This window comes from Rhinatrema bivittatum, chromosome 19 (genome assembly GCF_901001135.1).
Source record: "Rhinatrema bivittatum chromosome 19, aRhiBiv1.1, whole genome shotgun sequence".
Classification (NCBI taxonomy): Eukaryota; Metazoa; Chordata; class Amphibia; order Gymnophiona; family Rhinatrematidae; genus Rhinatrema; species Rhinatrema bivittatum.
The window spans coordinates 19,054,559-19,126,647 of record NC_042633.1 but is presented as its reverse complement, the minus strand read 5'-3'; the positions used below and the strand labels follow the sequence as shown (position 1 = coordinate 19,126,647).

At 48.7% G+C, this 72,089-nt stretch overlaps 1 protein-coding gene across 1 annotated transcript; it reads left to right on the top strand.

Annotated features, from left to right (window-relative positions):
* Nucleotides 1-45,630: 45,630 nt before the first annotated feature.
* On the top strand, nt 45,631-50,034 carry ATF5 (activating transcription factor 5). Its single transcript, XM_029585347.1, has 3 exons — nt 45,631-45,936; nt 47,584-47,859; nt 48,553-50,034. Exons 2-3 carry the CDS (start codon nt 47,682-47,684, stop codon nt 49,317-49,319), a joined length of 945 nt encoding a protein of 314 aa, XP_029441207.1. The 5' UTR covers nt 45,631-45,936; nt 47,584-47,681; the 3' UTR covers nt 49,320-50,034.
* The last annotated feature ends 22,055 nt before the right edge of the window (nt 50,035-72,089 follow it).

Below are 72,089 nucleotides of genomic sequence, written 5' to 3'. Positions count from 1 at the left end.
CCCATGCCGTCTGCTGCTCTGTGGGGGTTACCCCCCATGCAGACAAATTACACCAAAAGTTACCACAGGTTATTCCAGTTCAGTGGCATAGCCAGAACTATTGTACAGTTCTGGTCGCCGCATCTCAAAAAGTGTTTGGGTACTTGCCAGGTTCTTATGGCCTGGTTTGGCCTCTGTTGGAAACAGGATGCTGGGCTTGATGGACCCTTGGTCTGACCCAGTATGGCATGTTCTTATGTTTTGGTAGGGCCTAAGGTTAACATGAGTGGGCATTGTTAGACAGGTGTGAACTGTGCTAGCTTTACTTGTATCTGTAATCCCCTGCCACCACCAACGCCACCAGCAGTCTCTCTCTCTCTCTCTTTTTCAATATCCTTCCTTCCATGAAGAGAGCAAGAGTGACACATACAGTGGTGGGGAGAAGACTCCTGGGGTCAAGGTGAGGCATGGGGAGGAGACTCCGAGTCCATGCCCCACCACCTCCCATGTTGCTTCTCTCTCTCAACCCCCCTTGTCCCCAGTATTTTCAGCCCTCAGCTCCTGTCCCCTAACGTCTCTCTCTGATCTCCCACCCTGCCCCCAGTAGGCTCCAAGTCTCTCGCTCAAATCATCACAGTCCCACCTTGTCCCAGCAGTCACTCTGTCACACAGTCTCCCTTCCTGCCTCTCTTAACCCAGCACGCTGCCAAGTTCTGCCAGAGGCATGGCTAGGTAGTTAGAGCTCAGACCCATAGGCACCTACCAAGATTGTATTTTATTTAGGTATTTATTTAGGTAGGCATTTTATATACCGTCGTTCCAGAAGGAGATCACAGCAGTTTCCAAAAGCAACATTCACATTATAGGTCAACACAACATCAAGACATGTTAGCTAGACTGCTGAAATAGTAATTCGTGCTAAACCAGTTGCTTTTATACAACCTTCACGAGGTAGTCAGTGAGTTGTCTTAATACTCTTTAAGTCTCTTAATAATTGTCGCTCGTTCATCAAACGATATGGGGCAGATTTTCAAAAGGTTACGCGGGCCGGGCCTATTTTCAAAAGGCCCGGCGACGCGTGTAAGTCCCGGGGCTTGCAAAAAGGGGCGGGGAGGTCTGGGGCGGGGGCGGGGTCAGAAGCTCCCGGCACAGCGGCCATTTGCCGGGGACACGCGCAACTTACTTCAGCCCCAAAGCTCGCGCACGTTTTAAAATCTACCCCTATCTGTGCAATTTTCTACAAGTTATGTTAGATCCTAGGCATTTTTGAAGAGCCAGGCTTTTTCAGCTCGCCTCTGACGCTCTTTCTTTCTGTAATCAGACCTAACAATGCTTACCTAGCTTGATTGCAGCTAGGTGAGAGTGCATCAAGATAGGTAGAGAGTACATTGTACAACTCAATGCCTCTTCTACCTTTCATCACAGAAAATCTTCAGATGTCTACTGTGCTGTTGATACCTCTGACTGTGTATGTAAAACATACAGTCCTCTGCTTCCTATATGCCTGTAATTTAACATGCATATCTCCTCATAGAATCCGCTGCCTCCCCACCACATCCTTACCATTGCCTATAGCACCGCCCACCATTATTCCTCAAGACAGCTTGCCTCCAATGCTACAAAGTGTCAATGTAAAACAAGAAGTTACTAATTCATATAGAATTCTCTGCTACGCTGTACATTACCGCCGATTATTTACTCCACAAGTTACATTGCTACACCATTATAAAAAAAATTCTGCAATGTAAATAGGTTATCTAGAGAGCTAGGGAAATAACTATTACCCCACTAGTTATATTGTTACATATGTTACAAAGTTTCAATGTCAAATAAGAAGCGTTCCTTCTTATAGAACCTCTGTTACTCTGTAAACCGGTGTGAGATGTCTGATTGAACCCCAATATAGAAAAACAAATAAATAAATAAATAAAACTCTCTCCCCCCCCCCCCCCCCTAAAACCTACCTCACCCCGAGTTAATGGTGCTCCCTCTTACACTGGTATAAATAGTAAATCAGCATGCAACTCGAAAAATAGCACGGGTGTGATAAATGTATTGTGCATTACGGAAATTTAAGAACTTAAGAACTTAAGACTTGCCATACTGGGTCAGACCAAGGGTCCATTAAGCCCAGCATCCTGTGTCCAACAGTGGCCAATCCAAATCAAAAGTACCTTGCAAGTAACCAAAATATTAAATAAATCTCAAGCTACTATTGCTTAATAATGAATTGCAGTTTATGGATTTTTCATTTAGGAACTTATCCAAACCTTTTTTAAACCCAGCTACACTAACCACTGTAATCACATCCTCTGGCAGTGAATTCCAGAGCTTAACTATGCGCTGAGTGAAAATGAATTTCCTTAGATTTGTTTTAAATGAGCTACTTGCTAACTTCATGAAGTACCCCCTATTATCTGAGAGTAAATAACTGATTTACATTAACTTACCTATGCGATGCAGGAGCAGGGAAATTAGCCTAACCACGCCCCCTTTTATTTTTTTTTTTATTGCTGGCGCAATTTCGGCTATATTTATAGTATTTTGATGAATCCAGGGGTTAGTTAAATAAACTTCTCTGGTTAACTTGGACACGATATTCACCACTAAATATACTCAGCTGTCTTAAAGTTAGCTGAATAGGTTTATCCGGTTAACTTTAGGGCAACTGACTAGCAGTTCTAGACTTGTCCAGCTAATGAAACCTGATAACACTGAATTTCGGCATTTATCCGGCTGTTAGCTGGACTCCTGGCTCTGCCCCACAACAACCCCTGTCCTGCCTCTCACTCAGCCACCGACCTTCTAGCCAGATAAAACGTTAGGTGACTAAACGGCAGCCACTGGCCGCAGACAGATAGTCAGACGGCACCAGCTAGCCGGGCTGAGTATCAGACCCTAGGAAGCCTTGTATGTATGTTTACCCCACGCTCCTTGGGATCCCATTCCTGGGTTTCTCTCCCACCACCTCCTTCGGGAGGGCACGCCAGGCATCCAGCACCCTTTCCAGAAAATAAATATTTCCTGAGGTTGTTCCTGAGCCTACCCCTGTGGCGTTTTCATCTCATGACCCCGGTTCCTACCGCTTCCTCTCCGCTGGAAACCGTTTGACTCCTGTGCATCACTGATGCTTTCAGGCATTTCAATGTCTGCATAACATCTCTCCTGTCGCACTTCGGACATATTTAGCTCTTCAAGTCTCATGTCGTACATCTTTCAGCGTAGTCTCCACACCTTTTTCGGTGGCCTTTCTCTGGACCGTTTCCATCCTGCCTCTATCCTTTTTCAGATATGGCCTCCATAACTGAACAAAGTAGTCCAAGAGAGGCCTCAAGCGTGACCTATTCTACAAGGGCCTTATCACCTCCCTTTTCCTGTCAGTTATGCCTCTCTCTGGCCAGCCCAGCATTCCTCTGGCCCAGTGGGACAGTGTCCTCTGCTCTACCTAATGCAGATTTCGGGGGGGGGGGGGGGGGGGAATTTGCAGGATCTTACAACAAGAGAGGCAGCGTCCTGCCCCGTATCTAACCAGATTTCTGGGAGCTCCTGCAGGATCTCCCAGCGCAGGAGGCCTCATCCTTCATAGATGCTACTGCAGGGTTCCGAGTCCTCCTGCCGCCCTGTATGCAATGTCCCTGCTGCGTACATTTCTCCTTCACTTTTTCATCTGTCATCAGCGGGGAGAGATTCGTGTCAGGGATTTGTAACAGACATGCAAGAGAGATTGATTGAGATAGGGGAGGATTAGGGAACAGAACAGCTCCTTCCTTAAAGGGAGCAGCTGATACCGTGTGTATGCGCTGAAGGCCACCCGTAACCATGGTGCATGGTTCCCACAGGGACCCCTATTTTCGGAAAGTGCCCATGCGGTGGTATTTCGCGACCAGCTGACCCATTCACCATGGTCCCCCCTTCAGCTGAGGACATTGGGGGGGGGGGGAGGTGTGTGACCACGCGCACGGAAAGGATGGAGGGGTCAGCATTACATACACCACCTTCCCTTATTAACACTTCTGTTTGTCTGGATCTTCTGATCTCTGGAGGCCCTTATCCCTTCTAACCAGCCAAGCAGAGATGTACAAATGCATGCCGAGCAACTTCCAGAGAGGTTTCTAAATAATGAATCTGTTTTCATACCTCCCCTCTCCCCATTTTAAATCACCCACACTATCCAGCTCCCTAGGACTGATGACAGCTCCCTGGCCCACTCGGATCTGCCCAGAAACAAACAGGATCACTAATATCAATCGCCCCATCCTCCCCCCAAGGCAGATTTTTCATTTAATGTCTGATTTATATTTAACGTTTTTTAATGCTCCTTCTATTGATATGAATCTCATGGTTGTTCTTGCCTGTTTTATGCTGATTTATGCTGAGATTGTATGTTTTGTATGTTGCTTTATTTGGTTTAGGTTTTGATACCTGTATTTTATGCTGCTGGAATCCGCCTAGAACAGGTCCTGGTAACAGGCAAAGAACAAATGATCTTACATAAACAAATAAAATCCAGGTGAAATAGAAGGTGCTGCTGCATCCATGGTCATCACAGCCCCATGCAAATGTACCACTAATACATATAAAAGGTAAATACAGCACAGACAACTAAAATGCAGACCTCCATCAGTGCCCCATGCAGGCATCACACTGAGACATGTAAAGTGAATACAGCACAGACAACAAAAGAGTAGATCTCTATCAGAGCCTCATGCAGACATCACACCAATACATGTAAAGCATGAATATAACATGGACAGATGAAGAGCAGATCTCCATGAAATCCCCAAGCAGGTGTCACAGTGATACACATAAAGCATGAATACAGCACAGACAGCTGAAGGGCATAAGAACATAAGAACATAAGAAAATGCCATACTGGGTCAGACCAAGGGTCCATCAAGCCCAGCATCCTGTGTCCAACAGTGGCCAATCCAGGTCATAAGAACCTAGCAAGTACCCAAAAACTAAGTCTATTCCATGTAACCATTGCTAATGGCAGTGGCTATTCTCTAAGTGAACTTAATAGCAGGTAATGGACTTCTCCTCCAAGAACTTATCCAATCCTTTTTTAAACACAGCTATACTAACTGCACGAACCACATTCTCTGGCAACAAATTCCAGAGTTTAATTGTGCGTTGAGTAAAAAAGAACTTTCTCCGATTAGTTTTAAATGTGCCCCATGCTAACTTCATGGAGTGTCCCCTAGTCCTTCTACTATCCGAAAGAGTAAATAACCGATTCACATCTACCCGTTCTAGACCTCTCATGATTTTAAACACCTCTATCATATCCCCCCTCAGTCGTCTCTTCTCCAAGCTGAAAAGTCCTAACCTCTTTAGTCTTTCCTCATAGGGGAGCTGTTCCATTCCCCTTATCATTTTGGTTGCCCTTCTCTGTACCTTCTCCATCGCAATTATATCTTTTATGAGATGCGGCAACCAGAATTGTACACAGTATTCAAGGTGCGGTCTCACCATGGAGCGATACAGAGGCATTATGACATTTTCCGTTTTATTCATCATTCCTTTTCTAATAATTCCCAACATTGTTTGCTTTTTTGACTGCCGCAGCACACTGAACCGACGATTTCAATGTGTTATCCACTATGACACCTAGATCTCTTTCTTGGGTTGTAGCACCTAATATGGAACCCAACATCGTGTAATTATAGCATGGGTTATTTTTCCCTATATGCATCACCTTGCACTTATCCACATTAAATTTCATCTGCCATTTGGATGCCCAATTTTCCAGTCTCACAAGGTCTTTCTGCAATTTATCACAATCTGCTTGTGATTTAACTACTCTGCACAATTTTGTGTCATCTGCAAATTTGATTATCTCACTCGTCGTATTTCTTTCCAGATCATTTATAAATATATTGAACAGTAAGGGTCCCAATACAGATCCCTGAGGCACTCCACTGGCCACTCCCTTCCACTGAGAAAATTGCCCATTTAATCCTACTCTCTGTTTCCTGTCTTTTAGCCAGTTTGCAATCCACGAAAGGACATCGCCACCTATCCCATGACTTTTTACTTTTCCTAGAAGCCTCTCATGAGGAACTTTGTCAAACGCCTTCTGAAAATCCAAGTATACTATATCTACCGGTTCACCTTTATCCACATGTTTATTAACTCCTTCAAAAAAGTGAAGCAGATCTTCATCAGAGCCCTATGCAGGCATCACACTGATACACGTAAAGCATGAATACAGCACAAGACAGCTGAAGAACAGATCTTCATCAGAGCCCCATGTAGGCATCACACTGATACACGTAAAGCATGAATACAGCACAGACAGCTGAAGAGCAGATCTTCATCAAAGCCCCCTGCAGGTGTCACACTGATACACGTAAAGCATGAATACAGCACAGACAGCTGAGGAGCAGATCTCCATCAGAGTCCCATGCAGGCATCACACTGATACTCATAAAGCATGAATACAGCACAGACATGTAAACCGAGGTGATGTTTCGACTAACATCGGTATAGAAGACTTTTAAATAAATAAATAATAATAAAAAATTTTGTCATTTTCGTTTCGGGTGATTATCTGTTTGATTTCATTTTTTAAATGATTCAGGAGGTATTTAGTTTGGGTTTCCCTAATTTTGGAGTTAGTGTGCACTAACGGGACTTAGTGTGCACTTAAGAACATAAGAAAATACCATACTGGGTCAGACCAAGGGTCCATCAAGCCCAGCATCCTGTTTCCAACAGTGGCCAATCCAGGCCATTAGAACCTGGCACGTACCCAAAAACTAAGTCTATTCCATGTAACCATTGCTAATGGCAGTGGCTATTCTGTAGGTGAACTTAATAGTAGGTAATGGACTTCTCCTCCAAGAACTTATCCAATCCTTTTTTAAACACAGCTACACTAACTGCACTAATCACATCCTCTGGCAACAAATTCCAGAGTTTAATTGTGCGTTGAGTACAAAAGAACTTTCTCCGATTAGTTTTAAATGTGCCCCATGCTAACTTCATGGAGTGCCCCCTAGTCTTTCTATATACGAAATAGTAAATAACCGATTCACATCTATCATATCCCCCCTCAGTCGTCTCTTCTCCAAGCTGAAAAGTCCTAACCTCTTTAGTCTTTCCTCATAGGGGAGCTGTTCCATTCCCCTTATCATTTTGGTAGCCCTTCTCTGTACCTTCTCCATCGCAATTATATCTTTTTTGAGATGCGGCAACCAGAATTGTACACAGTATTCAAGGTGCGGTCTCACCATGGAGCGATACAGAGGCATTATGACATTTTCCGTTTTATTCATCATTCCCTTTCTAATAATTCCCAACATTCTGTTTGCTTTTTTGATTGCCGCAGCACACTGCACCGACGATTTCAATGTGTTATCCACTATGACACCTAGATCTCTTTCTTGGGTTGTAGCACCTAATATGGAACCCAACATTGTGTAATTATAGCATGGGTTATTTTTCCCTATATGCATCACCTTGCACTTATCCACATTAAATTTCATCTGCCATTTGGATGCCCAATTTTCCAGTCTCACAAGGTCTTCCTGCAATTTATCACAATTTTGTATCATCTGCAAATTTGATTATCTCACTCGTCGTATTTCTTTCCAGATCATTTATAAATATATTGAAAAGTACTGGTCCCAATACAGATCCCTGAGGCACTCCACTGTCCACTCCCTTCCACTGAGAAAATTGTCCATTTAATCCTACTCTCTGTTTCCTGTCTTTTAGCCAGTTTGCAATCCATGAAAGGACATCGCCACCTATCCCATGACTTTTTACTTTTCCTAGAAGCCTCTCATGAGGAACTTTGTCAAATGCCTTCTGAAAATCCAAGTATACTATATCTACTGGTTCACCTTTATCCACATGTTTATTAACTCCTTCAAAAAAGTGAAGCAGATTTGTGAGGCAAGACTTGCCCTGGGTAAAGCCTTGCTGACTTTGTTCCATTAAACCATGTCTTTCTATATGTTCTGTGATTTTGATGTTTAGAACACTTTCCACTATTTTCCCTGGCACTGAAGTCAGGCTAACCGGTCTGTAGTTTCCCGGATCGCCCCTGGAGCCCTTTTTAAATATTGGGGTTACATTCGCTATCCTCCAGTCTTCAGGTACAATGGATGATTTTAATGATAGGTTACAAATTTTTACTAATAGGTCTGAAATTTCATTTTTTAGTTCCTTCAGAACTCTGGGGTGTATACCATCCAGTCCAGGTGATTTACTACTCTTCAGTTTGTCAATCAGGCCTACCACATCTTCTAGGTTCACCGTAATTTGATTCAGTCCATCTGAATCATTACCCATGAAAACCTTCTCCATTACGGGTACCTCCCCAACATCCTCTTCAGTAAACACCGAAGCAAAGAAATCATTTAATCTTTCCGCGATGGCCTTATCTTCTCTAAGTGCCCCTTTAACCCCTCGATCATCTAACAGTCCAATTGACTCCTTCACAGGCTTTCTGCTTCGGATATATTTAAAAAAGTTTTTACTGTGAGTTTTTGCCTCTACAGCCAACTTCTTTTCAAATTCTCTCTTAGCCTGTCTTATCAATGTCTTACATTTAACTTGCCAACGTTTATGCTTTATCCTATTTTCTTCTGTTGGTTCCTTTTTCGTTAGTGCGCACTAACTACATGTTAGTGCGCACTAAGTCCCATTAGTGCATACTAACTAGTTTCCTAATTTCGGAGTTAGTGCGTACTAATGAAACTTAGTGCGCACAAACCAGATGTTAGCGTGCTCTAACTATAGTTAGCGCGCACTAATTAAAAATGTTACCAATAAGTTAAAAAGTGTCAATTGGGGAGCAGTTCATTAGCTAGAAGTATGGTTCTGCATTCCCATTGGCTGTCTCCTTAGTTACTTGTTTGTGTTACCAAGGTTGCAAGGTAGTGTTAGTGGGGGGGATGGCCAGTGCCTGGTAACAAGTGTAAACACAAGTGATGTAATAATAGCATCAAGTTCTAGTCAGCAAAAGCATGTCATGAAAATGCATATTTACAATTTGCCAATCCCTTTGTATTTTAGGAAAGGGGACATGGCATTTTGGGATATGCATACTTTGAATTCCTCTGGTGTGAATCTGTGTGTTTGGGTGGGGGTGGAGGGGTTACTGGTGAGAGGGAAAGTGACTTGGGTGAATGTACAGGGGGACAGGTGGAAAAGAGACTAGTTGGGGTGATGACTAGAGAGAGAGAGATTCAACCTTGTGTGTGTGGGGGGTGACTTGTCACCCCATATGGTTAACTCAGTCACCCTTCCCCCCCCACACACACACACACCAGACTGCCTCTCTCTCCCACATGTCACCCCATACAGTCACCCCTCTCACCAGTCCCACCCCATACACAACAGGCTGACTCTCTCTCACCAGTCACCACCCCAAGGAGTCTCTCTCCCCCATCATCCCATATAGTCACCCCAGTCACTCCCCCCTCACCAGTCACCCCCACACACCAAGATGCCTTTCTCTCACTACTCACCAACCAGTCTCTCTCTCACCTGTCACCCCATATAGGCACCCCAGTCATTTTCCCTCTCACCAGTTACTGCCCCCTCACCCAAACACACAGACACCAGGGGAATTAAAAATATGTATATCCTAAAATGCCAGGGTTCCTGTCCTAAAATACAAAGGGGTTGGCAAATTTTAAAATATGCATTTGCATTACATGCTTTTGCTTTTTCTGACTAGAACTTGATGGTATTATTATATCACTTGTTTGTTTACATTTGTTACCAGGCACTGGCCATCTCCCCACAAATACCACCTTGCAACCTTGGCAACACAAACAAGTAACTAAGGAGACAGCCAATGGGAATGCAGAACCATACCTCTAGCTAATGAACTGCTCCCCAATTGACATTTTTTAACGTATTGGTAATAGTTTTAGTTAGTGCACGCTAACATCCAGTTAAGGAGCGGACTGGGAGGGAACTTCCCTACCACCTACCCTAACCTCCCTTCCCCACCCTCTAAACCCTTTCTCCTATCTGTCTTTTTTAAAATTTTGTTGTTTACTGCTCCAACAGAGCAGTAGCAACTTGTGCGCGCCTTCTGACCCTTCCCCGGTACAGCGGCAAATGGCTGGGTCCCTTTGAAGATGCACACAGTGGGGTAGATTTTCAAATAGCGCGATTTGGCGTACTTTTGTTGGCGCATCAGGCGCCAACAAAAGTACGCTGGATTTTAGTAGATACGCGCGTAGCCGCGCGTATCCGCTAAAATCCGGGATCGGCGAGCGCAAGGCTATCGATTCCGTATAGCCGGCGCGCGCCGAGCCGCACAGCCTACCTCCGTTCCCTCCGAGGCCGCTCCGAAATCGGAGCGGCCTCGGAGGGAACTTTCTTTTGCCCTCCCCTCACCTTCCCTTCCCCTACCTAACCCACCCGCCCGGCCCTGTCTAAAACCCCCCCCCTTACCTTTGTCGGGGGATTTACGCCTCCCGGAGGGAGATGTAAATCCCCGCGCGCCAGCGGGCCGCTAGCACGCCGGGACGCGACCTGGGGGCGGGCCCGGAGGGCACGGCCATGCCCCCGGACCGCCCCGGGCCGTAACCAAGCCCCCAAGCCCGCCCCCGAAACGCTACGTCCCGCCCTGAAAACGCTGCGCGGATCAGGCCCGCCCCCCTCGACACGCCCCCGACATGCCCCCCTCGGAAAACCCCGGGACTTATGCGAGTCCCGGGGTCTGCGCGCGCCGGTAGGCCTATTGAACATAGGCGCACCGGCGAGCAGGGCTCTGAAAATCCGCCCCCGTGCGTGCAGGGCCCGGCCACACGCATAACCCCCATTTTTTGCATGTACAGGGGTTTTAAAATTTGTCCATAAGTGCATAATATGGGAAAACTATAGTTAGTGTGCACTAACTACATGTTTGTGTGCACTAAGTCCCGTTAGTGCGCACTAACACGAAATACAAATTTTTCTGAAATTTCATCATTTTTTTTTTTTCGTTTTGTGGTGCTCCTGAAACAAGATGAAATACACAATTTCGTTGCCATTGTCTATTTAGTTGAAAACGAATACACATCCCTAATAATTAGCAATCGGATGAAGACCAATATAGTCGTAGTAGATGTTGTGACTACTAGTGAAAAGGGTAGACTAGCAGCAGATGGAAACCGATGTAGAGGAAGAGAGGGGAAAGGATGATGGCTTTCTACGAATTTGAAGAGGAGATATATATATTTTCTTTATTATACTGCCACCCGCTGTTAGCTTGTGATATTGCACAAATTAGATTCTCCACTACTTCTGGAGCTCCCTTTTTTTCTCATTGGTAATTGTTTAAATGTTGCTGAGCACCTTATCAGATCTCCACTTTGGTCCTCTTGCCTCTTCTCATTGCCCCGCTGCTGCCCCAAGGAATACATAGGACGGGTATCACCTCCTGCTGAGGTTTCAGTTAGAAGCAGGGCTCTAGCAACCCAACAGCTCTCCAATATATACAACATATTCTGCGGAGGAAATAGGACAGCATGGCTCCCAGAAGCAAAATGGAGGCAGAGGAAGTAAGAGAAGAACTGCACAACCTGCCCATAAATATGTTAGAAGGTGATGAGTGCCATGAATCAAACGACGATGAATATGAGCCAGCAAGGCCTCTACTAAGCTCCCAACAAATGTTGAAACATGCCCAAGAAACCAGGAACAAAGAGGTATGTGGCATTTTTATTTAGGATTTGTTATTATTGACATCACTAAGTAACATAAGCCAGTGGCACGGGTGGTTCTATAATGATGCAGGGAGAGGCGGCAAGAGTTTGGAGCGGCAAAAGGTGCAGGGGTGAAGAAGAGAGGAGGCCCAGCGGCTGCCGGCAGCATGTGTTGTGTGGGAAGGAGCATGTGTGAGAGCATCTGTGTGTGTATGTATGTGTGAAAGAGCATGTGTGTGTGTGTGTGTAAGAGAAGAAAGTTCCCCCTCTCTTCCCAAGTATAGAAAATTGGGATTTAAAAAAAAAAAATCCTTATTAGTTGTAATTATTGGATATTTGATGTGTCTGCTATTTTGAAATATTGATTTTTGGGAATTGCGTTGAGTGAAAAAGAACTTTCTCTGATTAGTCTTAAATGTGCTACTTGCCAACTTCATGGAATCCCCCCTAGTCCTTCTATTATCCGAAAGTGTAAATAACCGATTCACATCTACCCGTTCTAGACCTCTCATGATTTTAAACACCTCTATCATATCCCCCCTCAGCCGTCTCTTCTCCATGCTGACTTTGTTCCATTAAACTATGTCTTTCTATATGGTCTGTAGTTTCCCGGATCGCCTCTGGAACCCTTTTTAAATATTGGGGTTACATTAGCCACCCTCCATTTTCAGGTACAATGGATGATTTTTAATGATAGATTACAAATTTTTACTAATAGGTCTGAAATTTCATTTTTGAGTTCCTTCAGAACTCTGGGGTGTATACCATCTGGTCCAGGTGATTTACTATTCTTCAGTTTGTCAATCAAGCCTACCACATCTTGGACTGGGTACACAGTAATACTGAGAGACTGCAGGTGGCACATTGGCTTAAGTAACAGTTTCAATAAAGCTTTTCTTCTCTATCTCCATCTGCTGGTAGGGGAGAAAAACGTATGCGTCTGGACTGATCTGTGGGACTCCGGGAATGAAAATTAGCAGGTAAAAAACAATTTTCCTATTCAAGTCCTCCCTGGAAGGGAAGAGAGTAGGTCAATCCTTAGGGTCCAAAGGTCGGAAGCATAGAAAAACCCAGGAAAGTTGGGTTTTGAGGCTCTGAAAGTGACTAAAATTCCTCAAGGACTTTTTCAAGGGTGTCCTCTTGGCTATTTTCCCGGGCAAAATTATTCAGAAAACGATTGATGAATGTATCTGCTCAGCCTCACCTCATTTGTTTGGCCACCAGGGGACGATAGTCATCTGCTTTATCACTGCGACCTCCACACTACCAGCTAAAATCCAAAGGGTCCTAGAGCCAAATGGAAGATTTACAAGGATTGTTCTTGAGACACCAGCAAAAAGGCGGAGAGTGCGGGGACTGAAAATACCAGAGAGAGGCTCCAGCAAAATGCAGAGAGCAAAGGGGCTGGAAATACCAGAGGGAGACTCCAGCAAAATGCAGAGAGCACAGGGGCTGGAGATACCAGAGGGAGACTCCAGCAAAATGCAGAGAGCGCAGGGGCTGGAAATACCAGGAGAGACTCCAGCAAAATGCAGAGAGCGCAGGGGCTGGAAATACCAGAGGAGACTCCAGCAAAATGCAGAGAGCGCAGGGGCTGGAAATACCAGAGGAGACTCCAGCAAAATGCAGAGAGCGCAGGGGCTGGAAATACCAGAGGGAGACTCCAGCAAAATGCAGAGAGCGCAGGGGCTGGAAATACCAGAGGAGACTCCAGCAAAATGCAGAGAGCGCAGGGGCTGGAAATACCAGAGGGAGACTCCAGCAAAGGCGGAGAGTGCAGGGACTGAAAATACCAAAGAGAGGCTCCAGCAAAATGCAGAGAGCAAAGGGGCTGGAAATACCAGAGGAGACTCCAGCAAAAGGCGGAGAGTGCAGGGACTGAAAATACCAAAGAGAGGCTCCAGCAAAATGCAGAGAGCTAAGGGGCTGGAAATACCAGAGGAGACTCCAGCAAAATGCAGAGAGCGCAGGGGCTGGAAATACCAGAGGGAGACTCCAGCAAAATGCAGAGAGCGCAGGGGCTGGAAATACCAGAGGAGACTCCAGCAAAATGCAGAGAGCGCAGGGGCTGGAAATACCAGAGGAGACTCCAGCAAAATGCAGAGAGCGCAGGGGCTGGAAATACCATGGAGAGACTCTGGCAAAATACAGAGAGCGCAGGGGCTGGAAATACCAGAGGAGACTCCGGCAAAATGCAGAGAGCGCAGGGGCTGGAAATACCAGAGGAGACTCCAGCAAAATGCAGAGAGCGCAGGGGCTGGAAATACCAGAGGGAGACTCCAGCAAAATGCAGAGAGCAAAGGGGCTGAAAATACCAGAGGAGACTCCAGCAAAATGCAGAGCGCGCAGGGGCTGGAAATACCAGGGGGAGACTCCAGCAAAATGCAGAGAGCGCAGGGGCTGGAAATACCAGAGGGAGACTCCAGCAAAATACAGAGAGCGCAGGGGCTGAAAATACCAGAGGAGACTCCAGCAAAATGCAGAGAGCGCAGGGGCTGGAAATACCAGAGGAGACTCCAGCAAAATGCACAGAGCGCAGGGGCTGGAAATACCAGAGGAGACTCCAGCAAAATGCAGAGAGCGCAGGGGCTGGAAATACCAGAGGGAGACTCCAGCAAAATGCAGAGAGCGCAGGGGCTGGAAATACCAGAGGGAGACTCCAGCAAAATGCAGAGAGCGCAGGGGCTGGAAATACCAGGGGGAGACTCCAACAAAATGCAGAGAGCGCAGGGGCTGGAAATACCAGAGGAGACTCCAGCAAAATGCAGAGAGCGCAGGGGCTGGAAATACCAGAGGAGACTCCAGCAAAATGCAGAGAGCGCAGGGGCTGGAAATACCAGAGGGAGACTCCAGCAAAATGCAGAGAGCGCAGGGGCTGGAAATACCAGAGGGAGACTCCAGCAAAATGCAGAGAGCGCAGGGGCTGGAAATACCAGAGGGAGACTCCAGCAAAATGCAGAGAGCGCAGGGGCTGGAAATACCAGAGGGAGACTCCAGCAAAATGCAGAGAGCGCAGGGGCTGGAAATACCAGAGGGAGACTCCAGCAAAATGCAGAGAGCGCAGGGGCTGGAAATACCAGAGGGAGACTCCAGCAAAATGCAGAGAGCGCAGGGGCTGGAAATACCAGAGGGAGACTCCAGCAAAATGCAGAGAGCGCAGGGGCTGGAAATACCAGAGGGAGACTCCAGCAAAATGCAGAGAGCGCAGGGGCTGGAAATACCAGAGGGAGACTCCAGCAAAATGCAGAGAGCGCAGGGGCTGGAAATACCAGAGGGAGACTCCAGCAAAATGCAGAGAGCGCAGGGGCTGGAAATACCAGAGGGAGACTCCAGCAAAATGCAGAGAGCGCAGGGGCTGGAAATACCAGAGGGAGACTCCAGCAAAATGCAGAGAGCGCAGGGGCTGGAAATACCAGAGGGAGACTCCAGCAAAATGCAGAGAGCGCAGGGGCTGGAAATACCAGAGGGAGACTCCAGCAAAATGCAGAGAGCGCAGGGGCTGGAAATACCAGAGGGAGACTCCAGCAAAATGCAGAGAGCGCAGGGGCTGGAAATACCAGAGGGAGACTCCAGCAAAATGCAGAGAGCGCAGGGGCTGGAAATACCAGAGGGAGACTCCAGCAAAATGCAGAGAGCGCAGGGGCTGGAAATACCAGAGGGAGACTCCAGCAAAATGCAGAGAGCGCAGGGGCTGGAAATACCAGAGGGAGACTCCAGCAAAATGCAGAGAGCGCAGGGGTTGGAAATACCAGAGGGAGACTCCAGCAAAATGCAGAGAGCGCAGGGGCTGAAAATACCAGAGGAGACTCCAGCAAAATGCAGAGAGCGCAGGGGCTGGAAATACCAGAGGAGACTCCAGCAAAATGCAGAGAGCGCAGGGGCTGGAAATATCAGAGGGAGACTCCAGCAAAATGCAGAGAGCGCAGGGGCTGGAAATACCAGAGGGAGACTCCAGCAAAATGCAGAGAGCGCAGGGGCTGAAAATACCAGAGGAGACTCCAGCAAAATGCAGAGAGCGCAGGGGCTGGAAATACCAGAGGAGACTCCAGCAAAATGCAGAGAGCGCAGGGGCTGGAAATATCAGAGGGAGACTCCAGCAAAATGCAGAGAGCGCAGGGGCTGGAAATACCAGAGGGAGACTCCAGCAAAATGCAGAGAGCGCAGGGGCTGAAAATACCAGAGGAGACTCCAGCAAAATGCAGAGAGCGCAGGGGCTGGAAATACCAGAGGAGACTCCAGCAAAATGCAGAGAGCGCAGGGGCTGGAAATACCAGAGGGAGACTCCAGCAAAATGCAGAGAGCGCAGGGGCCGGAAATACCAGAGGGAGACTCCAGCAAAATGCAGAGAGCGCAGGGGCTGGAAATACCAGGGGGAGACTCCAGCAAAATGCAGAGAGCGCAGGAGCTGGAAATACTAGAGGACAGTTGCTTTAGGGCTTTAGGATGGCTGAGTCCAGTCTCACTTAGGCATGTTTGTACCCCGTGATCTCAATGATCTTTAGAAAACGAATTTTGTCCCTAATTTGCTAAGATCCGGAAGGACACCTGGGAATAGGATAGTTTAAATTTGTCCTGGGTTGGGTGTATCGCTGTGATTAAAATGAATATTCTTCCTCCTTTAATGTACATGTTTCAGCATGTCCCAAGTTACCTGCCAGACGTTTATCTGTTATTAACAGTGTTATTTCAGCATGGATGAAGGCTATGTATGAATGACCCAGAGCCCGTTTACTGATAATGGGTCACTCTCCCCCTTTTGTAACATTACCCGAGGCACCAGATAGGGCCTTAGCGGCTGCCATAAGGTCCAATCTGGAGATTAAAAGGGTCGGACTGAGCATGAAAGGTCATTGTACGCTGATGACGTGCTTATATATTTGACTTCCCCAACCTCCTCGGGTCCAGCTTTGCTAACGCTTTTGGCGGACTATGGATTCCTGTCCGGATATAAAGTTAACTGGGACAAACCGGAGGTAGTCTTGTTAGGACTGCGCGTTGTTCTCCCCGCCTGCTTACGTCACTTTCGTCTGGGAGGGGGAGAGCTTTCAATATTTGGGGATAAATGTTGTCCCAAGATTTCAGGCTTTTGTACACAAGAAATGATGTGGTTGCCATTCAAACTGCGAGACAGAAGATGCTGGAATGGGCAGACCTGCCTCTCACGAGCGGGGAGGATAGACCTGTTGAAAATGAATGCCTTGGCCTAAATTTATTTATTTATTTATTTATTTTAAGTTTTTCTATACCGGCATTCACAATAGATATCGCATCATGTCGGTTTACAATTAACAAGTGGATAGGTAACAAAAAAGGTAAAAACTAATATTTATCTTAATAATAATAATAATAATAATAATAATAATAAAACATTAAACAAGAGAAGGCTAAGGTATGCAGTTACAATAAAACAAGGGAGTAATACAACTTGGAGCATAGAAAAGAAGCAGGGGATTAAATGACTTTCTTCGTTTCAGTATATCCCATCTTCGATACCGTTGGCAGTGTTTGATGTTCGCCTGGAACACTAAGAAGGCGAGGATACGTCTTCAACGGTTGTGGATGCCCAAGCAGCGGGGGGCATGGCATTACTGGGCAGCGAGATCAGTGTGCCTGAAATCACGGTTTGGTCATGTCCATGCACCATGGGTCTCCTTGGAACGGTCTCAGACAGAGATAGTTGCGTTGGATACGTTGCCATGTTTCCCGTTTGTTTTGACCCTTAGGCGTAGTGTCTGTAGAGGGCGTCCTATTTTGACCCATACTCTTAAGGTTTGGGACCAAGTGCAAAGATATCGAGCTGTTAGTGGCGAGGTCCCATCCCTTCTATCACCAATACATGGGAATGCCCAATTATCCAGCTGCACTTTTCTAGGAACTTTCCGGAATGGAGGGGGTTGGGGCTTTTTAACGAAGCTCAACTTTGAGATGACTCTGGTCTTTTATCTTTTAGCGATCTCCAAGAGGAGTACGATTTCCCGGTAAACACGCATGCAAAATAAGGGAAGCGCTGGCAGGTCATTTCAGTATCACTGCACCTGCTGCATCCCCTAAACAATGTGGCCCCTTTTTAGCATGGCCACTAATTTACAGCAGGCGCGCCCAGGGGCTGTGGACGTGTGCGCGTTAGGAAAACGAGCGCTCAACGCAGACGCCCATTTCATTGCACACTACAGCTTCTTAAGGCCTGATTTACTTAATCCATTTTTCCCCTTGGCGGGGCGCCATGCGTTCGTTAAAAAAAAAAGCGGGCGCTGAAAAGTCAGCGCCCGCTTTCAGCGCACATAATTGCATCGGCCCCTTGGTGACCTGGCACCCAGGCTTGGGGATCCAATGCACTAAGGTGTGTCAATGCCGATGCAAACATGAAGGTGCACGAATCACGTATTAACGCAGGCTACCAGGAAAGCAATTCCTCGGCTTAGCTCTCCGTTGTAATGCAGACTTCAAGGGGCCCAACCGAAGCAAAACTGTTAATGGGCTGTGAGGATGAAGGAGTTTTCAGCAGCTCCCATTGCCCAAGGTTCTTCATGTGTGAACTGATGACAGAAGACCATCCCTGCCCCAAAAATGAGTCCCCAGATGGTGCTATGTGAAACCCGCGGCTGAACTTGCAGAGAAAGCTCTCTTCTCGTTCTTTTGTGCTTGGTTTCCAGACTTTGGAGGGCCAAGAAACAGAGCTGCCTCCATTGGACCCTTGCCGAGGCCGTGCTGAGGTCTATCTTCCAGATGGGGAGGCTGGGCTCGGCGTCCTTGAATCTGAGGTACGCTCTTCCCTGGGATCTATGGCCACTTTTTACTTGGCCAGAGAGCACAACTTTGGGAATTCTGGAGCCCTGCGTCCTTGTGACATGGCTCGCCCGCTGAAGCGGAGTTCTTCCGTCTACACTAGGAGGCCAATATACAAAGCCATTTACCTGGATGGCACAAGTTATCGGGCTCGATGCCGAGTTTTCAAAAATTGCTGGTACTAATCTGACGAAAAATGAGTCCAAACAGTAATGGGCATTCCAGGGAGAGGACAAGTTAGCTGATGATATTAGGAGTCCGAGCCAGACACCCCTCCCCCCCACACACACGTCCTGATTCACTATAATTGTGCCACAGATAGCCTTCCCTGACCGACCGTCTCCCTCTCCCCCAGTACCTTTGCCGATCTCAGTCGTGAGACGGGATTGTGACATGCCGCCTCCGCAATCCTGGCTAGCGCTATGCGTGGATGAATGAGATTGGAAATGGTGCCAGGAGGGTGGGAAGGCATTAGAGGGGGGGGGGGGGGCTGTTGGTGGCACAGTTTGGTTGAATTGGCGGAGAGGGGGAGGCTGGCCCTGACTCCTTCCACTTGTACTTTTTAAATCCTTTTAGGAGGGATTTAGGGGGTGAGGATACTCGACCCGACTGGGCCAATGGTTACAGCTCGAGTGTGTGTGGGGGGGGGGAGGGGGAGGCTGTCATTTGAGTCATTAGGCCCACAAGATGCCTTTTTCTGTAAAGTCTTCATTGCCGTTTACCTGGCTTCATTCTTTTGAGCAGTGCTCAAACCCTCCCAGGGATGTAAAGATGCTTTGCATGGTGCTGGGATCCATTTTCCTGTAAGTGTTGGTTTCCCCTGACATTTCCCTCCCCTTTTCCCTCTGAACTCTGCAGCTGCAGGGATGGATTTAAGCAGGAGGGAACAGATCTGGGGCTTGCAGCTCTTCCGGCTCTGCCTGGCTTTCGGCGCACGGGACCGCTTGGCCTCTTAAAGGGCCAGCGGCAGGGGAGACTGGTTCTGAAGCCACCGTGGCCTTCGCTGATGACCTCATCAACCAGGGCCTATTCAAGCCTCTGTTTATAAGCTATTGGTTACCCAACATTACACATGGCCACACTTAGATTAGCTTCCATTAACGTCAAGGGGCTGAATTCCCCCTATAAGAGAAGCAGGACGTCTCCAAGCCGAGACACATTCGAGGAGCCAGGATGGCCCATTTCCCTTCTCTTAGCCCCTCACACCCCCTCTCCCAGTCCCTCTTCCCCTCCCAGTTTCTCACCTCCTCCTCCCCCAGCCAGAATTCCTTCTTTCAGTCCCTCTCCACCCCTCACTATCATCTCCCAGCAGGGCTCCCAGCCCCTCTCTAGCCCTTCTATCAGCAGCTCTCCTCAGGGACATGTCATAGATCCCCAGTGACACGCGGCACAGGACCAGCTGAACTGAGAGGTGGGATAGTCAGCCAGGGTCCGGCCCCGGTGACAAAGGCCAACATGAGGTGCTGTGTTGCACCCTGCTGTAATGTGTGTGTGTGTGGGGGGGGGGGGGGGACCAGACCCTCATCCCCTACTCCGTGCCTGGGGTGGATCCGAGAGCACAAATCAAGTCCAGGAAAATGCCCCCCAAACTGGCAGGACAGTCCCCCGTGGAGCCAGAACTAATGTGCTGCTTGGTCTTGGACTGCAGGAGAGCTCCCTGCAGGCTGAAGTCTCTTTCCTTCTCTTAGGACGCTCAAAATATCAAAATGCCCATTCCTCCTCACGATCGATCGCTCGGTCTTATTGCAAAGAGATCCTTTCTTTCTTTTCCACTATGTAATGTTTGTCCATTGCCTCCGCTTTTTAATATTAACCTGCTCCCTACTTCTTTATGGGCAGCAGCATGATGCCTGCATGACGGATGTGAGGAGAGGAGGTTATGATGACAAACTGCACAGCGCCACCATCTGATTCGCTGCCAATCCTTTAAAACGGGAGTTTTCTGACACGTTTCGCTCGGGACTGCAATACAACTGAACAAAACGGGAAAGGGGGCTTTGGTGAATAAGAGCTGGCGAATTCGATACCTTTCCTCGCTCTTCTCCATTCTCTCCTCCCTCCCCCTCGCTCGGCAGGGGCTGAAGTCCAAGGCCGGGCTCGGCAGGACAGCAGATTCCCCGGAACTGCTGGCGCTTCCATGTCTGTTTACCAACATGGAAAGCGAAAAGCAGGGCTGGAAGTAAACAAGTCAAGGCCCCCCCCCTGACCCATGCTCCCCCGATCCTCGGCCTCGTTCAGCAAATCCCTCAGGGAAACTCACTGAACCCAGGGCCTGCCAGGGATGGGGAGGCAGCCAGTCTCCCGCCGCACGTGCCTCTTATCTGGGCTATGCCGACAAGGTTGGCAACAGGTGATAACCTTTACTGACAGTGAAAAACGCGTGACCGTAAAATATCAAGCGGTCAGTGGAAGAAAAAACAAAACCCAAAAAACCAACCCCAACATGTTTGGACCAGAACAAGAGGGGGATCCATTTCCTCCTCTTGATTCCGTACCCATCTCCCTCGCTATCGGATCTCCGCTGGCCTTCCTTTTCTGGCCCAGCAGGATGCGCTTCGAAGGCCACGCGGGCTTCGTTTCGTGCGCCCTGGCCGCAGCGAGGCCCTGGGATTCGGAAGCTCGGGATGGGGTTCCCCTCAGCTCAGCCCGCTGTTGGCTGGGGGGGGAATGTAACACATCCCTTACCGTAAGCGGTGGGTTTTCCGTGGATAGCAGGGTGGATTAGCCACGTATTCTAGCACAGCTAAGTCACCTGCTTAGCTGCGCAAATGGCGAGTGGTGCTCCCTGCAGTGCCAGAGCGCACCGCGGAGGGGATTTTTGATAACCAGTAAACAGAGGCGGGCACAAGCTGGGACTCGCAGGCAGGGCGATGTTTCCATAGCAGGAAGCATATCCACGGAACCTAACTACATCTGATCATGGGAAGAAGACGTTCATTTTCACACAGAACACTTGGCTTGTACGTTTTAGAAGATGTCATTCCTACATCTTATAAGAACAATTAACCAAAACGTATGTACAAACGCCAATCCTTCGCCATGTCTTTCACATCTTTATATGTCTTTAACATTATCTTATATTGGTTTTTTTTCCCATTATCTAAAAAAAATATGAACTAGTCCTCAAATCATTGCAAAGGTCACCACTAACGCTTCTTCATTCACCTCCGCTCATCTCTAAATGTTTCTGTTTATTCCCTTCTTCTTTCTCTAGAATTATTTCTAGCACTGGCTACCCTGGCTCCAACCCCTTGATGGGAGCCTCAGCCTATTCCGGTTCCTCCTATACTATTTGTTGGAGCCATATGTTCTGCAAGTCGCCACTGCCGGGCTTTCATCGCTCCTTTTCGTGCTGTTTTGGTAGCTTCTCCCGGGATAAGGTCCATTACCGACTTTCTTTTTTTTTTTTCTCCCCCAGTTTTGGTGTCTCGTGGCGACGTCCCGTCCCACGGCTCTTTAGGTGCCACAGATTCCTTGCCCTCCCGAGGGCTTCTTTCCTGCACCCCCATCCAAACCCACAGTCCTGCGCATGGGCCACGCAGCCCCCAAGTCGTCCCTGCTTCCCCTGTTATCGTCGCATCCGGGTTCTCTGCCCCCGTCCGCCCTTCGGCTTCTCTCCATATTTCTTTTGCCACTGTGCATCGCCGGAAGACGGGAGCTGGCGACTCCTCGCCCTCACGCCCCTTCTCTTCTACACGCCACGGTACTGGACAGTCTCCTTCTATGGAGAAAGCTTCGTGTTGGCAAGCAATCCTCGTACTGCACAGCATGCTAAGCCTCTCTGTGCACTCGGCAGGTACACACGATTAACGGCTCGCGGGTTGAAAACCGGACGCTCAATTTTGCCGGCGTCCGGTTTATGAACCGTGGCTGTCAGCGAGCTTAAGAACCGACGCCGGCAAAATTGAGCGTCGGCTGTCAAACTCGCTGACAGCCGCCGCTCCTGTCCGAAAAGAGGCGCTAGGCACGCTAGCGCGTCCCTAGCGCCTCTTTTTACCGCAGGCCCTAATTTAAATATTTTGTCTTACTGTATCGCGCGCACAGGACACTGGCCTGTGCGCGCGCCGGGAGAGCGGGCGACTTTTACTGGTATCGGCCCGTGACTGTCTTGGACTGACAGGGCCCCCGCCACTAGATAAAACTGTACGCCCCCCCTAATTTTGAGTCTCAGCTCCAGGGTAGCACTACACACTCTGAGTGGCAGGGTCTCATCTTCTGGGGAGCACTACAGTATATGCGCTGACTGACAAGAGTCCCAGTAGCCTGAATGAAACTGGTCGATCCCCCGACCTCCTGGTACATAAGGTCAGGCCTGTGCTAGCAGCAAACCCTCTGCTGTTCTAGACAGCAGGACATGATGTAACCCCCGGCTGGGCAGCAGGAAAAAAACAAACAGGGCAGATGGATTTTTCCAGGGGAAAAAAACCCTCCACATCTCCTCCGGCTTGCTGGCTACCAGAAGCAGAAAGAGCCAGGAAGAGAATAAGAAAGGGAGAATGCAAAGGTTGAACACCTGCGGCGAGGCACTCTCCGGGGAGGCATCCACCCCCAAACTCAGCTGAAGTGAGAGATCCTCCAGGGCCAGGGAGAAACTCTCTGCCTCCCCGAGCGTGCAGATTACAAGAGGCCTTGGCTGTTGTTAGTGAGAGAGAAGCTTTCCCGTCTTCCAGAAATAAAGAAATCAAATAAATAAATGGGCACACACATTATATGCCGCTGTGGCATGATTAACGAGAGAAGCTCCCTGCTTCCCGGGTGTGCGTACACTGTACAAGAGGTCTTGGCACTGCAGGTGACAGGGAAACTCCCTACCTTCCCAAGCGTGCATACATATGATACAAGATCTGGGCACTGCTGGGGAGAGAGAAGCTCCCTGCCTCCCCAGCTGTGTGCACATATTACATGAGGTCCAGGCACTGCTAGTGAGAGAGGAATCTCCCTGCATACCAGGTGTGCAAAGACATTACACGAGGCTCTGGTGTCGCAAGTTAAAGAAGATCCCTGCCCTAACAGAAGTGTGTATACTTTACACAAGGTCCTAGCACTGCTAGTGAGAGAGACTCCCTGCCTCCTAGGTGTGTGCACACAGTACATGAGGTCCTGGTACTAATGAGAGAAGCTCCCTGCCTCCTAGGTGTGTGCACACAGTACATGAGGTCCTGGTACTAATGAGAGAAGCTCCCTGCCTCCCCAGGTATGTGTACACATTACATGAGGTCCTGGCACTGTTACTGAGAGAGAAGCTCCCTGCCTCCCCAGGTGTGTGTACACATTACAGGAGGTCCTGGTACTAATGAGAGAAGCTCCCTGCCTCCCCAGGTGTGTGTACACATTACAGGAGGTCCTGGTACTAATGAGAGAAGCTCCCTGCCTCCCCAGATGTGTGTACACATTACAGGAGGTCCTGGTACTAATGAGAGAAGCTCCCTGCCTCCCCAGATGTGTGTACACATTACAGGAGGTCCTGGTACTAATGAGAGAAGCTCCCTGCCTCCCCAGATGTGTGTACACATTACAGGAGGTCCTGGTACTAATGAGAGAAGCTCCCTGCCTCCCCAGATGTGTGTACACATTACAGGAGGTCCTGGTACTAATGAGAGAAGCTCCCTGCCTCCCCAGATGTGTGTACACATTACAGGAGGTCCTGGTACTAATGAGAGAAGCTCCCTGCCTCCCCAGATGTGTGTACACATTACACGAGGTCATGGTACTAATGAGAGAAGCTCCCTGCCTCCCCAGGTGTGTGTACACATTACATGAGGTCCTGGTACTAATGAGAGAAGCTCCCTGCCTCTCCAGGTGTGTGTACACATTACACGAGGTCCTGGTACTAATGAGAGAAGCTCCCTGCCTCCCCAGTTGTGTGTACACATTACATGAGGTCCTGGTACTAATGAGAGAAGCTCCCTGCCTCCCCAGATGTGTGTACACATTACATGAGGTCCTGGTACTAATGAGAGAAGCTCCTTGCCTCCCCAGATGTGTGTACACATTACATGAGGTCCTGGTACTAATGAGAGAAGCTCCCTGCCTCCCCAGTTGTGTGTACACATTACATGAGGTCCTGGTACTAATGAGAGAAGCTCCCTGCCTCCCCAGTTGTGTGTACACATTACATGAGGTCCTGGTACTAATGAGAGAAGCTCCCTGCCTCCCCAGTTGTGTGTACACATTACATGAGGTCCTGGTACTAATGAGAGAAGCTCCCTGCCTCCCCAGATGTGTGTACACATTACATTAGGTCCTGGTACTAATAAGAGAAGCTCCCTGCCTCCCCAGTTGTGTGTACACATTACATGAGGTCCTGGTACTAATGAGAGAAGCTCCCTGCCTCCCCAGTTGTGTGTACACATTACATGAGGTCCTGGTACTAATGAGAGAAGCTCCCTGCCTCCCCAGATGTGTGTACACATTACATGAGGTCCTGGTACTAATAAGAGAAGCTCCCTAACTCCCCAGGTGTGTGCACACATTACATGAGGTCCTGGTACTAATGAGAGAAGCTCCATGCCTCCCCAGGTGTGTGCACAAATTACACAAGGTCCTGGAACTAATGAGAGAAGCTCCCTGCCTCCCCAGGTGTGTGTACACATTACACGAGGTCCTGGAACTAATGAGAGAAGCTCCCTGCCTCCCCAGGTGTGTGCACAAATTACATGAGGTCCTGGAACTAATGAGAGAAGCTCCCTGCCTCCCCAGTTGTGGGTACACATTACATGAGGTCCTGGTACTAATGAGAGAAGCTCCCTGCCTCCCCAGATGTGTGCACACATTACAGGAGGTCCTGGCACTGATAATGTGAGAGAAGCTCCCTGCCTCCCCAAGTGTGTGCACACATTACACAAGGTCCTGGAACTAATGAGAGAAGCTCCCTGCCTCCCCAGATGTGTGTACACATTACATGAGGTCCTGGTACTAATGAGAGAAGCTCCCTGCCTCCCCAGTTGTGTGTACACATTACATGAGGTCCTGGTACTAATGAGAGAAGCTCCCTGCCTCCCCAGGTGTGTGCACAAATTACACAAGGTCCTGGAACTAATGAGAGAAGCTCCCTGCCTCCCCAGGTGTGTGCACAAATTACACGAGGTCCTGGAACTAATGAGAGAAGCTCCCTGCCTCCCCAGGTGTGTGCACAAATTACATGAGGTCCTGGAACTAATGAGAGAAGCTCCCTGCCTCCCCAGTTGTGGGTACACATTACATGAGGTCCTGGTACTAATGAGAGAAGCTCCCTGCCTCCCCAGATGTGTGCACACATTACAGGAGGTCCTGGCACTGATAATGTGAGAGAAGCTCCCTGCCTCCCCAAGTGTGTGCACACATTACACAAGGTCCTGGAACTAATGAGAGAAGCTCCCTGCCTCCCCAGATGTGTGTACACATTACATGAGGTCCTGGTACTAATGAGAGAAGCTCCCTGCCTCCCCAGTTGTGTGTACACATTACATGAGGTCCTGGTACTAATGAGAGAAGCTCCCTGCTTCCCCAGGTATGTGTACACATTACACGAGGTCCTGGTACTAATGAGAGAAGCTCCCTGCCTCCCCAGGTGTGTGCACACAGTACATGAGGTCCTGGTACTAATGAGAGAAGCTCCCTGCCTCCCCAGTTGTGTGTACACATTACATGAGGTCCTGGTACTAATGAGAGAAGCTCCCTGCCTCCCCAGTTGTGTGTACACATTACATGAGGTCATGGTACTAATGAGAGAAGCTCCCTGCCTCCCCAGTTGTGTGTACACATTACATGAGGTCATGGTACTAATGAGAGAAGCTCCCTGCCTCCCCAGGTGTGTGCACACAGTACATGAGGTCCTGGTACTAATGAGAGAAGCTCCCTGCCTCCCCGGGTGCGTGCACACATTACAGGAGGTCCTGGCACTGATAATGAGAGAAGCTCCCTGCCTCCCCAGGTGTGTGCACACATTACATGAGGTCCTGGTACTAATGAGAGAAGCTCCCTGCCTCTCCAGGTATGTGTACACATTACATGAGGTCATGGTACTAATGAGAGAAGCTCCCTGCCTCCCCAGGTGTGTGCACACATTACATGAGGTCCTGGTACTAATGAGAGAAGCTCCCTGCCTCCCCAGGTGTGTGCACACAGTACATGAGGTCCTGGTACTAATGAGAGAAGCTCCCTGCCTCCCCAGGTGTGTGTACACATTACATGAGGTCCTGGTACTAATGAGAGAAGCTCCCTGCCTCCCCAGTTGTGGGTACACATTACAGGAGGTCCTGGCACTGATAATGAGAGAGAAGCTCCCTGCCTCCCCAGGTGTGTGCACACATTACACGAGGTCCTGGAACTAATGAGAGAAGCTCCCTGCCTCCCCAGTTGTGGGTACACATTACACGAGGTCCTGGTACTAATAAGAGAAGCTCCCTGCCTCCCCAAGTGTGTGCACACATTACACAAGGTCCTGGAACTAATGAGAGAAGCTCCCTGCCTCCCCAGTTGTGTGTACACATTACACGAGGTCCTGCTACTAATAAGAGAAGCTCCCTGCCTCCCCAGGTGTGTGCACACATTACACAAGGTCCTGGAACTAATGAGAGAAGCTCCCTGCCTCCCCAGTTGTGTGTACACATTACACGAGGTCCTGGTACTAATAAGAGAAGCTCCCTGCCTCCCCAGATGTGTGTACACATTACATGAGGTCCTGGTACTAATGAGAGAAGCTCCTTGCCTCCCCAGATGTGTGTACACATTACATGAGGTCCTGGTACTAATGAGAGAAGCTCCCTGCCTCCCCAGTTGTGTGTACACATTACATGAGGTCCTGGTACTAATGAGAGAAGCTCCCTGCCTCCCCAGTTGTGTGTACACATTACATGAGGTCCTGGTACTAATGAGAGAAGCTCCCTGCCTCCCCAGTTGTGTGTACACATTACATGAGGTCCTGGTACTAATGAGAGAAGCTCCCTGCCTCCCCAGATGTGTGTACACATTACATTAGGTCCTGGTACTAATAAGAGAAGCTCCCTGCCTCCCCAGTTGTGTGTACACATTACATGAGGTCCTGGTACTAATGAGAGAAGCTCCCTGCCTCCCCAGTTGTGTGTACACATTACATGAGGTCCTGGTACTAATGAGAGAAGCTCCCTGCCTCCCCAGATGTGTGTACACATTACATGAGGTCCTGGTACTAATAAGAGAAGCTCCCTAACTCCCCAGGTGTGTGCACACATTACATGAGGTCCTGGTACTAATGAGAGAAGCTCCCTGCCTCCCCAGGTGTGTGCACAAATTACACAAGGTCCTGGAACTAATGAGAGAAGCTCCCTGCCTCCCCAGGTGTGTGTACACATTACACGAGGTCCTGGAACTAATGAGAGAAGCTCCCTGCCTCCCCAGGTGTGTGCACAAATTACATGAGGTCCTGGAACTAATGAGAGAAGCTCCCTGCCTCCCCAGTTGTGGGTACACATTACATGAGGTCCTGGTACTAATGAGAGAAGCTCCCTGCCTCCCCAGATGTGTGCACACATTACAGGAGGTCCTGGCACTGATAATGTGAGAGAAGCTCCCTGCCTCCCCAAGTGTGTGCACACATTACACAAGGTCCTGGAACTAATGAGAGAAGCTCCCTGCCTCCCCAGATGTGTGTACACATTACATGAGGTCCTGGTACTAATGAGAGAAGCTCCCTGCCTCCCCAGTTGTGTGTACACATTACATGAGGTCCTGGTACTAATGAGAGAAGCTCCCTGCCTCCCCAGGTGTGTGCACAAATTACACAAGGTCCTGGAACTAATGAGAGAAGCTCCCTGCCTCCCCAGGTGTGTGCACAAATTACACGAGGTCCTGGAACTAATGAGAGAAGCTCCCTGCCTCCCCAGGTGTGTGCACAAATTACATGAGGTCCTGGAACTAATGAGAGAAGCTCCCTGCCTCCCCAGTTGTGGGTACACATTACATGAGGTCCTGGTACTAATGAGAGAAGCTCCCTGCCTCCCCAGATGTGTGCACACATTACAGGAGGTCCTGGCACTGATAATGTGAGAGAAGCTCCCTGCCTCCCCAAGTGTGTGCACACATTACACAAGGTCCTGGAACTAATGAGAGAAGCTCCCTGCCTCCCCAGATGTGTGTACACATTACATGAGGTCCTGGTACTAATGAGAGAAGCTCCCTGCCTCCCCAGTTGTGTGTACACATTACATGAGGTCCTGGTACTAATGAGAGAAGCTCCCTGCTTCCCCAGGTATGTGTACACATTACACGAGGTCCTGGTACTAATGAGAGAAGCTCCCTGCCTCCCCAGGTGTGTGCACACAGTACATGAGGTCCTGGTACTAATGAGAGAAGCTCCCTGCCTCCCCAGTTGTGTGTACACATTACATGAGGTCCTGGTACTAATGAGAGAAGCTCCCTGCCTCCCCAGTTGTGTGTACACATTACATGAGGTCATGGTACTAATGAGAGAAGCTCCCTGCCTCCCCAGTTGTGTGTACACATTACATGAGGTCATGGTACTAATGAGAGAAGCTCCCTGCCTCCCCAGGTGTGTGCACACAGTACATGAGGTCCTGGTACTAATGAGAGAAGCTCCCTGCCTCCCCGGGTGCGTGCACACATTACATGAGGTCCTGGTACTAATGAGAGAAGCTCCCTGCCTCCCCAGGTATGTGTACACATTACATGAGGTCATGGTACTAATGAGAGAAGCTCCCTGCCTCCCCAGGTGTGTGCACACATTACATGAGGTCCTGGTACTAATGAGAGAAGCTCCCTGCCTCCCCAGGTGTGTGCACACAGTACATGAGGTCCTGGTACTAATGAGAGAAGCTCCCTGCCTCCCCAGGTGTGTGTACACATTACATGAGGTCCTGGTACTAATGAGAGAAGCTCCCTGCCTCCCCAGTTGTGGGTACACATTACAGGAGGTCCTGGCACTGATAATGAGAGAGAAGCTCCCTGCCTCCCCAGGTGTGTGCACACATTACACGAGGTCCTGGAACTAATGAGAGAAGCTCCCTGCCTCCCCAGTTGTGGGTACACATTACACGAGGTCCTGGTACTAATAAGAGAAGCTCCCTGCCTCCCCAAGTGTGTGCACACATTACACAAGGTCCTGGAACTAATGAGAGAAGCTCCCTGCCTCCCCAGTTGTGTGTACACATTACACGAGGTCCTGCTACTAATAAGAGAAGCTCCCTGCCTCCCCAGGTGTGTGCACACATTACACAAGGTCCTGGAACTAATGAGAGAAGCTCCCTGCCTCCCCAGTTGTGTGTACACATTACACGAGGTCCTGGTACTAATAAGAGAAGCTCCCTGCCTCCCCAGGTGTGTGCACACATTACACAAGGTCCTGGTACTAATAAGAGAAGCTCCCTGCCTCCCCAGTTGTGTGTACACATTACACGAGGTCCTGGTACTAATAAGAGAAGCTCCCTGCCTCCCCAGTTGTGTGTACACATTACACAAGGTCCTGGTACTAATAAGAGAAGCTCCCTGCCTCCCCGGGTGCGTGCACACATTACAGGAGGTCCTGGCACTGATAATGAGAGAGAAGCTCCCTGCCTCCCCGGGTGCGTGCACACATTACAGGAGGTCCTGGCACTGATAATGAGAGAGAAGCTCCCTGCCTCCCCGGGTGCGTGCACACATTACAGGAGGTCCTGGCACTGATAATGAGAGAGAAGCTCCCTGCCTCCCCGGGTGCGTGCACACATTACAGGAGGTCCTGGCACTGATAATGAGAGAGAAGCTCCCTGCCTCCCCGGGTGCGTGCATACATTACAGGAGGTCCTGGCACTGATAATGAGAGAGAAGCTCCCTGCCTCCCCGGGTGCGTGCACACATTACAGGAGGTCCTGGCACTGATAATGAGAGAGAAGCTCCCTGCCTCCCCGGGTGCGTGCACACATTACAGGAGGTCCTGGCACTGATAATGAGAGAGAAGCTCCCTGCCTCCCCGGGTGCGTGCACTCATTACAGGAGGTCCTGGCACTGATAATGAGAGAGAAGCTCCCTGCCTCCCCGGGTGCGTGCACACATTACAGGAGGTCCTGGCACTGATAATGAGAGAGAAGCTCCCTGCCTCCCCGGGTGCGTGCACACATTACAGGAGGTCCTGGCACTGATAATGAGAGAGAAGCTCCCTGCCTCCCCGGGTGCGTGCACACATTTACACAAGACCCTGGTATTCCTAGTGAGAGAGAAGTGCTCCACCTGCGAAGGTGCTAACCTCCGATGCTGGGATCGGCTTTTTGAATAGCTAAGAGTACCAAATCCCCCCTCTCCTCCAGCCCCATCTTTTCCTGCACCAGAAATGCTGCCCTCAGTACCCAGGCTGTGTCCCCGGCCTGGGCAGAGCTGCAGGAGCCACAAGCTTTCCCTTCCACCTGGCACACCGGAGCACTGTACCCCAAGCCCAGCCATACCCTTCACCCCCAGAACCTGCTCCTAAAATGCTAGTGTTGTGTTGGTGGCTGAAGGATATTTACATATAAGATGGTGTGCACGTGTGCAAAATGCCAGGATCAGGGTGAGTGTGTCTCTGTGTAAACTGACAGCTCCTGGGGCAGAGAGGCACAGGTGCCCAGGCCAGTGTCCTCTGCTGGAGGATGAGAAATGCTACTACTGCAGGTTAGAGGGAAGACAGGTCCAGGAAGGGTCGGGTGACTCCATGGGGGGGGGGGGGGGGGGGGGGGGGTCGGGGGGTAGTGCATCTCTGACCCAGCATGGGGTGAGGGGGAGAATGTCTGTTGGGGTAGAGTTGTCAGATAGGGGGACCACAGAGCCCCCTGTCAGAAGGGGCAGGCTGATGCAGTCTTGGCTTTCACCCACTGCAAGCACTGCATATGCAGTGACGAGGGAAAGCCAGGACCGGATCTGTCTGGCTCGGGTGGCATGGGGGTCATCTGGTCACCGGCTGCAGGAGCTGCACTGGAAGGATGAGCAGTGTGGGCAAGAGCTCTTTCTGTAAGGCGGGGCTGTGTCTTTGGGACCTGGTGCTGCTTCGGAGGTTCCCCTACCCCTCTCCTAATGCAGACCCCCTCCAGAGACTCCACCCCGCCCCCTCATTATCTTACCTGTTGTTGGTAGGGTTGCCAGCTGGCTCCAGAGTTTCAGGCCGGCTTGATCCTGCTTTTTCTCCCCCTGCACGCAGAGACCTGTAGTCCTGCTTTTTCATAGGGAACGCACTAATCGGGCCGATACGGTAAAATGCGCGGGAGAGCCGGCGCTCTAAGGCGAGCGCCCAGGATTTAGTATTCAAATGAGGGCCCGCGGTAAAAAGGAGGCGCTAGGGACACTAGCGCCTCCTTATTGGCAGAAGCGGCGGCTGTCAGCGGGTTTGACAGCCGCCGCTTAATTTGACTGGCGTCGGTTCTCGAGCCCCGCTGACAGCCACAGGTTCGGAAAACGGACACCGGCAAAACTGAGCGTCCGTCTTCCAACCCGTGAGCTGATTTTTTATTTTTTTTTATTTTTGGGGCCTCCGACTTAATATCGCCATGATATTAAGTCGGAGGGTTTACAGAAAAGCAGTTTTTTCTGCTTTTCTGTGCACTTTCCTGGTGCCGGGCAGGAGTTAATTTCTGAAAGTAAAATGTGTGGCTTGGCTGCACATTTTACTTACTGAATCGCGCGGGAATAACTAATAGTGCCCATCAACATGCATTTGCATGTTGATGGGCACTATTAGGTTCGGGGGGGGGGGGGGGGGGGGGGGGGGGGGGGGGGGGGGGGTTGGACGTGCGTTTTCCACGCGCTATTACCCCTTACTGTATAAGGGGTAAAAATAGCGCGTGGAAAACGCGCAGCCAAACAGGGGCTAACGGTGCGCTCGGTCGAACGGAAACGAGAACAAGTCCCAGCATACCATGAGGTGAAACCCAGGCTGGATCAACCTGTCCTGAAAATCTGGAGCTAGGTGACAACCCTAATTGTTAGGGATGTCGCAGGGTAAAAGGTCCACGTGAAAGTTGGCCAGAACATCTTTAAAATAATGTCAGGGGAAGGGAGAAGAAGCTGGGGATGATGGCTTCAGGTTCTCATGGCAGCGTAGTTTGGCACTACATAAGAACCTAAGAAATTGCCATGCTGGGTCAGACCAGGGGTCCATCAAGCCCAGCGTCCTGTTTCCAACAGAGGCCAAACCAGGCCACAAGAACCTGGCAATTACCCAAACACTAAGAAGATCCCATGCTACTGATGCAATTAATAGCAGTGGCTGTTCCCTAAGTAAACTTGATTAATAGCCATTAATGGACTTCTCTTCCAAGAACTTATCCAAACCTTTTTTGAACCCAGCTACACTAAGGGGGTAATTTTCAAAGGAGTTACATGCGTAAATGTAACGTACTCTCATAGCAACTTTCAAAAGCCATTTACTTGAGTAAATCCTATGGACAATTCAATGGTATGTATTTTAGCAATTTTCAAAAGCCCACTTACTCCAGTAAAGTGTGTTTATTCGAGTAAAATCCAGTTTTACTCGAGTAAATGCTTTTGAAAATCAGGCCCTAACTGCACTAACCACATCCTCTGGCAACAAATTCCAAATTCCACTAAAACGCTCTCACATATTCCAGAGCAGCTTAGATGGTAAGCAAACATTGCTCATTTCCAGGAAAACTCTGCCGTAACGGGGGAGACAGGGAGCATGGCCCCCGTCTGTCAGATGGGGACACAGAGGAATGGAGGACTGACTCTCGCTATCTGTCTGTCCTTGGCCACGGGACCTTCACCTCCATCAGATTGCTAACTGGATTCAGCTGGCACTGTCAGAGCACGTGTCGAAATGTTGGGCCAGCTGTGGGAGCTAGAGGGCTCCTCCGAGTGATCACATAGCAGTCCTCTCTCTGAGAGTCCAGGGGATCCTAATACTCTGCAACCAAGAGAGAGTACTGCCTCAGGGCAAAGCTGGTGCAATTCTGCGTGCAGCATCCCTTGGTTATAGCAGTACCGAGGCCCCTACATACAGATCTGCCAGTGCACCTCACTCCTGCCCTGCAGCACCTCCTGCTATTCCAGCACTGAGACCCTCACACACAGCTCTGCCAATGCACCTCACTCCTGCCCTGCAGCACCTCCTGCTATTCCAGTACTGAGACCCTCACACACAGCTCTGCCAATGCATCTCACTCCTGCCCTGCAGCACCTCCTGCTATTCCAGTACTGAGACCCTCACACACAGCTCTGCCAGTGCACCTCCCTCCTGCCCTGCAGCACCTCCTGCTATTCCAGTACTGAGACCCTCACACACAGCTCTGCCAATGCACCTCACTCCTGCCCTGCAGCACCCCCCCTGCTATTCCAGTACTGAGACCCTCACACACAGCTCTGCCAATGCACCTCACTCCTGCCCTGCAGCACCTCCTGCTATTCCAGTACTGAGACCCTCACTCACAGCTCTGCCAATGCACCTCACTCCTGCCCTGCAGCACCCCCTGCTATTCCAGTACTGAGACCCTCACACACAGCTCTGCCAATGCAGCTCACTCCTGCCCTGCAGCACCCCCTGCTATTCCAGTACTGAGACCCTCACACACAGCTCTGCCAATGCAGCTCACTCCTGCCCTGCAGCACCCCCTGCTATTCCAGTACTGAGACCCTCACACACAGCTCTGCCAATACAGCTCACTCCTGCCCTGCAGCACCCCAATTCTAATTTTATTTTTCTCTGGGTGTCTTGTGGAAAGGACCTAACATATTGGTTTTGATGATCCAGGGTTTATTTCTGTTTTGTCTATGCTGGCAACTGTGTATATATCTCAATATTTTGAAGCCCATGAATAAACCAGAAATATCCTGTTATGGGGGTCCTTCTATCTGTGCTCTTCCTTTCAGCTCCTGGCCATGCTTAAACCCTGCTGTGTCTAATTGGGCTTCACTCTGATTACATCTGCTATCCTGTTTCCATGGTGGCGGGAGGGGGGGATAAACCCTGGTCCTGGTATTAACTTCTGACAGCCATGGCATGGAGAGTAAAGGCTTCCAACTCGCTCTCTCTCTTTCTTGTGCAGTCTGCTCCCCTGGAAGGGTGGTTCAGACATGGGAACTGACAAGGCAGTCACCAGGCGCCTGGCTTTGATGGCACTGCAGTTACTTACCAAAATGCATTTACAAATCTAGCTTGAGAATAGTACGTGGGGTTGGTATAAAGAGGTGGATTTTGGAGAGGGCAGTAAAGTGGAAAAAAAAGAAAGAAAGAAGAACTTGAGGGTTATACAGACATGCGTAATCGTGCCTTTGATCCAAGCAGTAGGCTCAAGGGTTTTAGCCTGCACGTGCAGCCACCCCTGAGGTGCAAGGCCCTGGATTTCAACTTTGTCGCTTGCAAACACTGCATGAGAACAGATAATGGGGAATGGTCCCAATCACGGTTGGGCAAAGATGAGAAAAAGAGAGAGGGACTGGATCAAGGTCACAACCCTAGTTAATGGGCAGAACAATGCTAAGTGCAAGGAATACAGAGACAGTCTGCAATTCTGGGGTTAACCGAGCGGTGGTGGCACAGGTGGGCAGCTCAGCATGGCACTACAGAGGTCAACAGCCCTCATCACGTATATGTGGAAATAGTGAAACTCGGTGTGGCATTGCATGAGCTAGCAGCGCTGTGATATCCAGAAGCGCAGCATGGCAGTGCAGGGGTTAATAGTGCCTGCGGTTACATCTGTGACATACAGCAGCTCAATGTGGCACTGCAGGGGTTAAAAGCACCCATGACGCAGCTTTCATACACAGGAGCTCACTATTGGCATTACAAGGGTTAATAACACCCGCGGCATATACGGGATACATATAGAAGCTGAGGAGGGGGCCGTGCGGTAGAGCGGGTGCTCGTCTTGCGCGCCCGTCTTCCTAACGCGCGCACAACCATGTGGCCTGGGCGCCCGATGCTGTATTACGACGAGCTGCGCTCGGGAGAAATGGTTGTGTTCCTAGCGCTCAAATGCATCGGGCGCCCGGGAGACACGGGAGGGGAGGGAGAACCACCTCAATGAAATGAAACAGAAGGATCCCCAGCCATTTCCCAGCCACCTTTCTGTTCTTGTTATTGTTCTTGGTCAGGACCTGCGCTGACTGGAGAGTTTCGGTGCTGCTCTAAACATTGGGCTTGTTTCCTTGTTGCAAGCTTCAAAAGAAACAAAACAAGTTGTGAAGGAGGAGTGAAACACATTGCATTCAGGGTAATAAAAAAACAAAACAAAACACTGAACATAGGTTGAGGGTAGGAATCAGCCTTGGAGGGTGCAGACCACGAGCCATGGTTGTATCTTGTTGCCATGAGCTGGCATTGCCATGTTAAAAGGGGTGTGTTGGGGGGACTAGCGATTTTCTGCATCGGGGGGGAATAGTTAATAGCCTCATCTACATGGAATTTACAAGTCATGAGCGCTATTAGCTACGTGTTTGTTTGGGTGCATATTTTGGACGAGCTAATCCCTTATTGCATCAGGAGACAGTTTAGTTCATCCAACCCAGGGTTAACCTGTGCGCTGGGCTGGGCGTACATGATTGCATCGGCCTGTCAGTGTGGCACCTCAGAGGGTTTACAGCACCCGTGGTATAACTGTGACACACAGAAGATCAGTGGGGCACTACTGGGGTTAACAGCGCCCGTGGTATTTCTGTGCCACACAGAAGCTCGGCTTGGCACTGCAGGGGTTAACAGTGCCTGAGGTACATCTGTGATATATAGAAGCTCAGCGTGGCACTGGGAGGGGTAACAGTGTCCGTGGTATGTCCGTCACACACAGAAGCTCTGCTTGGCACTGCGGGGGTTAACAGCGCCCGTAGTACATCTGTGCCACACAGAAGCTCAGCATGGCATTGCAGGGGTTAAAAGTGCCCATGGTATATCTGTGACACATAGAAGCTCAGTTTGACACTGCAGGAATTAACAGCGCCCGTGGTATATCCGTGACACACAGAAGCTTTGCTTGGCACTGCAGGGGTAACAGTGCCCGTGGTATATCCGTGACACACAGAAGCTCAGCATGGCATTAAGAACATAAGAACATGCCATACTGGGTCAGACCAAGGGTCCATCAAGCCCAGCATCCTGTTTCCAACAGTGGCCAATCCAGGCCATAAAAACCTGGCAAGTACCCAAAAACTAAGTCTATTCCATGTTACCCTTGCTAGTAATAGCAGTGGATATTATCTAAGTGAACTTAATTAATAGCAGGTAATGGACTTCTCCAAGAACTTATCCAATCCTTTTTTAAACACAGCTATACTAACTGCACTGACCACATCCTCTGGCAACAAATTCCAGAGTTTAATTGTGCGTTGAGTAAGAAAGAACTTTCTCCGATTAGTTTTAAATGTGCCCCATGCTAACTTCATCGAGTGCCCCCTAGTCCTTCTATTATCCTAAAGAGTAAATAACCGGTTCACATCTACCCATTCTAGACCTCTCATGATTTTAAACACCTCTATCATATCCCCCCCTCAGCCGTCTCTTCTCCAAGCTGAAAAGTCCTAACCTCTTTAGTCTTTCCTCATAGGGGAGTTGTTCCATTCCCCTTATCATTTTGGTCGCCCTTCTCTGTACCTTCTCCTTCGCAATTATATCTTTATTGAGATGCGGCGACCAGAATTGTACACAGTATTCAAGGTGGGGTCTCACCTTGGAGCGATACAGAGGCATTATGACATTTTCCGTTTTATTCATCATTCCCTTCCTAATAATTCCCAACATTCTGTTTGCTTTTTTGACTGCTGCAGCACACTGAACCGACGATTTCAATGTGTTATCCACTATGACACCTAGATCTCTTTCTTGGGTAGTAGCACCTAATATGGAACCTAACATTGTGTAACTATAGCATGGGTTATTTTTCCCTATATGCATCACCTTGCACTTATCCACATTAAATTTCATCTGCCATTTGGATTCCCAATTTTCCAGTCTCACAAAGTCTTCCTGCAATTTATCACAATCTGCTTGTGATTTATCTACTCTGAACAATTTTGTATCATCTGCAAATTTGATTATCTCACTCATCGTATTTCTTTCCAGATCATTTATAAATATATTGAAAAGTAAGGGTCCCAATACAGATCCCTGAGGCACTCCACTGCCTGCTCCCTTCCACTGAGAAAATTGTCCATTTAATCCTACTCTCTGTTTCCTGTCTTTTAGCCAGTTTGCAATCCACGAAAGGACATCGCCACCTATCCCATGACTTTTTACTTTTCCTAGAAGCCTCTCATGAGGAACTTTGTCAAACACCTTCTGAAAATCCAATGCACTACATCTACCGGTTCACCTTTATCCACATGTTTATTAACTCCTTCAAAAAAGTGAAGCAGATTTGTGAGGCAAGACTTGCCTTGGGTAAAGCCATGCTGACTTTGTTCCATTAAACCATGTCTTTCTATATGTTCTGTGATTTTGATATTTAGAACACTTTCCACTATTTTTCCTGGCACTGAAGTCGGGCGAACTGGTCTGTAGTTTCCCATATTGTCCCTGAAGCCCTTTTTAAATGTCGGGGTTTATTTATTTATTTAAAACTTTTTTATACCGGCATTAGTGGGTACATCATGCCGGTTCACATCTGAACAAAAGCTGGAAAGTACATAAAACAGGGACTGGGGTGGGATCAGTGAAAAACTGAAGGCGGAAAGATAGCGCACCAGGCAAGATGACATTTAAGTAACAGGAACTGTCAACGATAACGATATTAATAAGAAAAAATAAGAAATAAGAAGAATAAGAAAAAGAAAAATTACAAAAATTACAAAAAAAAAATTATATTAGCCAACCTCCAGTCTTCAGGTGCAATGGATGATTTTAATGATAGGTTACAAATTTTTACTAATAGATCTGAAATTTAATTTTTGAGTTCCTTCAGAATCCTGGGTTGTATACAATCCGGTCCAGGTGATTTACTACTCTTCAGTTTATCAATCAGGCCTACCACATCTTCTAGGTTCACCGTGATTTGGTTCAGTCCATCTGAATCATTACCCATGAAAACCTTCTCCATTACGGGTACCTCCCCAATATCCTCTTCAGTAAACACTGAAGCAAAGAAATCATTTAATCTTTCCGCGATGGCCTTATCTTCTCTAAGTGCCCCTTTAACCCCTCGATCATCTAACGGTCCAACTGACTCCCTCACAGGCTTTCTGCTTCGGATATATTTAAAAAAAGTTTTTACTGTGAGTTTTTGCCTCTACAGCCAACTTCTTTTCAAATTCTCTCTTAGCCTGTCTTATCAATGTCTTACATTTAACTTGCCAACGCTTATGCATAATCCTATTTTCTTCTGTTGGATCCTTCTTCCAATTTTTGAATGAAGATCTTTTGGCTAAAATAGCTTCTTTCACCCCACCCCCCCTTTTAACCATGCCGGTAATCGTTTTGCCTTCTTTCCACCTTTTTTAATGTGTGGAATACATCTGGACTGTGCTTCTAGGATGGTATTTTTAAAAATAACCACGCCTCTTGCACACATTTTACCTTTGTAGCTGCTCCTTTCAGTTTTTTTCTAACAATTTTTTTCATTTTATCAAAGTTTCCCTTTTGAAAGTTTATCATGAGAGCCGTGGATTTGCTTACTGTCCCCCTTCCAGTCATTAATTCAAATTTGATCATATTATGACCACTATTGCCAAGCGGCCCCACCACGGTTACCTCTCTCACCAAATCCTGTGCTCCACTGAGAATTAGATCTAAAATTGCTCCCTCTCTTGTTGGTTCCTGAACCAATTGCCCCATAAAAATGTCATTTATTCCATCCAGGAACTTTATCTCTGTAGCTTGACCTGATGATACATTTACCCAGGCAATATTGGGGTAATTGAAATCTCCCATTATTACCGCACTACCAATTTGGTTAGCTTCCCTAATTTCTCTTAGCATTTCACTGTCAGTCTCACCATCTTGACCAGGTGGACGGTAGTATACCCCTATCACTATACTCTTCCCCGACACACAAGGGATTTCTACCCATAAAGATTTGATTGTGCATTTAGTCTCATGCAGGATGTTTATCCTGTTGGACTCTATGCCATCCCGGGCATAAAGTGCTACACCGCCTACCGGGTTCTCCTCTCTGTCATTGCGATATAATTTGTACCCAGGTATAGCACTGTCCCATTGGTTATCCTCTTTCCACCATGTCTCTGAGACGCCAATTAAGTCTATGTCATCATTCACTGCTATACATTCTAATTCTCCCATCTTACTTCTTAGACTTCTGGCATTAGCATACAAACATTTCAAAGTTTGTTTTTTGTTTGTATTTTCATTCTGCTTTTTAATTGATAGGGATAAGTTAGAATTTGTTTAGCTCAGGTGAGTTTTTAGTTACAGGCACTTGGACTACTTTTCTTATTATTGGAACCTCACTGTCGGGATGCCCTAATTCTAATGCATCATTAGTATCCTTTGAAGATACCTCTTTCCGAACCATGCGCTGCTGAGCGACTGTCTGCTTTCCCGTTTGTTCTAGTTTAAAAGCTGCTCAGCTTGGCACTGCAGGGGTTAACAGCGCCCGTGGTATACATGTGACACACAGAAGCTCTGCTTGGCACTGCAGATTAACAGTGCCCGTGGTATATCCGTGACACACAGAAGCTCTGCTTGGCACTGCGGGGATTAACAGTGCCCGTGGTATATCCGTGACACACAGAAGCTCAGCTTGGCACTGCGGGGATTAACAGTGCCCGTGGTATATCCGTGACACACAGAAGCTCAGCTTGGCACTGCGGGTATTAACAGTGCCCGTGGTATATCCGTGACACACCGAAGCTCAGCTTGGCACTGTGGGGGTTAAAAGCACCTGTGGTATATCCGTGACACACCGAAGCTCAGCTTGGCACTGCGGGGATTAACAGTGCCCGTGGTATATCCGTGACACACAGAAGCTCAGCTTGGCACTGCAGGGGTTAAAAGCACCTGTGGTATATCCGTGACACACCGAAGCTCAGCTTGGCACTGCGGGGATTAACAGTGCCCGTGGTATATCCGTGACACACAGAAGCTCTGCTTGGCACTGCGGGGATTAACAGTGCCCGTGGTATATCCGTGACACACAGAAGCTCAGCTTGGCACTGCGGGGGTTAAAAGCACCTGTGGTATATCCGTGACACACCGAAGCTCAGCTTGGCACTGCGGGGATTAACAGTGCCCGTGGTATATCCGTGACACACCGAAGCTCTGCTTGGCACTGCGGGGATTAACAGTGCCCGTGGTATATCCGTGACACACAGAAGCTCAGCTTGGCACTGCAGGGGTTAAAAGCACCTGTGGTATATCTGTGACACACAGAAGCTCAACTTGGCACTTCGGGGATTAACAGTGCCCGTGGTATATCCGTGACACACAGAAGCTCAGCTTGGCACTGCGGGGATTAACAGTGCCCGTGGTATGTCCGTGACACACAGAAGCTCAGCTTGGCACTGCGGGGATTAACAGTGCCCGTGGTATACCCGTGACACACAGAAGCTCAACTTGGCACTTCGGGGATTAACAGTGCCCGTGGCATATCCGTGACACACAGAAGCTCAGCTTGGCACTGCGGGGATTAACAGTGCCCGTGGTATATCCGTGACACACAGAAGCTCAGCTTGGCACTGCAGGGGTTAAAAGCACCTGTGGTATATCTGTGACACACAGAAGCTCAACTTGGCACTTCGGGGATTAACAGTGCCCGTGGTATATCCGTGACACACAGAAGCTCAGCTTGGCACTGCGGGGATTAACAGTGCCCGTGGTATGTCCGTGACACACAGAAGCTCAGCTTGGCACTGCGGGGATTAACAGTGCCTGTGGTATGTCCGTGACACATGAAGCTCAGCTTGGCACTGTGGGGATTAACAGTGCCTGTGGTATGTCCATGACACATGAAGCTCAGCTTGGCACTGCGGGGATTAACAGTGCCTGTGGTATGTCCGTGACACATGAAGCTCAGCTTGGCACTGCGGGGATTAACAGTGTCTGTGGTATGTCCGTGACACATGAAGCTCAGCTTGGCACTGTGGGGATTAACAGTGCCTGTGGTATGTCCATGACACACAGATGCTCTGTGAATGTTAACAGCCCTCACCCTGATTCCCCTGCCAGCCGGCGACTGAGTGGGACGGAGACCGTGGCTTTTACCAGGCTACCCTGCCCAGGAAAAGGCATGGCCTGCATGTAGGGTGCGGCTCGCTCCCGGCATTTTGCCCTTCCTCTGAACCGGTTTAAACTGCTTCCACCTGGCAACATCACCTGAGACCCAGCACTTACCCACGTGACCCAAACTCAGGGTCACACAGGCCGTGCAGGAGCTGCCTGCTAGCAATAGCAAAAAAAAAACCCAAAACATTGTTTGTACACGATTCGTTAATGTTTAAAGAGGCAATGCCCTGTTTTTTCCCCCAGGGTGTATTTAATTCCTGAGGTGATGTGAAGCCTCTAAAGTTTCCAAACCTCCAAAAATGATCCAGGCAGAGGCAGTCCAGGGAAGGGCTACCACCGTGGTGCATTGCTTGAATACCTCAAAGGGATATAAATCAAGCATAAGAAGCAAAGCTAGACTTGAGGCTCAGGAATAACAGCAGAAAAGATTTCTGTGCGGAAGAGGGTGGGTGGTGGGCGCACCGTGCGGCCTCCTAGGAGAGATGGAGGAGGCTAAAATAGGAATGAGGATGACGAGGGCCCGGGATGGGTGGCAGGGAGGCGAAGATAAAAGCTAGAGGTGGGGGGTGGACTCTGCAGTAGGAAGGGGAACCAGGCACCCTCAGTGGGCCTTACTGCCTTTATCTGCCACCCAGGGGCAGCTTGACAGTGAGCCGGGCTACCGAGCCATTGGCCCCTAACCACCCATCTGAGGCTAGGGGAGAGTGCTGTGGGCCCTTGAGCACTGCCCTATTATGTGAACAGGCCACTCCCTGCTGCCACCCATGCTTTGCATTACTGAAAAGTCCTCTTACGTCCTCATTCCCACAAGTTAGGGGTGCTGCTGTTCTGATTGTCATCACCAGCACAGCAGCTGGCAACTTTCCTAAGAAACCCCTGATTGTTATCAGATCATTACGGCATCCTCGATCCTCTCTGGACCACGGTCCCGACTGCCTACCAGAGCCGAGGTCTGGCAGATGACCATGAGGTGTTTTCATAAAGTAACACCGAAGCTTGGCTATTTCAAATGCTCTATCACTGACTCTCTGTGTGTGACCCTGGGGGAGACACTTTATCTCCCTGTGCCTCAGCTCTAATCCCCGGCTCTGTCACTGACTCTCTGTGTGACCCGGGGGGAAGTCACTTTATCTTCCTGTGCCTCAGCTCTAATCCCCGGCTCTGTCACTGACTCTCTGTGTGTGACCCTGGGGGAGTCACTTTATCCCCTGTGCCTCAGCTCTAATCCCCGGCTCTGTCACTGACTCTCTGTGTGTGACCCTGGGGGAAGTCACTTTATCTCCCTGTGCCTCAGCTCTAATCCCCAGTTCTGTCACTGACTCTCTGTGTGTGACCCTGGGGGGAGTCACTTTATCTCCCTGTGCCTCAGCTCTAATCCCACCTCTGTAACTGACTCTCTGTGTGTGACCCTGGGGGGAGTCACTTTATCTCCCTGTACCTCAGCTCTAATCCCTGGCTCTGTCACTGACTCTCTGTGTGTCACCCTGGGGGGAGTCACTTTATCTCCCTGTGCCTCAGCTCTAATCCCCGGCTCTGTCACTGACTCTGTGTGTGACCCTGGGGGAGTCACTTATCTCCCTGTGCCAGCTCTAATCCCCGGCTCTGTCACTGACTCTGTGTGTGACCCTGGGGGAGTCACTTTATCTCTCTGTACCTCAGCTCTAATCCCCGGCTCTGTCACTGACTCTCTGTGTGTCACCCTGGGGGGAGTCACTTTATCTCCCTGTGCCTCAGCTCTAATCCCCGGCTCTGTCACTGACTCTGTGTGTGACCCTGGGGGGAGTCACTTTATCTCCCTGTGCCTCAGCTCTAATCCCTGGCTCTGTCACTGACTCTCTGTGTGTGACCCTGGGGGAAGTCACTTTATCTCCCTGGGTCTGAGCTCTAATCCCCAGCTCTGTCACTGACTTTCTGTATGTGACCCTGGAGGGAGTCACTTTATCTCCCTGTGCCTCAGCTCTAATCCACGGCTCTGTCACTCTCTGTGTGTGACCCTGGGGAGAGTAACTTCATCTCCCTGTGCCTCAGCTCTAATCCCCGGCTCTGTCATTGACTCTCTGTGTGTGACCCTGGGGGGGGAGTCACTTTATCTCCCTGTGCCTCAACTCTAATCCCCTGCTCTGTCACTGACTCTCTGTGTGTGACCCTGGGGAGAGTCACTTCATCTCCCTGTGCCTCAGCTCTCTCCTGCTCTGTGCACATCAGCCCTTCACCTCCCAACACATATATAGGTAGTTCTTTCGGATTACCACACCCCAGATGCATGGCTCTGCACTTCCTGGCATTGAATCCCTGCTGCCATATCTTCGACCACTCTTCCAGCTTCCTTTAATCCCATCTCATTCTCTCTACTCCTTCTGGCGTGTCCACTCTGTTGCAGATCTTAGCATCATCCACAAATAGACAAACTTTACCTTCTATCTCTTCCACAATGTCGCTCACGAAGATATTGAACAGAACCGGTCTCAACACCGATCCCTGTGGCACTCCACTTAACACCGCTCTCTCTTCAGAGTGGGTTCCATTTACCATCACCCGTTGTCTTCTATCCATCAACCAGTTTGTAATCCACACCATCACCTTGGAGCTGACTCCCAAGTTTCTCATTTTGTTGATGAGTCTTCTGTGTGGAACAGTATCAAAAGCTTTACTAAAATCCAAGTAAATTACATCGAGTGCTCTTCCCTGATCCAGTTCTCTAGTCACCCAATCAAAATCAATTAGATTTGCAAGACAGGACCTTCCCCTGGTGAATCCATGCTGCTTCTGATCCAGCAACCCACCGAATTGTAGATAGATCACTATCCTTTCCTTCAGCAGAGTCTCCATTAATTTTCCCGCCACCGAGGTGATGCTAACTGGCCTGTAGTTTCCAGCCTCTTCTTGGCTCCCACTCTTGTGAATGATCTGGGGGCGGTATGACCAAAAAGGGATGGGGAGGAGGGAAGGAAAGACAGGAGGGAGAGGATCAGACAAGTGGTGAAAGACAAGTAAAATACAGGCAAGAGCTTTGGAGTGGACTCGCTTTATACATCTGTAGCTAGAATTCGAGAGTTGTGCGCTGCGTCAAAATGCAGAAGTGCGGATCTTGAAATCTAGTTGTCATGTGTTGAGTTAGCCCACTTAAAAGACACTGCCTACAAAACGTACATAGTAGATGGCGAAAGACCAAAATAGGCCATCCAAACTGCCCAGGTGAGAGTCATCATCTTTTGGCAGGCGTGCATATAAAACTCCCAAATGCACTGCAACACCAGTTCACTCCTTGTTCTTCCACCCAATCTCTCAACCCTCCTGTCAAATCTATCCCAAGCATGGCCAAGTCCATCACAGTCATCGTATTGTTAAGACTCTGCAGGCTTTCTTTGAGCCCTGCTGAAAATCATACTAATGCTGTTTTTTTTAGGGGCATATCTGCTGCTCCGTGCAGGCCACGTTTGGAACCCCGATGTACTCTGTCCCACTGCAGTTTTGAGTTGAAAGGGCTGCTCTTCCGTTGACTGTATTTTGTAATATTCAAGGAGGCAAAGCAGGCCGACCAGCAAGAAGAGGGAGAAGCACTTTATGGATGTGACTTTGGCAGGAAGTGGACAAATGATTACCAGAACAGGAAATGGCTCCCAGGGAAATTTGAGAGAAAGTAAGAGATCTGTGCGCCCTTACAAAACTCATGACATGGGTGATGGTGCTAACTCCCAACCCTGGGGCTAGGAATTCAAAGCACATTATAATAATAATAACAACTGCACTCCGCCAGATCTTGTAAAGCCAACCCTCTCCTTCCGCAGTCCAATAAGCGCAAAGCTTGGGGACTTCCCAGCCTCCCCACGCCCGCTCTTCCCCTCAGCTGATGCAACCTTACTGCAATCGGGAGCTCTCTCACCGCCCGTGCGCCTCCGCCAAGGCAGGGAGGAAATAGTCCCAAACAGTCCACAACTTTAACGTTAATGAAGACAACTAAATAAAAAAAAAAAAAAAAAAAGAAACAAATCAGCCACAGCCTGTTCACTAGCCTTAGATGATATCATTCTGAGGCAGTGGGGAGTTTGTTTTTTTTCCAATTTATGATGACCTCACTCCAGTCCCCCCCCGTCCCCCCCAGTCCTGGAGTGGGTAGGGCGGTGGGCGGAGGGATCGGTGGTGTACGATGACGTCTCCCCAGAGGTGGGGGGGTAGAGTTGATGTATACAGCTCTCACCCGGCTGCCGTGCATTATTCACACTTTGATCACAACTTGAGCAAGATAATAGAAAGAGAGTGGGACGAGCTGCTCATCGGGGGTTATTTGTTTTCAATTCATTGTCCAGGTTTCTGAAAAAAAAATTCGTATTATGATGGCTATTTAGATTCCCCGCACCTCGACGCAAGTGTGCTTTTGCACTTGTACTGCGTACACCATTTAACTGCAGAAATGGAGTAAGTACCTCTTCCTCCCCCTTGACAACTTATTTGTGCATGACCTAAACCCTGCTCCTTATATTATTACAATAGTTCCGATTGCGCAGAATAAGATTTGAGAAACCTTTCATTAACCCCGTTGAAAGCGGTGGTATTATTTTAGGCAGATGTGGGAACATCTGGGGGTCAACGCCATATGCACTGAGCCGAGGACGAGAGAAACGTGATAGCCAGATGCGTGTGTGTTTTTTTTTCTTTCTTTCCACTTTTGTTTGTTTAAATTAAAATGGAATACTTACATGAAAGGCCAATTAATGTATATCTCCAGTCTCCCCTCACCCCGTCATCACGCAAGCCTGAAATCGGGGCAGACCTTTCACGGGATATTTTGTATATTATCTGATCTTCATATTATTATTATTATTATTTTTTTTTTTGCTAAGCGATTGCTTTAGTGAGCATCTGCCAGCGGTCCCACTGCGAGCCCTTATATAGCTGTAGCATGTTCATCCCTCACCAAGGCTATTTTTACACATCTTCAATCAAAAGGGTAGTGCTGACACCGATTTTCGTGGATCACGAGTCTCCTTTCAGACCAAAGGGAAGGCGGGGGCCATTGTGAGCAAAGCAGAGGTTGACAGCAGTAAACCTTCGCCCGCTGTTAACTTCTGCTGCCCGGGAAGATTTTTCAGGGTTTTTATAAATGAGGGTTAGGGGTTGGAGGGAGGGAAGCATCCCCTGGCTGGGAGAGAATTTCGAGGTAGCACAGGACAGGTGGGTCAGGCACCTTGTAGCTGTGCCCCAGCGAAATCATTAACCAGGTACAGGGAATGTAGGATGGAGCTGATTGGATTAGGACAGTCCCTTAGTGCAACAGGGCAAGGGGAATGAAGCACTTCTGCTTGGGAGGGGCAACAGCAGAGGAGGGAAATGAGGTCATTGGCCGACTGGAAGGCAGTGGAGGGAATAAGGGGCTGGAAGGGAATGAGGTCAGGCAGTATAGGGGAGGGGGGAGAGGAGAGAACCCACAGCAGGAGAGAGCCCACAGCAGGAGGGGGAATTAGGGTAGCAGCTAGGACTGGAGGAGGGGAGTAAAGCCAACAGCTGACTAGAAAGACACATTAGGGGGGTAGTGGGGCCTAGATGTGAGGCCTCTAGATCAGTGCATGATAGTAAGGGGCTGGGGCAAGAGGGTGAGTGGGTTTACGAAGTCTGGTAAATGGCTTGTCTGATAGGGCAAATAACCAGTGGTCCAGAAGGGTGGGAACATAACCCATGCTGCCAGCAGCCCTGCATCCTCATGGCCCAGCCCCATGTGCATCCCTACTCATCCAGTGACCACGTGTGGAGCTGGCCATTAGGAAGGGTGGCAGGGACAGTGGAAAGGAGCAGAGGCTGGAGCTGCTCTTTGGAGAAGAGGCAGTGGCCTAACCCTAATCTGAAATGAAGAGGCAGACTCAAGGGAAGCCAAGCCATCATGAATGATCAAAAGACTGGTTAACCTGGGCAGAAAATAGCCTAGCTGACTAGATCCAGTGGGCTGGCAGGGTGCAGAAATGGATCAGGTGTGTGCTGTGGTAAGTGCTATGTCCTTTCATGTGGTACAGTTAGCCCAGGTTTTGTACTGACACCAGCCTCTCGCTCTCTCTCTCTTTCCCATTCCAGGTCCTTTACCACCACCTTCACACCTTCCGCTGTCATCTCCAGCAGGAATCGTGTCTCCAGTTACTCATCCAACCCAACACTGAACCAGCCTGGTCATTATGTCTCTCCTCGCGGCCCTAAACCTCGACCTAGAGGTGGCTATGTTGCCAGCTAGCGCTCTCCCATGGCTGGCGGAGCTCCTGAAGATCCCTGCCCATGGACCTCACTATGAACCTCTGGTTGGGCCCATGGAGGATGGGGGAAGTCCCCATGGGGCAGAGCCAGGCAGCCTGGCAGGTAATTGCAGAAAATGCTCTGGGGAGTGGAGCCTTGGGATTGAAAGATAAGATGAGCTAAGGGCCTTGTGTTGAAGCAGCTGATCTTAACAGCTGAGCCCCTTTCTTAGCTGCAGTGGGGAGAGGCATTACTAGTATCTGTTCAGTCCAACTGAAGTCAGTGGGGAAGGCAACATCAGAAGCCTCTCTGCTCAAGCCCCAAGCAAAGATGGGCAAAGAACAAGTGATGCCAAAAGGACAAACCCCAGGAGAACAACCCACCTATGAACTATCAAATGTACATACTTACCCTGCTTCTAGGAAACAGGGTGCTAGGGTTAGGCTCCACTCTGCAAGTTGGGGTATTGATATTGACGGCTGGGCTAGGATTGGTTTTAAAATGATAATACCACTGGGAAAAATGTGCATGGCTAGAGCAGGGAAAAGGGTTCTCACAGCAACTCATTTCAGATGCTGCATTAGTCAGGCAAGTGGATGCCTATAAAAGCTTATGTATTAGGCGTTCCTCTTCTGTCAGTTGCTGGTAGGATACACTTTTACCAAAATAAGGGTATGGCTGATAGATGAAGCCATGCAACCTAGCCTTTTTCTTTTACCACCACCACCACCAACCCATGACCCACCTTGAATCTGTTTAGGCTGGTAAAAGCAAATGGCCCTTTGCCCAACCCTCACGCTCTGCTTCATTCCACAGGTGATGGATTCACAGACTGGATGACAGAGAGAGTGGATGTTGCCTCTTTTCTGCCTGTGTCGATGGATCTATCCCTGCCCATTCCTTCTGCTCCGGACCTGGAGACCATGGCCACGCTCCTGAAGAAGGAGCTGGAGCAGATGGAAGATTACTTCCTGGAGGACACACTGTGCCCTGGCCTTCCAATGACGCCTGACCAAGTGGCACCCAGCACCCCACCCTCCCAGGAAGCCCACTTCCACTTCACGCTCCCTGAAGCAGCACCCGGAGGCAGAGGAGGGGAGTTTCAGACCTTTGTCCCAGAAGCAGCAGCGGCCGCCTCTGCTGCGCTCGAGACCTTGGACTCCGGCTGCCTGGAGCTTCTCAACCTGTATGGTGATGTTCCTCCGGAATACCAGCGAGAGGACCTGCCAAATCTCAGTGAGATCAATGAGGCCACCGACCCGCCAGCTCAATCAAAGAGGGGCAGCAGGCCCACCCCCTATGAGCGCCCTGGCAGCATGGCCCTGGGTGGCTCAGCTGCCCCTCCCCCACAGAAAAGCGACCGCAAGCAAAAGAAGAGAGACCAGAACAAGACGGCGGCCCTCCGCTACCGCCAAAGGAAACGAGCCGAGTACGATGCCCTGGATGAAGAGTGCCAGGGTTTGGAAGTTAGGAATCGAGAGCTAAAGGAAAAGTCAGACTCCATTGAGAGAGAGATTCAGTATGTAAAAGACCTTCTCATCGAGGTCTACAAAGCCAGGAGTCAAAGACTCCGAAACAACTAGCTCCACAAGGGGGAGGGGGGTATGTTTTACTGAAGGGGAGAGAACACTTAGTGTTTTAGAAGCCTTTTTAATTTCATGGAAGACTGTGAAGTGGGTGAATTGTGTCTTTGCTAAACTGTACATATCTTTCTGACCTTTCCAAAAAAAAGCGAACGCACAAGACAAAGTCAAGTCGTTAAAATTAGGAGGACACAGCCCTCGTATCTCTTGCTGTTGGGTGGGAGTGGCAGGATCCAAAGTAGAAAAGTACTGGAAGTCAATGACCCCTTCCAGGCGACCGGTCCAAGAAGCACAGAACAGGTTTCATGCCATCTTCTAGATGTAAATGTTTTGATCTAGGGGTCGCACCTTGTACAAGAAGTCTGTTTAGGTCTTAAGGTAGCTGTCCCACCACCGGTTATCAGTGTGTTTGCACATGTGCACCAGGGCTGACCTTGCCCGTGTCACCATAGCAGGAGCTGGGAAGGTGGAGCTTGTAAGGTCATCCCCTGGGCCTGGAAAATGCTGCTGGCCCAGAGGCTGTGGAAGGAAGCCAGGAGTGCTTCCAGCAAAGGGCCGGGCTAGTGGTAGCTGTCCTGGTGCTGGGTCCACCAGTGCGGTGGCTTGCTTATGCATCTTTTAATGTCATAGACTTGTTAACTACTTGTCAATATACTAAGCTTTTTTTTTTATTATTGTATCTTTGTGGATTTCAATATAAACATTTGTTCCTGGAGCTGTTGTTGGAGGTCTTTTTTTTTCCATTCCCCCCACCTTTTCTAGAGTATTGGTGAGTGGAGGAATAATCCGCTGCCTGTCTGCACTGGTGCAATCTCACAGCTCAGTCACAGGTATCTTAACCTCTCACTATAAAAAGCATAAAAGAAGCCAGACTGCCTATCCCAGGACGCCAAGACAGGTTTGTTAACGCAGTAGTGCAGCCATTAGTCTAGACTATAAGACCCTGCTCCCGATCAGCCTCCAAACAACTAATTGAGGAGCTGGGTTTTAAAGGGGCCTCTCGTCCAGAAATATCTAAATTAACAAGACATAGATTCCCCCAGTCGGAAAGGCCATGATTGTCTAAGTGAACTGGATGGCTACTGTGGAAGACAGCACACTAGGCTTCATGGCACTCCTTATATTCATGCACCTGGGCCTGGACAAGGCTACAACTTGGTCAGTTTCCCAAATCACTTCGCTTTAACACTAGGCAGGAGCATGGTGCTGGACAGTGCCTCCTGTCAAGTAGCATCATGGCCCCAGAGTTCAAGATCAAGGCTTAGTGCTCATGGAAGTGGGGCATGCTTTCTACCCCTGTGCCCAAAGCCAAGCACTGTGGGTAGTAGTTCTTATATCAGCGACGGCTGCCTGGAGCGACCAGGGATGCTGTGTCCCTCTCTGAATCTGCCACAACACTACAAGGCAGTCCAAAGTATATTCCAGAACAGCCCACTGTAAGCTCAGCTTATGCCACAGTCCTAGGAGTCTTACCCCACCCCGTGCAGGAGGCTTTGCCAGAAATGATACAGAGAAGGGCAACCAAAAAGATAAATAGGAAGAACAGCATATAAGGACCAAAGGGTCTGGCCACTTTGCCCAGTAAGCTTTTTTTTTTTGGTGGTGGTAGGCAGGTTACCCCCATGTTTCTCTTTCAGTGGTTGAAGAGCTTTCTTGGACTTGGCTGTAGAAACAGTCCTGTGCTTTTTACCCTTGTCTGTGCATCCGTCCCCCAGCCCATAAAAGTCAGGGCCCATGTTTCTTGTCTAAATCCAATGCCTCCCCCCACCCAGCAGACAGCAAGGCTTATTGGTTAAGGGTAGTAACCACTGCATCAGCAAGTTACCCCCATGCACCTTTTTCTTCATTTCCAGCCTTTTAGGGATCCAGTGTTTTATCCCATGCCCCTTTGCATTCCTCCTCTGTTTTCATCTTCACCACCTCCTCAGGGAAGGGCATTTCAGGCCTCCACCTGAAGAAAACTTTCTTGATGGTGTGGAGTCTTCACCGCTGGAGTTTCATTTCATGACCTTAGTTCTGTTTTCTTTAAAACATGAAATGTTCAAAGTTCATGCAGCATTAAAACCTTTCAGGTATCTGAAGGTCTGTATCGTATCTCCCCTGCATCTCCTCTCTTCCCGGTTCTACAGATTGAGATCCTTCAGCCTCTCCTCATAGGTCTTCCACTACTGACCCCACCTCATTTTAGTCACCCTTCCCTAGCCTGCCTCCATCCTGTCTCTTATCCTTTTTAAGATACAGTTCCCAGCCCTGGCCCCAGTACTGTACCTGAGTCCATCTGTCTACACTAAGGAAAATGAAATTATCAGGTAAGTAATTTTTCCATTAGCACCTTTTGCTTACTGGTTATTACTCTCTCTGCAGCCCAGCATTCTTCTGGCTTTATCGCTTTGGCACATTGCTTCACCATCTTCAGAGCATCAACTACTATTAGCCCAAGATCCCTCTCTTGGTCCGTGCGCATCAGTTTTTCAACCCCCATCAGATACAGCTCTTTTGGATTAGCACACCCCAGCTGCATAACTCTACTTCTTGGCATTAAGAACATGCAATACTGGATCAGATAAAGGGTCCATCAAGCCCAGCATCCTGTTTCCAACAGTGGCCAATCCAGGCTACAAGTACCCAAAAACTAAGTCTATCCCATGCTACTGATGCTCGTAATAACAGTGGCTATTTTCTAAGTCAACTTGATTAATAGCAGGTAATGAACTTCTCCAAACCCTTTTTTAAACCCAGCTACACTAACCACATCCCCTGCCACCAAATTCCAGTTTAATTGTGCACTGAGTGAAAAAAGAACTTTCTCTGATTTGTTTTAAATGTGCTACATGCTAACTTCATGGAGGGCCCCATAGTTCTATTATCCAAAAGAGTAAATAACCAATTTGCATTTACCCGTTCTAGACCTCTCATGATTTTAAAGACCTCTAACATATCCCACCTCAGCCATCTCTTCTCTGCTAAACAGTCCTAAACTCTAGTCTTTCCTCAGATGGGGAGCTGTTCCATCCCCTTTATTATATTGGTCACCCTTCTCCATCACAACTCTATCTTTTTTGAGATGCAGCGACCAGAACTGTACACAGTATTCAAGGTGTGGTCTCACCATGGAGTGATACAGAAGCATTATGACATTTTCCGTTTTATTCGCAATTCCCAACATTGTTTGCTTTTTTGACTGCGGCAGCACAGTGAGCCGACTATTGCACTGTGTTATCCATTATGATGCCTAGATCTCTTTCCTAACATAGTGTAACTATAAAACGGGTTATGTTTCCGTATGTGCACCACCTTGCACTTATCCACCTAAAATGATCTGCCATTTGGATACCCAAGTTTCTAGTCTCACAAGGTCCTCCTGCAATTTATCACAATCGGCTTGTGATTTAACTACTCTGAATAATTTTGTATCATCTGCAAATTTTATTACCTCTCTTATTCCTTTCCAGATCATTTATAAATTATTGAACAGCACCATATAATTGCCTGCCCTCCGGCCCCATCAGATAAATCATGAGAGCATAGCATGAATTATGGAGCCCTTTTTAAATAGTGGGGTTACATTAGCCACCCTCACACTTCAGTTACAATTGTTAATTTTAATGTTACAAATTTTTACTAACAGATCTGAAATTTCATTTTTTAGTTCCTTCAGAACCCTGGGGTGTGTAGCATCCGGTCCAGGTGATTTACTACTCTTTAGTTTTTCAATCAGGCCTGCCACATCTTCTAGGTTTACCGTGATTTGGTTCAACTAGGAATCATTACCCATGAAAACCTTCTCCATTACGGGTACCTCCCCAACATCCTCTTCAGTAAACACCAAAGCAAAGAAATCATTTAATCTTTCCACGATGGCCTTATCTTTCCTGTTTAAACTCTGATACTTTGTTACATGCGCCCCCACAAGGCTTACTGCCACCCTCTTATTAAAGTTCGCTCCCACAATTCTCGTTAGATTGTACACTTAGTTCCAACCACAGTTATTGTTAAATGTAAAATAGTACGACCTCTTGTCTTACTATTCCAATTGTTGTCATGTGAACAGATGTGACGTACGCCAACGAATGTTGGTATATAAAAGCAAATAAATAAATAAATCTTCTCTAAGTGCCCCTTTAACCCCCTCGATCATCTAACGGTCCAACTGACTCCCTCACAGGCTTTCTGCTTCGGATATATTTAAAAAACGTTTTACTGTTTTTGCCTCTACGCCCAACTTCTTTTCAAATTCTCTCTTAGCCTGTCTTATCAATGTCTTACATTTAACTTCCCAACACTTATGCTTTATCCTAGTTTCTTCTGTTGGATCCTTCTTCCAGTTTTTGAATGAAGATCTTTTGACTGAAATAGCCTCTTTCACCTCCCCTTTTAACCATGTTGGTAATAGTTTTGCCTTCCTTCCACCTTTCTTAATGTGTGGAATACATCTGGACTGTGCTTCTAGGATGGGTTTTTTTTTTTTTTTTTTTTAACAATGACCACGCCTCTTGCACACATTTTACATTTGTGGCGGCTCCTTTCAATTTTTTTCTATTTTTCTTTTTATCAAAATTTCCCTTTTGAAAGTTTAGCACTAGAGCCATGGATTTACTTACTGTCCCCCTTCCCGTCAATAATTCAAATGTAATATTATGATCACTATTGCCAAGCGGCCCCACCACCACCATTACCTCTCTCACCAAATCCTGTGCTCCACTGAGAATTAGATCTAAAATTGCTCCCTCTCTTGTTGGTTCCTGAGCCAAGTGCTCCATAAAAATGTCATTTATTCCATCCAGGAACTTTCTCTCTCTAGCATATCCTGATGTTACATTTACCCATTCAATATTGGGGCAATTGAAATCTCCCATTATTACTACACTACCCATTGGGTAAGCTTCCCTAATTTCTCTTAGCATTTCACTGTCTCACCATCTTGGCCAGGTGGACGGTAGTATACTCCTATCACTATTATCTTCCCCAGCACACAAGGGATTTCTACCCATACAGATTTAATTGTGCATTTAATCTCATGCAAGATCTTTATCCGGTTGGACTTTATGCCATCCCGGACATAAAGCGCCACCCCCTCTCCCAGCTGCTCCTGTCATTGCTATATAATTTGTAGCCTGGTAAAAGCACTGTGCCATTGGTTATCCTCCTTCCACCATGACTGAGATGCCAATTAAGTCTGTCATCATTCACTGCTATATTCTAGTTCTCCCATTTTACTTCTTAAACTTCTGGCATTAGCATACTAACATTTCAAAGTGTGTGTTTTGTTTGTATTTTCATGCTGCTTTTTAATTGATAGGGATAAATTGGAATCTATTAGTGCAGGAAAGTTTTTAATTACAGGCAGTTGGACTACTTTTCTTAGTACTGGAACCTCACTGTTGGGATGCTCTAATTCTAACATTTCATTAATATCCTTTGAAGATACCTCTCTCCAAACCATGCGCTGCTGAGCGACTGTCAGCTTTCTCCTTTATTCTAGTTTAAAAGCTGCTCTATCTCCTTTTTAAAGCTTAGCACCAGCAGCCTGGTTCCATCCTGGTTAAGGTGGAGCTCATCCCTTCGGAAGAGACTCCCCCTTCCCCGGTTCCTTATAAAACTGAATCCTTCTTCCTTGCACCATCGTCTCATCCACGCATTGAGACTCCAGAGGTCTGTCTGCTTCAGGGACCTGCACCTGGAACAGGGAGAATTTTAGAGAATGCCACTCTGGAGGGTCTGGCTTTCAGCTTTCTACCCAAGAGCCTAAATTTGGCTTCTAGAACCACCCCTCCCACATTTTTCTATGTCATTGCTGCCCACATGTACCACAACAGCCGGCTCCTCCCCAGCACTGTCTAAAATCCTATCTAGGTGATACGTGAGGTCTACCACCTTCGCCCCCGGTAGGCATGGTACCAGGCGATCCTCACTCCCACGAGCTATGCGGCTGTCTACATTCCTAATAATCAAATCACCAACTATGTCGGCCGACCTAACCCTTCCCCTCCTGGCTAGGAGCACTGGGAGACACATCCTCGCTGTGAGAGGACAATGCACCACCTGGAGAGCAGGTCCTTGCTACAGGATCATTTCCTGCTGCACCAGGTTGATGCTCTCCGATCATGAGACCTTCCTCCTCAAAGGCAGCACCAGGGCTGCCAGACTGGAGTTGGAACTGGCTACTATGTCCCTGAAGGTCTCATCTATGTACGTCTGTCTGCCTCAGCTCCTCCAGGTCTGCCACGCTAGCCTCCAGAGATCGGACTCTTTCTCTGAGAGCCATGAGCTCTTTGCATCGGATACACATGTACAACTTCTCACTGGTGGGTAAAAAATCATACATGTGACACGACACAAAAGACCAGGAGGGCCCCCTCTTGCTGCTGGACTGCTGCCTTCATCTCAAATTTGTTCAGTTCCTAGTTAAGTTTTAGGTTGCTATGGGAGGAGGAATGTGTCTAACATCCTTTAAATGGAGTAGTGAATTCACTATGTGTCTGGTAGTGGCCTACAGGGGACTAATCAAACTCTCAATAAGGTGTGGGGAATTCGTGAAGCTAAAAGGCTTTTTTTTTTTTTTTTAGTGTGGAAGTGGCACCTACCTATATATTAGAGGAGCTAGGGGTGGGTGGGAGAGTTGGGAAATACAAACACTAACTTCTGTTTATTAGCTGCCTTACTATTAAAAGTACAAACACACAAAGCAGAGTTGCTTACCTGTAACAGGTGTTCTCCCAGGACAGCAGGATGCTAGTCCTCACAGATGGGTGACATCATCAGATGGAGCCCTGGCACAGAACACTTTTGTCATGGTTTCTAGAACTTTGATTGGCACACACTAACCCCATGGGCACACGGGGGTCCCCCTTCAGTCTCTTTTCATAGCAGAAAAGTATGAGCGAAAAATAAACAAAACATAGGCAAACCCAACTCTGCGGGGTGGCGGGCGGGTTTCATGTGGACTAACATCCTGCTCTCCCGCACACCTGGTACAGACTGGGCCAACAGCCACCCAATATCATGCAATAAGCACAACCACGGTGCTGTTGGCAACAACAAGGGCAGCCTGAACCTCATACTGGGCCCTAGGTAGGAAGAGTTGGGTTCTTACACTGGAAACAGATTACGGAGGGCAGATTTGCCAAAGACACTATCCTGTCGACCATCCTTATCCAGACAGTAATGGGCAGCGAAGGTGTGGATGGAGCTCCATGTCGTGGCCTTGCAGATTTCGGCAATAGGGACTGCATAAAGTGTGCTACAGCTGCTGCCATGGGCCTTAGTGAGTGCGCTTTCACTCAGCCCTCAAGCGGAAGGCCTGCTTGGTGGTAGCAGAAAGCAATTCAGTCCACCAACCAATTAGACAGGGTCTGTTTGCCCACCGCAACTCCAAGTCTATTTTTGGCAAAGGAGACAAAGAGTTGGGTGGACTGGCTGTGGGCTGCGGTGCACTCTAAATAAAAGGCAAGAGCATGCTTGCAGGCCAAGGTATGCAGAGCCTGTTCACCTGGATGAGAGTGTGGTCTTGGGAAAAAGGTGGGCAACACGATGGACTGATTCACGTGAAAGTCAGTCACTTACCTTAGGCAGGAACTTAGAGTACGCAGTACCACCCTGTCGTGGAAGAACCTCGTGTAAAGCAGATAGCTGACTAGGGCCTGTAGCTCACTGACTCTGTGACCAGAATTAACTGCTACAAGGAAGATGACCTTCCAGGTAAGGTGTTGAACGCGCAGGGTCTCAAATGGAGGCCGCATGAGCCATGCCAGCATTATGGTGAGGTCCCAGGCCACAACAGGAGGACATAGTGGAGGCTTCAGTTGAAGTAAGCCTCTCATGAAGCACAGAAAATGGGTTGTCGCCCACTCCATGCTGGTAGGCACTGATGGCACGCAGATACACCCGGACTGACGTAGTCTGAAGACCAGACTCCGAAGGGCGCCGAAGCTACCAGTACTTGCAAGACATTATCTAGCAACAGTAACATGGAATAGACAGTTTTTGGGTACCAGACCTGGCGCAGCCAATGTGGGATTATGAGGATCATGGAGCCTTGGTCCTACTGTAGCTTCACGAGAGTCTTGCCTATTAGTGGAATCGGAGGGTACGCTTACAGGAGACCCACACTCCAGGAGTGGGCAAAGACATCCACGGCTGGTCCCTTTCGTTCCCTGTGCAGGAAGCAGAATTGGTCCACCTTGTGGTTCTGTGAGGATGCAAAGAGATCCACATTTGGCAGATCCCACCTATGGGTTTAGGGACCACTCGTGGGGTTGGATTGTCCAGCTGAGGCGGTCCACTACCACATTCTTGGTGCCTGCCAGGTAGCTGGTACACAGGAGCATGGAAAGTGACAGGGCCCAGGCCCAAAGCTGCACAGCCTTCTGGCAGAGGAGATAAGAGCCTGTGCCCCCTGTTTGTTCACGTGCCACATGGTTGTCCATCTGGATCAAGACGAGCTTGTTGGACAGGCAGTCCTGGAATGGGTGGAGTGCATACCGCATCGCCCGGAGTTCCAGGAACTTTATCTGGCAGCTTGCCTCAGCTTTCAACTACATCCCTTACGTGTGAAGGCCGTTGACACGGGCCCCCCAGCCTTGGTTGGAGGTATCCATGGTCAAGATCACTTGAGCAGCCAGGGGCTGAAAGGGAAGTCCCCTTGCTCTAGTTACATTCTCACGCCAACCAGCCAAGAGATAGCTGGAGTTGTTTGGTTATCTGTACCAGCACTGAGTGTTTCTGAGTGGCTTGGTGCCACTGAAACCACAGGGTCCACTGTGTGACCCTCATGGGTAGACGGGCCATTGGGGTGACATGCACAGACAATGCCATGTGACCCAGCAACTTCAGGAGCAGGTAGGCTGAGGCCAGCCACCACTGATGGATGGATCTGGCCAGCCCGGCTATGCGTTCGCTGGGAAGAAACACGTTGGCCACAGTGATGTCCAGGTCTGCCCCGTTCAGTTGCTGGGACGGAGGTAGCTGGGATTTTGGGTAGTTCATGAGGAATCCCAGTGACTGGAGGAGGCTCAACGTCACGTTCAAGGACTGAAGGGCTCCCTCTTTCGAAGAACTCTCGCTGAGCCAATTGTCCAGATATGAGAACACATGAACCCCATTCCGGTACAAATGTGCTCCCACCACTGCCAGGCATTTTGTGAAAACCCGAGGTGCATAGGCTAGCCAGAAGGGGAGAACCCTGTATTGAAAGTGCCACTGGCCTACTACAAAGCACAGATATTTGCGATGAGGTGGAAAAATGGCAATATGTGCACAGGCGTCCTGTGATCCAGACAGCAGAGACATTCCCCTTGATGCAGAAGCAAGATACCCAAGGATACCATTCTGAACTGTTCTACCCAAGGATACCATTCTGAACCGTTCGCTGCGGAGGAACCTGTGTAAGGCCCAGAGATCGAGGATGGGACAGAGGCCGCCTGTTCTCTTTGGGATGAGAAAATACTGGGAGTAGAACCCTCGTCCCTGCTGAGCCCTGCAGATTCCACAGCTCTGGACCATAGCAGGAGAGAGTTCTAACTTGAGGGATGATGCGTGTTCTATGAGGCTCCACACTGGGGAGGGTGGGGAGTCTGGAGGAACACGGAGCAGATTCAGGCAGTAACCTCATGCTATGATGAATACCCATCGGTTGGTGGTAATTGGGAACCAGTTGCTGACGAAGTGGCAGAGACGATCCCCCAGAGGTGGGTCTGATGATGCGGGGAAAGGGGATAGGTTTCTGCTCTCTGTATGCCAGTCAAAAGCCAGCTGCAGGGCTAGGTTGGGGGGGGGGGGGGGGGGGCTGGCGGAGCCCTAGGTACTCTGTTGGTGAGGGTGGCATCTTTGGGAGGACCAAGCTGTACAAGCGCGGGAAGATGGATGGTATCATCTCCATTGCTTGTAAAACTGCTTCCTAGTATCCCTATATAGGTCACCGAAGAGGGATCAGAGGGAGGAGATTGATAACTGACATAGGGTCTCATGGTGGTCCTTGCATTGGGCCACTACATCCCAGATTTTGTCCCCAAACAGGTTTTCTCCTGTACAGGGGAGGTCAGCCAGTTTTTCTTGAACCTTCTGGCGAAGGTCAGAGGCTTTTTAACCAGGCCCAGCATCTGGCACTAATGCCTGCTGCAGAGATTCTTGACGCTGTCTCAACTGTCATAGGGTGCCTGCTCTCACCTCATGTTTCCTGGCTTCCAGTACTTTCTGGAGGATGGATTCTAGGCGCTCCTGAAATTGTTGTGGTAGGGTCTCAGTGAACTCCTGACCCTGTTGCCAGCGGTTCCTGTTGTACTGGTTCATGTACAACTGGTATGCACTATGCGAGGGATAAGCATGGATCCCTGGGAAAACCCTTCGACCCAGGGCATCTAAGGGTCTATGGTCCTTTCCTGGAGGGGCGGAGGAGGATAGGTGCTTTTGGCTTTTTTCTGGGCTGATTCAACTACCACCGACTGGTGTGGCAACTGGCTCTTCTGAAAGCCTAGGGCCTGTTGTAGTAAATAGATGGCATCAGTCTTCCTATTGACCGGAGCCACAGAACCTGGGTGTTCCCGGAGGCAGTGAAAGATCCAGAAGAATGTCATGCAGCTGGACTGCCATCACCTCCTTAGGCACATCCACAAATTGGAGGACCGCTAACAGCTTGTGGGGGGGGCATCCTCTTCAGTTAAAAGTTGGAAGGGAATGGTCTCACCTATGGCCCGGACAAAACTCGAAGGAAAGATCCTCTGGAGGCGAGAGAAGGTCCTCTGCGGCCTCCAAGGAATGTTCAAAGAAGGTGTCTTTCCTTGGGTCAAAGAGGGCTTCCTTCTCACCAGCAAACTGCCTAGGTTGAGGAGAGAGGTTAAAACCCAGAGTACGGGGTGCAGGTAGCACTGGTCGGTGAGGTGGGACAGCAGTGGCGCCGGCATCAAGGGCAGCGGGATCTGCAATCGACATCAGGGCACCGGGAGGTCCGATGGCCCGGGGGATGGGATTCGGTGTCAGCGGTACAGTCCGTGCAGATGGGTGAGGAGCCGCATCTTCCTCCGCCGAGAAGCCCGGAATTGGGATTCATATGGGGGGAGGCACCGGTGGTGGGCAGGGTACAGAGGGGCCCGCCAGCACGGGCTGCGTCAGTAAGGCACCACACAGCACATCCAGTCTTTCCAGCAGAGGCACCAAAATGGAGGGTGCCGGTTCCGTTGCCGGTATGGGAGCCAGTGTCAGTGGTGGCTAGAGACCCTGCAGGGCATTTAGCACTGCCTATTGAACCACACGGTCCAACTCCTCTCTGAACAAGGGTGTGAACAAGACCGACCCCGCAGTAGGAGGCAGGCTGAGCATCACCGGAGTGTCCATAGAGGTCCATTGAGACTTGGTGCCCGGCCCAGATATCTGTGGGGAACGCCCTGGGCTCCTGGGTCCACAGGAGGAAGGGGCCTCTTCAGAGGGAGTTCAGCAGAGACTGATCCATTGTCTGTGCTGGCAGCAGACGGTGATGACTGTCCGTGCCAGTGTCGATGCTTCCTACAGTGTTCGGCCCGGTCCTTCTCCCGCCCTGAGGAAGATGCAGAAATCTTCAAGTGTCCCAATGGCAGTGAGGGGCAATCTCCCGCTCCCTGATCCTCTCGGCGGGGCATCGAATGCAAGGGTCCTGAGTCAGATTGATCCCCAAGACTCGATAGACCCAGTATCAGTCGATGGAGCAGATTTCTTGGAACCAAACAAGTGCTCCATCTTGTCCAGGCAGGTACACCAGCCTTTGGGGGTCATCTAAGCACAGCTGGGACACAGACAGACGTCATGGGAAGGCCCGAGCCACAGGACACAACATTGTGTGGGTCCGTTATGGACATAGTCCATGGACACTCAGGGCACTTCCGAAAACCAGTCGCCAAGACAAAAAAGGGTGTGTGCGGTCGGTGGCCTTTGGCCACCTGGAGGTAGACGCTTGGGAACAGACTGCAAAAAACCTTGAAAACAGACTTACTGAGCGCTGGAGAAATCCGTTCGCAATGGGGGAGCCCAGAGCAGGGAAAAAGCTGAAGAATACTTCAAATTGTTCCGTGAGGAAATTGTAAGGAAAAAGTTCTCTCAGAACGCCACTAACCAGGAGGCAACAGCTCCGCGAAAAAAAAAAAAAAAAGAGACCGACGGGGAACCCGGTGTGGCTTCAGGGTTGGTGGCATGCTGGGCATGCTCACTGTGCCAAAGTTCTAGAATCTTTGACAAGAGTGTTCTGTGACAGGGCTCCATCTGATGATATCACCCATCTGTGAGGACTACCATCCTGCTTGTCCTGCAAGAAATAATATACCCCAATAGTTTACTTATCCCCAATACTTAAAATAAATAAATAAATTCCCAAGCAAAACTTACTGACTCCTTTCAGCCACCAGCAAGGTGATCCCGCTCCTCTCAGTGCCAAGTCTTTGACCACTCTTCAAGCTTTCTTTAAATCACTTTTCTTTCTGTGTCCACTCTGTTGCAGATCTTAGTATCATCCGCAAATAGACTAACCTTACCTTCTATCCCTTCCGCAATGTCGCTCACAAAGATATTGAACAGAACCAGTCCCAATACCGCTCCCTGTGGCGCTCCATTTAACACTGTTCTCTCTGCAGAGCAGGTTCTACTTACCATTACAAGTTGTTTTCTATCCATCAACCAGTTTGTAATCTACACCACCACACTGGTGCTCATTCCCAAGCTTCTCATTTTATTCACAAATTGCCTATGCGGGACTGTATCAAAAGCTTTATTGAAATCCAAGTAGATCATATCACCCACTCAAAAAAAAAAATCACCTGCTTGTAGATCGTTCGCTATCCTTTCTTTCAGCATCTCCCTTAATTTTCCCAGGCAGGAGGTGAGGCTAACAGGCCTGTAGTTTCTGGCCTCTTCTCTGCTACGTGTGTTGGGAAGTGGGGCCACCACCATCCAAACCCATCTGTGTGCTGCCTCAGTATCCTAAGCACAAGCCCCATGCTCTTGTCCACTTTGTTTTCCTAGCTCTTCCCATACATTCTCTTCTGTAATGGAGATCCCTCTACCCCATCCCCATCTATGGTCTGCTCAACCAACAACTGTCCTTTCTCCAGGGTCTTCTGATTGAATACCGAACAGAAGTATTTGGTTAATGTTTCTGCCATTGCTTTGACTCTCTCCACAGGTTGTTGCTCATCACCTTTCAATTTCACTATGCCACTTCAGGCTTCCCTTCTTTCTCTGATCTGAAACATGTTTTGTCACCTCCCTTTACCTGTTTGGCAATTTTGTTCCCACTAGACCTTTTGCTTTCCTTATTTCTTTCTTGGTCTCTGTCAGTTTTAACATATATTAATCCATGTGTTCCTTTTTTTGGGAACACATGGATTAATAAAGAGGGCAGGTTAGAGAAGAGACAGCTAGCGTAAGGGGAGAGATGGTAGAGGTCTATAAACTAATGCACTGCTTCCCACCTTTAGTTTGTGGCACATCTAACACAGGGTTCACTTTGTTGTGGCACAACAACCACTTCCTCTTCTCTTCCCTAATCCCCCCATCTCCTTGGCACCATTTTCTCCTTTCCCTACCATTATAGTCACCCCTCTCCCCTGGCATCATCTTCTTCCCTCATCATCATCACCAGACTTCTCCCACCATCTCTTCCCCTCCCCTTCAAATTTTCATCCCCATCCCTCTCCTACACTCTCCCATCATCAGCCCCTGCACTTTTCGTCTCCTCACCCCTGGCATCACCACCATCTTCCCTTTCCTTCTACTTTCCCAATGCTCTGGCATCCTCATATTCCCTCTTTCCTGCCATCTCTTCTTGACCCTGGCATCATCTTTACCACCTTCCCTTTTCTGCTGCCCCTCTTCTCCCTCCATGAAATCACCACCTTCTTTCCCTCCCTCTTACGTACCTCCCCCATCATTATGCTTTTTGCTCTAGCCCTCTCCCTGCCATCACCTTCCCTTTATCTCTCTCCCCCACGCATCATCATCACCTTCCCTCTCCCGCCACCTCCTCACCCCCGATCACCACCTTCCCTTCCCCTCTTCCCCAGCCCCTGAAATCACTTTCCCTTTGCCACATCCTCAGGCATCATCACCTTATCCCCCCCACACAGCTCATCATGACCTTCTCTATGACCCTCACCTTCCATTTCCCTCCACCCTGCTCCCTCACTCCTTAGCATCACCACCATCCCTCTCCCTCCAATCCTATTATCCTAATTAACTTCCCTCTCTCCCCCCACCACCAATCATCTCTTCCCTGTCCCAGCCCCTGGAAGCACCTGCCTTCTCCCTCACCCCTGGCATCATCACATTTCATCTCTCTCCACTATCATCATCTTCCAGCTCCTGTCATCACCTTCTCTTTCCTTTCACACCCCCCCCCCCCCCCCCCCAATCACCTTCCCTCAACCTCACAAAATCTCCTACCATCATCATTCCTTCTCTTACCCAACCCCCGTGGCCCATTCATCTGTCCCTTTTCTCACTCCACCCCCAGTCTTTGACCAGCATAGGGCTAGGAATAGGCTTACCCAGAACAGCTTCTTGCACCTTTGCCAGCTTCCCTCTGCAGTTTGAACTGCAGGGGACCAGCAAGCCTCCAGAGTTTATGCAGTTTCTGTTGCAGAGGAGACCCAGCAGAGGGAAAGCAGGAGCAACGGCATCTACGTGCTGCTCTCTGCCAGCCCCTGCTGGTAGCAGGATTTCCTACAGGCCAAGAGACAAAGGCAAAATAAAGCTTGCAGCCATGGCCATCAGTTGGGAAAAGCTGAAATGAGTGGAGTAAAATGTTAATCTGTTTTTTACTCTTTCAAGGAGTATAAAGTCTAGGTAATGCATTTAAAACTAATAAGAGAAAAATATTTTTTACTTAATGCATTATTAAACTCTAGAATTGGTGGTCAGACTATGTGAAAGCTATTAGTGTAGCTGCATTTAAAAAAGGTTTGGACAAGTTCCTGGAGGAAAAGTCCATTAACCATTAAAGTGAAGGTGTAGAAATCCACTTCTTATCCATGGGATAAGCAGCATAGGATCTAGTTAGTGTGGGACTTGCCAGGAACTTATAACCTGGATTGGACACTGTTGGAAACAGAATACAGGGCTTGATGGACCTTTGGTCTTATATTCTTAAGAGTCCATTCCAAGTTCTGGCACATCAGAGTGTAATCTAGAATACATTCTAGCAGAGCAGGAGGGATTTATTCAAAGCAGCCCGCACCTAGATATAGAAGTTGCCCATCCAGTATATATCCACAAACTCACCATAAGCACTTCATTAAAATAAATGTTTGGCACTGAAAGACTGTGCCAGATCTGATTCTATCAGTTTAAAAAAAAAGAAGAGTTAATCTGAACTAAATCCCCCCCCCCTTAAAGACAAACATGGGGCTATTTTTTTTTAATCACCAGCTGAACCATCAGCTTCTATTCTCCATCGCACAGAGTAGCTCCAGCATCAGAGCCATGAGCACAGAGATCCTCAATGTGGATGCAATTTAGCATCAATTCCAGACAAAGCCTGAAAGCCTAATGAGAACTGCAGCAGTCAAATGGAGGAAGCAGCTCCCCTCTGACCCTGCAGGTGGATACAAGAATCCTGAAATATGGAGCAGGCTTCCACAGAAAGTGAGTACACATTATAAAGCTAAAGGCACCAGTCTTTGGACATGTGCAGGTAAGACTAGAAATGCTTCCTATTCTAGCAGGGGCCATGGAGCCTGAATGATCTCCAACAGCACCATGCCAGGAAAACATAAGAATCCAGTTTCCACTTATCTTCTTTTAATGTTTTGTTTTTCTCTCATGGGAAGACAGCACAGAGGGATCAATTTGCTATAGAAGCAGAACATGGCACCTGCTCCTTCAGTTTGCCCAAGAGGGCTTTGAAAACAAAGCTGGAAGTGTTTTCATTATTAAAATTGCTTTTGCCTCTGCTGAAGTCAATGCTATCCTTAAAAACAAAAATCAACCTCTTTTTTTCCCCTCCCCCACCTACTTTCATAATATGGAAAGTGGTATCCGATTTCATCCTAAGGCATGGGGAATCAGCCAGGGAGTCCTAAAATATTCCAGTGGAAGAATAGAGTTTGGGTAAAGGCACTCAAATTAGAATTTTTTTTTTAAATACACTAACTGGATGCATTAAAAAAATAGTTTGTAGTTACAGCTGTGACAGGGGAAGGGATAAAGCAAAGGGAAATCCTTGCCTGCAGCAACAGGGCTGGAGGTAGGAGAGTGAAACGGATTAGGAAACACCAGAACTACAGCCCCTGCTACAGTAGGGCAGGTCCATATACTTAATCTGTACTACTTATCTGGCTAAGTAGGGACTTATCCAGCTAAATAGCAGCAGCTGAAGATCTGGTCCCATGCAGTGACCACCCCCTAGCAGGCTAAGTAGTTAGCCAGCTAGGCAGTAGGAAGGACGGAGGCTTAACAGGGAGGAGTTGCTTATCTGGCTAACATACAGGCCGATGCAGTAAAGTGCGCTCAGGCCCAGTGCACTGTTAGCCCCCGGTTGGACGTGCGTTTTCCACGCGCTATTTTTACCCCTTATACAGTAAGGGGTAATAGCGCGTGGAAAAACGCGCGTCCAACCCCCCCCCCCCCCCCTCAAACTAATAGCGCCCGCAACATGCAAATGCCTGTTGATGGGCTTATTAGTTATTCCCGCGCAATACAGAAAGTAATGCCTGCCCAAAGGAAGGCGTTAATTTCATCCGGCACAGGGAAAGTGTACAAAAAAGCAGAAAAAACTGCTTTTCTGTAAACCCTCCGACTTAATATCATAGCGATATTGTCGGAGACCCCAAAAATTAATAAAAATTAAATGTAAAATTAAAAAAAAAAAGTATAATCTGCCCACAGGTTGGAAGACAGACGCTGAAGTTTGCCGGCGTCTGTTTTCCGAACCCGGGGCTGTCAGCGGGTTCGAGAACCGATGCCACTAAAATTGAGTCGGCTGTCAAACCCGCTGACAGCTGCCGCCTCCTTTTATCGCGGGCCCTCATTTGCATATTTTCTCTTTCTGAATCACGTGCCCAGGAGAGTGGCCTGCGCGCACCGGGAGAGCGGGCGCTCGCCGAGTTTTTCTGTATCTGCCCGAGAGCTGGATAAGTGCTGCTATTCAGACTGATCTGGCTAACTTACTTGCAGGCCGATACAGTACAGTGTGCTCCGGTGCAGCGCACTGTTAACCCGCATTTGGACGCACTAGCTTTACCCCTTATTCAGTAAGGGGTAATAGTGCGTCGAAAACGCGCATCCAACCCCCCCAAAACTAATAGCACCCGCAACATACAAATGCATGTTGATGGCCCTATTAGTCATTACCGCGCAATACAGAAAGTAAAATGTGCAGCCAAGCCGCACATTTTACTTTAAGAAATTAGCGCCTACACAGAGGTAGGTGTTAATTTCTGCCGGCGCAGTGCACAGAAAAGCAGTTGTGCACCCTCTGACTTAATATCATGGCAATATTAAGTCAGAGGTCCCAAAAGTTAAAAAAAAAAAAGTTAAATAAAAAAAAAAATTTAAAATCTGCCCGCGGGTTGAAAACCGGATGCTCAATTTTGCCGGCGTCCGGTTTCCGAACCCGTGGCTGTCAGCGGGCTCGAGAACAGACGCCGGCAAAATTGAGCGTCGGCTGTCAAACCCGCTGACAAGCCACCGCTCCTGTCCAAAAAGAGGCGCTAGGGACGCGCTAGAGTCCCCAACGCCTCTTTTTACCGCGGGCCCTAATTTAAATATTTTGTTTGACACTGGCCCGTGAGCGCGCCGGAAGAGCGGCTGCTCGCCTGCTCTCCCGCACACTTTACTGTCTCGGCCTGTTGGCCAGGTATAGTCAGCCGCACAGCCAGGCTGCTGAATAGCCCCAATGAGTTAGCTGAATAAAGTTTTATCCAGCTAACGTCCTGAGCCGGCTAGCTTTCTATATCTGTCTCCAAATGTTTATGCTGAGCTTTCATTGCAAAGGTAGCTTTCCAGAACTTTAGTACAGTTCTGGCAGTTGGCTTACAAATTAAAGCCCATTACTTATTTGATAGATCTCCATTGGAAATAGTTAAAAGCCTCCCTTTTCTGGCCCACTTCTTTCCTTGTAATGACCTCCCCCTCCCCCTTTTAATGCATTAACATATGGCAGCAGCCTAAACAAGCTGGCTCCCCATAGCCTTGAAAGAGCACCTCACCGAAAAACATTAGCCCATAGAAACAGGATGGCAGAAAGAGACCATATGGCGCATCCAGTCTGCCCAGCAGCCCAATTCATTTAAGCTTTATAATTCCCATCCCTTCCTTACAGATGCTCTCTTTCGTTCAGATACTGCTTTTGTCTCTACCACCTCCCCTGGGATGCCATTTCATGCAGCCAACACACTCTCTGTAAAGAAATATTTCCTTTCACCCTCCTCCACCGATTCCTCATTTTACAGCCTCCTTTCTATTGAAAGCGGTTCACCTCCTGTGCAGAGATACCTTCGAGATATTTGAATGGCTCTAGCACCTCTTACCTTTCCTCTAGGGTGAACATGTTTAGATCTTGGGCTATCCCTACCTGCTTTAGAATGAAGACCACTCACCGTTTCAGTAGCCGCCCTCTGGCCAGACGCCATGCTGTTTCTATCCTCTTGAAGGTGTGGTCTCCAGAATTGTACACTGTATGCCAAGTGAGGCTTCTTCCTATGCAGCCAAGCATTTCCCTGCCTTTTGCTGTCACTTTATTCATCTTTTCCACCACTTGAAGACACCATATCCTGTTACCTTTAAGGTCCAGAGGGCTCCCAAACAAGGCAGAAAGTCACTAAGTCAGAACTGCAACGACCCAGGGAAAGTTGGCCCAGGTTAATAAAGTCAGGGGTATGAGCCCAGGGTCCCCCTCCATTTTCTCATAAAGGGCTGTTAACTTTCTAATTTTTTTTTTTTTTTACTAAGCCACCACATTTTAGATTTCTCTATTGCATAGTGTGATGCCAGAGTTCATGCAACATTGATCCTGCACCCTTTGGTACAATCGAAAAAAATTCATGAAATTAACAGTTAAAATTGACAGATCAAGAAGAGAGGCTTCAAGATTTAAAAGCAGCTTTTATGGAAAATGTAGTCTTACCTGCTAAATTTTCTCATGAGTACAGATGCATGGATTTATTCCCCCACCAACAGATGAAGACAGAACAACTAATTTGCTGTCGTCACCCAATACAGGGCCCCATGCAGCCCTCAGCGCTCTAGTACGCTTATAACAAAGCCAAGCAGATACATTTCTCAGGCTCCCTTCAAGAAAGGGGGGGGGGGGGGGGGGGGGGAGGCGCATCCAAGGGAGACAAAACTACCAGCTCCCCCTAACCTGACAACCAACCAAATCCTTTCAACAAATTCTCACACACGAGTTTTAACCATGAACCGAATTGGTATATTAATGCACGTAGAACGAGATCAATCTGGGTATGGTTCTGAACTGGTCGGGCAGGACCAAGTCACCCATCGGCCGTCCAATCTCCCCCACTGAACAAGTCTAGCCGCTGACCCCACTGGCAATCTGCAAGTTCCACAGGGTCTACCGTGCTTTTCTGACCACTGCGGCCAGAGAGCTAAACTCCTGCACTGATCCTCAGGCCCTTACCCCTGCTTGTTTATTCAGGCTGGCTGCGTTTGTTGTTGTTTTTTTTTTTTTTTTTAAATAAACTTTAAATTGGTCAGTCCTTTCAATCTCCTCTCTCTTAAGGTGTAAGAGACAAGAAGAGCAGTGGGGTGGGTGGGGCAAATAGCCAATAGCCCCAACTGGCCCCCTAGTCCAGGTTCTACTCCACTGAGGAGGGAGCTCTGGCCTTTCATCTCAGGAGCTTCCTAAAAGATCAAGCTGATCTTTTCCTCCACCCCCCCCCCACTCAGGGAGTGAGAACTAGTCTTTCATTTCAGGAGCTGCTCAAACATTTCCTCTTAATCCAGCCTAACCAGGCCTTAGCATCAGCCCGATATGCTCACCTACCATTCTCCTGGAGACAAAATACTGGCAGGCAGAGGTGAGCATGGATGCCTATAAGCAGTGACAGCAAACCTGTTGAACTGTTCTCCTCTGACTCTGTCTGACTGGATAAAGAGGAAAGAAAATTACAGGTAAGATGACATTTTTCCTCCACCAAACCAGTCCAGATGCATGGGATGTACCCAAGCCTCTCCTCCGACCAGGTGGGGAAACTGCCAAGCCTGCTCTCAGAACACCAGCTTCTCTCTAGTCTGCCCATCCAGGTAATACTTGGAATGCAAAGGCAGCCAAGTGGCCACCTTGAAGATTCACAATGTACACCAACCCAAGTTCCACCCACAGTACCAGAGCTCTTGTTGAGTGTGCGCCGAGCCCTCTAGAAACAGAGGTAGAACTGACTGCATTTAACGTGGCAGACTTGCCCTTTTTCTGTCCACCAGAAAGGACAGAACAGATGATCCGATTTCTAAAGCTTGATTGTCACTTTCAGATATCTCCGCAGTACCCTGCACATGGCCAAAAGAGACAGTTCTCTATACTCCCAAGGATGACTCTTGGAGACCAGAAGGCATTACGATTGATCGAGGTGGAACTGAGATACTACCTTGGGCAGAAAGGATGAAACTGTGATGGATCAAAACCATCTCAGCTGAGATTATCAGAATGGTCTTCCTACAACAGGCGGCCTGTAATTCTGATATTTGCCTTGCCAAACAAATCGCTATAAGGAATACTGTTCTAAGTCAGATTTAAGTATTACCTCCTTGATAAGCTGAAACAGAAAACTCAAGGCCTCAAGAATCAAAGTGAGATTACAGGAGGCAACATATGTTCTCATGGGAGGATATATATATTCTGTCCCTGCCAAGAAACCACCACTCCTTGCACTCATCCCCTGTAGTGAGTGACAGCTGCAACCTGAACTTTGACTGAATTTAACACTAGACCACGCTGTAAAAAAGGTAAAAAAAAAAAAAAAAATTATAGAAACTGGAGTTTTAAAGGAAGAAATTGCCCTTTCAGCACACCAAGCATCAACAATTCTCCATACCGTAATGTATGCTAGGGAAGTGTATTGCTTCTGAGCTTGCAGCAGGGTAGATAATATATTGGTCAAGTAACCCTTCTTACTCAGTTGTTCCCTTTCAAGGGCCAGGCTGTTAGACACAGTGGAGTCAGATTCTCTAGTACTACTTGACCTTATACTAAGAGGCCTTTGTCCTGCAAAAGTTTTAGAGGTTCTCCCCTCATGAGGGCTGCATATCAAGGGCACCTGGGCCAATCAAGTGCCACCATGACCCAGATGACTGGCGATCTTCTGTAGGTTCCTGCTATAAATAGCCAAGGTAGGAGCGAGAAAGACATAGGAGATCATGGCGAGGCCACAGTTGTGTCTTGGCATCCAAACTAGAGGAACCCTTCTTTCTTCAGCTGAAGAGTGAGTACTTTGACTTTTCCTAGTCACCATTAAATCCATCAGGACTCACCCCATCTATCCACAATGAGGGAGAAGGCTGAACTCACCAACGCCCAGGTCCAATGTGTACCAATTCAGGCAATCTGCCTTAATATTTTCCACTCTATGTGAAAGCACCCAAAAATGCTTCCCACTCACCTTAATAGTACACTCACATCTTCAGCCACCTGTCGACATCGGGCTTCACCCTACCAGTTCACATATACTACCACGGTTATATTGTCCAAGAGAATCCGTTCTGCCTGACCCCAAAAGGAACAGCACAAACTCCAGCAAGGCCCTTCTCATGTCTCGTCTCCAACAGATTGATGGACCATTTGGCCTTTGAGATGTTCTATTGACCTTGAGCAACTCTACTCTGACAGTAAGCTTCTCAACTTGACAGACTAGCATCCAAAGTAATCCAAGCTAGATACTCCAGATCCACTCCTTTCTCCAGATTCACCATGGATAACCACCAGGTCAGAGTCTAACTTCCGCTGGTAGAGGTAATCTCATCAGATATTCCCGTGACTGAGGTAACCACCAAGAAGGTTGAGACCCTTGTAAAGGCCACATGTGAGCCTTCCAAGGCCACCACCATCGATCTCACAACTTTCAAGTAATCCCAAATTCTAAGACTCTGTGCCACCATATTGTTGTTGCTAGGGGAGGTTTGTCCCCCCTGCCACTAACTCCTGGACTTCAAGAACTGCCTGTTGGGGCAGAATTTCTGGGCTCCCATGAGTATCATCTGACAACTTATGGGGTCTTTGATTCCCCAATACAGTTCATCAACTGCTCCAAATCCTCTTCAGAAGCACGATTTGGACCACATATTATCCAGCCCATGATGCAGCTAGAGTATGTATAAAGCAAATCCTATACAAGCATGTGCCATATAGGCCAAACCAGCCTCCAGACCATCCACCTTCTGGCTAAAAACTTTTGAGTCTGCCACTAGAGCCTTGCACCCAGTGCCAACAGGCCCAGGCCATGAAACCTCCAAGAACCTTTTAATTTGAATGTCCATCTTCAAGACCTAGCAACCCCAAAGGACTGCACAACCCTCAAAAGGGATAATAGCTGTCTTAGTAACAGCCAAAGCCAAGGCATTCACCTGGGGCAGCTTTTATAATTCCAATTCCTCCCCCAGAATCCACTCAAGGGACACAGTTTTGCCTTGGCATCTGCCCACTTCCATAGCAGTCTGGAGCACCAAACCCAAAACCCTTCAAGGTGAAGCTGTATCTTCCAATCTTGATACTCCTCAAGCTCCACGCACTATGGAGAACGACAACATGACCACCTTTTCGTGCTGTATGCCCTTTAGGAATTCAGCACCGCAAGACTGCTG

Excerpts from the sequence above, each read along its gene's own strand:
- ATF5 (XM_029585347.1), top strand. The coding sequence starts at position 47,682 with ATGTCTCTCCTCGCGGCCCTAAACCTCGACCTAGAGGTGGCTATGTTG. Across the intron at positions 47,860-48,552 it reads AGAGCCAGGCAGCCTGGCAG|GTGATGGATTCACAGACTGG; the intron begins GTAATTGCAGAA and ends TTCATTCCACAG.